Source organism: Lathyrus oleraceus, chromosome 3, assembly GCF_024323335.1.
Source record: "Lathyrus oleraceus cultivar Zhongwan6 chromosome 3, CAAS_Psat_ZW6_1.0, whole genome shotgun sequence".
NCBI classification, from domain to species: Eukaryota; Viridiplantae; Streptophyta; class Magnoliopsida; order Fabales; family Fabaceae; genus Lathyrus; species Lathyrus oleraceus.
The window spans coordinates 269532791-269604879 of record NC_066581.1 but is presented as its reverse complement, the minus strand read 5'-3'; the positions used below and the strand labels follow the sequence as shown (position 1 = coordinate 269604879).

General features: G+C 34.3%; 5 protein-coding genes and 1 long non-coding RNA gene across 9 annotated transcripts; all 6 read right to left on the bottom strand.

The window, feature by feature from the left end:
- Positions 1-3158: 3158 nt before the first annotated feature.
- Positions 3159-7122, bottom strand: LOC127130779 (myosin-8). The gene is made up of 11 exons (XM_051059743.1): positions 6928-7122; positions 4974-5026; positions 4737-4794; positions 4561-4662; positions 4445-4482; positions 4150-4276; positions 3889-4059; positions 3663-3794; positions 3461-3570; positions 3230-3290; positions 3159-3179 (listed from the first exon to the last, which is right to left on the bottom strand). The coding sequence occupies exons 1-11, from the start codon at positions 7120-7122 to the stop codon at positions 3159-3161; spliced, it is 1068 nt and encodes a 355-aa protein (XP_050915700.1).
- A 9232-nt stretch (positions 7123-16354) lies between these two features.
- LOC127126897 (trihelix transcription factor ENAP1) lies at positions 16355-18219 on the bottom strand. Its single transcript, XM_051055908.1, has one exon. The coding sequence runs from the start codon at positions 17789-17791 to the stop codon at positions 16730-16732; it is 1062 nt and encodes a 353-aa protein (XP_050911865.1). The 5' UTR covers positions 17792-18219; the 3' UTR covers positions 16355-16729.
- Positions 18220-31688: 13469 nt separating this feature from the next.
- Positions 31689-33792, bottom strand: LOC127126896 (uncharacterized). Of its 2 annotated transcripts, XR_007805145.1 has the most exons (4): positions 33226-33792; positions 32540-32687; positions 32313-32460; positions 31689-32027 (listed from the first exon to the last, which is right to left on the bottom strand). It is a non-coding gene; the product is annotated as an uncharacterized LOC127126896 (long non-coding RNA). The 2 variants fall into 2 exon arrangements; XR_007805144.1 differs by having other exon boundaries at positions 32313-32687.
- A 3719-nt stretch (positions 33793-37511) lies between these two features.
- LOC127126895 (uncharacterized) lies at positions 37512-40046 on the bottom strand. Its single transcript, XM_051055907.1, has 5 exons — positions 39445-40046; positions 38975-39079; positions 38608-38652; positions 38208-38345; positions 37512-38114 (listed from the first exon to the last, which is right to left on the bottom strand). The coding sequence occupies exons 1-5, from the start codon at positions 39844-39846 to the stop codon at positions 37791-37793; spliced, it is 1014 nt and encodes a 337-aa protein (XP_050911864.1). The 5' UTR covers positions 39847-40046; the 3' UTR covers positions 37512-37790.
- Positions 40047-42321: 2275 nt separating this feature from the next.
- LOC127126894 (uncharacterized) lies at positions 42322-48141 on the bottom strand. Of its 2 annotated transcripts, none has more exons than XM_051055904.1 (13): positions 47982-48141; positions 47643-47876; positions 46405-47015; positions 46232-46321; positions 45869-46108; positions 44805-45026; positions 44342-44726; positions 43934-44259; positions 43732-43841; positions 43215-43321; positions 43049-43122; positions 42858-42957; positions 42322-42685 (listed from the first exon to the last, which is right to left on the bottom strand). In XM_051055904.1, the coding sequence occupies exons 2-12, from the start codon at positions 47854-47856 to the stop codon at positions 42859-42861; spliced, it is 2478 nt and encodes an 825-aa protein (XP_050911861.1). In that variant the 5' UTR covers positions 47857-47876; positions 47982-48141; the 3' UTR covers positions 42322-42685; position 42858. The 2 variants fall into 2 exon arrangements, with proteins under 2 accessions (XP_050911861.1, XP_050911862.1); XM_051055905.1 differs by having other exon boundaries at positions 46405-47012.
- Positions 48142-52118: 3977 nt separating this feature from the next.
- On the bottom strand, positions 52119-58951 carry LOC127126893 (2-dehydro-3-deoxyphosphooctonate aldolase). Of its 2 annotated transcripts, none has more exons than NM_001427584.1 (15): positions 58790-58943; positions 58591-58643; positions 58377-58474; positions 57568-57664; positions 56900-56965; positions 54310-54369; positions 54125-54199; positions 53916-54000; positions 53613-53671; positions 53491-53535; positions 53311-53409; positions 53070-53117; positions 52924-52971; positions 52730-52794; positions 52119-52482 (listed from the first exon to the last, which is right to left on the bottom strand). In NM_001427584.1, exons 2-14 carry the CDS (start codon positions 58624-58626, stop codon positions 52738-52740), a joined length of 873 nt encoding a protein of 290 aa, NP_001414513.1. In that variant the 5' UTR covers positions 58627-58643; positions 58790-58943; the 3' UTR covers positions 52119-52482; positions 52730-52737. The 2 variants fall into 2 exon arrangements, with proteins under 2 accessions (NP_001414513.1, XP_050911860.1); XM_051055903.1 differs by having other exon boundaries at positions 52246-52482; positions 58591-58671; positions 58790-58951.
- Positions 58952-72089: the final 13138 nt, after the last annotated feature.

The window sequence follows — 72089 nt, the reverse complement described above, 5'->3', positions numbered from 1 at the left end:
ATCAGTGGTGACATCTGATTTGTGCTTTACAGTATAAATCCATATGCATCCAACTAGCTTCTTTCATCTTAGAAGTTTCCCAAATACTATTTTTTTCAAGAGTTTTCATTTCCTCACTCATAGCTTGCACCCAAGTTTTATACTTCAATGCTTCTTCAATATATTGTGGTTCTCACATAACCAATAGCTGCAATAAAACTTTGATATTGCATGGAAAGATGTTTATAGGAGACATATTGAGAAATAGAATATTTATACTTTGAGGGACAGTGTCTTTTATCTTTTTTTCAAAAAAATGAGTAAATTTTTCAGATCAATATTATAAGTATTGGAAATTTTAGAATCGCCGGTAGCAGGATCATTTTCAATACTTACCTCTAGTTCAAGCGACAAAAGTTGTTTATGGAGCATATTGAGAAATAGAATATCTATACTTTGAGGGACAGTGTCTTTTATCTTTTCTCAAAAAAATGAGTAAATTATTCAGATCAATATTATAAGTATTGGAAATTTTAGAATCGCCGGTAGAAGAATCATTTTCAATACTTACCTTTAGTTCAAGCGACAAAAGTTGTTTATGGAGCATATCCGATTTTCTTTTTCTCTAATACACTATAATTGGTACTGAAAGTACTAGTTCCTACAAAGCATAAGACAATGGAGGAACGGAAATATGACTAGATATAGATCCAAGACTACGATTAGGAGTAGGTTCAATCACAATATACAAAAACTCGGGCTCGTAGACTCGGGTGTTTTAGAAAAGTTATGGTTAAGGATCGAAAACTCAAACTTAGAGTTGGAGTCATTCATGCTCTCCCCCTAAGGCTAAGAATGAGAAGTAAGAAATATTTTCGTGAAAGGCAATATCTTTATAAACAAATGCTCGAGACTTAAGACCCTGCAACTTAGAAGCAGAAGGAAAAGATGAGAGTATAAACTGAACATTACTAACATTAGCTATACTATGTCTAAATAGGAAATCTTCACCCAGTGTACCTCGTTGAAGACAGATGTCGTACCCAAAACATCTCGTTCCACCCAGATACTGGTCCATGTTAGCATGAAGCTCAAGATCTTGATGTCCCTTTTGCATTGTCTCCTCCTCACTGTCAATAAGAAAAAATTATGGCCATGAGTTCTGGAACGAGATTGAGAGTCAATCCACCACCTACCTTCATTATTATTTGGTCTGTAGTTGCACTGACACTTAAAGTCCTTAATATAAACACAAGCCCTCGATTCATTCTAGTACTTCCATACTGTCTCTAGGTTTGATATGGGATTTTAGAGAAACAAATTAAGATCACTCGTTATTCACTAAACACACTCCTTCATCATTCACAATCCTCTTAATTTATGTGTATGATGAGATCATCACTAGTGACAACATGTTTGAATTCAAGTCAATTATATAAGCATTGCATCACTCTTTATGGATTAAATATTTAGGCCACTTCAAAAAAATTCTTAGAATTGAAGTTGCACATTTAAAGAGTGAAATTTCTCTGTGTAAAAAAAATAATGCTTAGATTTATTCAATAATTCAGGATTTGTCCTACTCTAAACCATTCTCATTTCCATCAAATTTGTTATCAAAATTGCATCAAGATATTCCCTCTTTATCTTGATATTCCATCTATAGAAGATTAATTGCTTGGTTATTATTCTTAAATGCAACAAGATCATATATCATATCCTGCACTCAACAATTGGATCAATTTTTACCAGCACCCATCATGGCTCACTTTATTATTGTAACTAGAGCTTTAAGATAATTGAAGACATGTCATGATTGTAGCATTATGTTTCACAGAATCCTACAATCCTATTGCATAAATTCTCTGATGCATACGTAGTCATTGCTTACTCTAATTTAACCTTTAGAGAACTATTTATTTTAGTGTATGATAAATATCGACATATTTTGCCTTTGTCTTGTGATTTTGAAGCACCTGTGTTAGGTATGTCCACTACGCCAAATAAGGGAAAAGAGGGCGCTTTTTTGGCCTATAACAGCGCTTTAAAGCGCCCTCTAATCTGGCGCTGGCATAGGTAAAGACAGCGCTTTTTTTCCTGGTGAAAGCGCTCTCTAAAGTGGCTCTTTAAGCCCTTTAAGGGCCACTTTAGAGGGCGCTTTTTAAAGAAAGCGCCCTCTAAAGTGGAAACTTTTAAGGGTTTAGAGGGCGCTTTTACTGGAAAGCGCCCTCTAAAGTGGAAACTTTTAAGGGTTTAGAGGGCGCTTTTACTGGAAAGCGCCCTCTAAAGTGGAAATTTAAAGGGTTTAGAGGGCGTTTATTTTGGAAAGCGCCATCTAAAGTGGGTGGTTATTTAAATTATTTTTTTTAAAAAGCGCTATATTTTTTTATTTATTTTAGACAACCTGTATATTGAAGCAGTACACCTAAAACTGTATAATTTGAAGCCCTTTTTCACACATTGCATTCAACAAGCCTTATATACAACAATCCATACATATACAACAATCCACTGATATATAATCGTTTAACTTCTAAAGATTCTAAATATGCAATCAATTCATAACTTAAAAAGAAATAAAACTAAGTAGCAAAAGCATCTCTGAGATGTATGTTTTTTTTGCTAGCCGCAGTCTTCTTAGGGTCCGCTTCCTGAATCGAAGTTTATTTCTAGCAGTCATTCCTCGCATGCCGGTTTGAATACAAACAGCTTTGGAATAGGTAGTTTTATAAGCACTTCTCGAAAGATACATGCGGATTTGTTTCTGGATTATCAAAGATGCGGCATCCCTTCTCATGCATTCATACCGACGTCTTGCAAGTTGTCCTATGTTAAATTCATAGGATACGTAAAACTAAATGACTTAGAAAATGGATAACAAGATTATTCATACATAGTATCAAAAAGGATTCAAATAATTGATACCTTTAATAGCCCTTTGTAGTTCTATGGCAGAAAATCGCAATAACTTGTACTGTTTCTCACAAATATATGTGCGAGCTTTTTTCTGAATAACGATTGCGGATCTTCCTAGGACCTCGGCACGACATGCATCTAGTTCTGCCATTTGACCTGCTCTCAGGAAAACTTTTGTCTTTCCTATCTGCAAAGAAACCCAAACAACATTTTATTCCAATCCATATTATCATACATAGCGTGTTCGAAATTTTTTAGCATCATCATCTATGATTCAATGTAACCTGCGAGCAAATAAAAATGCTATAACTGAGATTAAGATAAGAACTACTACCTGATAATCTTTAAGGTTTGCTTTATCTAGAAGTCTCTTGCAAGCCGTCATCTCATCAGGACTGCAGATATATATTTATTATTAGTTATTTCAGATATAGTTGTGTTATTTGAACATCTAAAACCGGAAAAATTTCGTGACAACAATCTAGGTGGTTAATTGTGTTCAGTACAATCACATTCATCTGTATGATCAGAAAAAGAAAACACGGAAAAAAGGAGAAGTAAATACCATGATTTTAGAACCCTAGGTTCCATTATACTAAATCGCTGAACAAATTCATCAAAGTTCTTTCGAGTTGGATATCCAGCGCAACTTATCCTAATTGCCTCCATTACACCCTGTAAAAGGCATCCACAGAGTTTGAAGTAACTTGAAACAAAAATATTCATGTCATAATAAAGGACAAGGCTAATATGGGGGTTGAACTCACCCCACATCGAAGATGCTGTAACACATCGTTGTTCTCAAATATCCCCGGTTTAAGAAGATTATTTGGCTTTACACAACGAATGTAGTGTGGCTCAGTCGCACTCAATGTTTCAAGCAAAGATTGCAGTTGTTGCTTCATTCCATAAGCAATAAGAATAACAATGATCAATAGTTATATACAAAAGACTTATAATTTTCAAGCATATGCATGTTTAAAGAAAACCGACCTTAAACTGAGTGGCTATAGAAGAAAACTTTGTTGATTTAGTACTTTCCTCGTGTAAAGGTGGGAAAAGTCCTGAAACAAAGGAGCACTTGGAAGCACAGAGCAGCGCAGCGTGTTCCGGAACAACGTAGTCTTTGTTTTTATCAAGGAAAATATCAGTTTGATACGTGACCTGAAATCAAAGTTCGACATATATACTAAGCTTTTAACTTTTTATTTCATGGTTGATATAACTGCGTAGACCAAAATGTATTTTACTCACATCACCAGCATAGTGATTGATGGTGAAGTCAGTTCGTGACAACTTCGGTTTGCTGAATCGCTTATTGTCCTTAAGTGTTTGATATAGCTTTTCAGCAAATGTTTCGTGCGTTGATCTTGGAAACATACTACAAAGAATAAGCAGGACAATATATAAAAGAATGACTATAAAACATAGTTATTGCTCAAAGTATATATATTTGCATGCGCTAACGCCACTTTACATTATGTAAAATGACATAAACAAACCATTAACTATAATACAAATATTTGAACTATTGTCATTTAATACATACCGGGCCTCGTCCAGAAGAGCAATAATGCCGCCAGGTTTCTGAAGTTATAAACAAGAATGAGATGACAAACTGATAGAACTTTTCTAAAATGACAAAAATGCAAGGGTGAGTTACACCTTCTCAATAAGATCGAGAACATCTTGATTATCAATGAACTCTATATAACTCCAATCAATTTCTTCCTTTGTATATTCCTCTTGCTCCATTTTGAAGACATGCTGCATAATGAAATAATGAAGTGTTATTTGAGTCTATAGAAATTGTTTACCATGAGATAGTAGAAAAATCAAACCTGGTTGAAATGCTGCTGTAAGTTCTCATTTGTCAAATTGATACAAAATTGCTCGAAGCTGAACAGGGCCGATGTAAAGTTAGTTACTGTTAGAACAATAATTGTGGTTCAAAAGTAAATAGATACGAAAAATGTAAATAGAGAACACAAAAAATTCGATCACAGAGATTGGCCAAATGTGCATACGTCTATAAACTTCATATAAAATTAGGCAAGAGGGTGGTTAAGATTAAGAACCTGTTTGTCTTGAAACTCTCAAATCCGTATATATCTAGAACTCCAATTAAGTTCTTCGAAGTCAGAAGAGAAACCAAAAATGAACAATAGCGAACGTCAGAAGAGAAACCAAGTAATATGAAGATTAGAAAAATACCTATGGTGTCAAAATCGAACAGCTAACAACGAATTAATAGAAGGAGGAAACGTCGTAGATCTAACAGAGGTGGAAGGAGAACGCCTTAGAAGTAGCGAAAATCGTAGCAGTGAGAACCCTAACGTGAAAAAGAACAAAAATAACAAAGAGTGAAATAACAAAACGCGCAGTATGTTATAATTTTAATGTTTACTAAAGGGGACCTTAGAGGGCGCTTGTGGAAAAAAAGCGCCCTCTAAAGGGGGCCTAAGAGGGCGCTTATGAAAGCGCTCTCTAAGGCATTCCAAAAGCGCTTTATAAACTGGAAATGCACATGGACTTATAGAGCGTTTTCTAAAAAACGCCCTGTATTGTTGTCCCTCTATCTCCTCCTTATTTTTTCGCTTCACCTTAGAGGGCGCTTTATTACAAAAGCGCCCTCTAAAGTGCGTTGTCTATTCCAGTTGTTCGCTCCTTATTTTTTCGCTTCACTTTAGAGTGCGCTTTTGTCATAAAGCGCCCTCTAAGGTGCGCTGTCTATTCCAGTTTTTGGCGTAGTGGCCTTTTGGAGGATTAACTGCAAAGTTATTGATGATGTATGGATTATCTAATGTTTTGTTGTATGTAGTGACTCCTTCTAAATGTACCTGGAATTTGCACGCAGTGGAAAAGGTTAGTTGTATTATAACAAAACCTTTTTAACGTTATAACGTGTTATTCATTACTTGCAGTTCAACACTTAATTTTAGAATTTCAGAAAGGGTTCAAATGAAGATGTATTAACAGTATAATTTTTGTTTACATGGTCATTCAATAGAAATATATTATTTTGCAATGTCATATAATTAATTTAAAATTTTCAGTATGATTTGACAGAATACATGATCGTCACTAGTTGAGAGTGTAAAATCAATTTATATTGTTGGTGCATCACTTCTTTCTCTTTCAAAAATTGAATACAAATTTAAACTGAAACCACGACACTTTAAAAAAAATATAATTTTAAGTAGTTTTAAGTTAATATAACTAATAATTATTAATGTTATTTAAGAACAATTTAATTATATTAATTAGTATATTTATTTTTTGTAATTTAAGCAAACAATAAATTAATCCAACTCGAACATTGTATAAAACATGTCTCCATAATTAACTCTTAATTTGAATTTATAAATCAAATGAATTGATATTTAAATTTGTTAATTTAATTTCTATATAATAAAATGTGTTTATTAAATAAGTTGTGTTGGAATCATTCTTGATGGAACAAGATTCAATCACTTTCTCGATTGGTTCAGATTCTCGTTCCTCACTCTTCACTCGAGTGATTCAACCACACCTTGATTGCAAGACAATTCCTCCACACAAAGATTTGAAGATATGAGATAATTTTAGAGAGAGAGAGAGAGAGAGAGAGAGAGAGAGAGAGAGAGAGAGTGTGTTAGGTTTATGTAGAAGGGATGAAGAATGTATTGAATTGAATGAAAAATTGTGTTGTTACACATGTAGGGTAACTCCCTATTTATAATGAGATTGCTTACACATCAAGAAATCTCAAACTGACTAACTAATTTTAACAAGTTATTAACCAACTCTATCAAATACTGGATACTTCAACTTTGACTAGTTGTATTCGACTCTCTATCGAATACGTACACCTCCTTTTTCTATAAGTTGTATTTGTCCTTCTGTTGTATACATGCATATTCAACTATTACTCTATAGAACATATTTTACTTCGACTCAGTCGAATCCTATACTTTACAAACATGCTTAATTCAAAGAATTACATATTTAACACATCACTTAATTCATTATGTTTAAGTTATCGACATTCACCATAGTTCTCAATCTATTGAATAACTCCACTTGCACAACCTTTATCATGATATTTGTAATCTGATTATCAGTTATGTAGTGTTCCAAGTTTAGTTTTCCATTTGATACTTGTTCTCTAAAATAACGGAATCTCATCTCAATGTGTTTGATTGTTTCATGCCTTATCGAATTCCTGGCCAAATTGATAGCAGACATGTTATCGATTTTCATGTTTTCAATTTTCGGCCTAACAGGCTTTCTTTTTTTCTTCTTTTTGAGAGAGTTTTTTTTGTGTGAAACAAATCGTGTGACATTTGTTCATTTGGTTTGAAAGGGTTGTGACTGTCTCACTTGTTTTGTTGGTGAGGGACAACCATTGAGTTTGTGATTTCGACATCTCGTGAGGGAAAATATGTGATTGATCTTTAGACAAGACACTCCTAATTTTGTCTTTTAAAAATTGAACCTATGGTCATATTAGTTGAAGGTTACCCTGCTCCAGGTTTAAGATGTGAGAGTCTTTCTGTATAGAAGAAACTCCTACTTATAGGCTCAAAGGGGTTGACTAGGGATTACCTTCCTTATACTTCAAGTTTTTGGGGATTTGAAGCAATTCTTTACATCATCAGCGAGGTTTTATTCAAAAGCATACGTGCAGTGAGCTAGTGTACCTTATTTTCATCATTCTCCCTTTAAGTAATATTTTTAACAAAAGTTTGATATGGATGAATAAAATAAGAGTGAACACGACTGGATTAACTTAAAACATGCATATTTATTTCATTGTTTCTATCAATTGAAAACAAAACAGTTTCATAAGTGAAAGTTACAATGACAAATAAGAAAATGAAAACAATTGAATGACAACGTGATTGCTAGCGTGACTAGCCTTATTGCTCCTCCACAAACTAGAGTTATCATGCTTGCAGAATTTGTTGTAATGATTCTCAAGAGAGATTCCTATTCAGACTCTTCCAACGGAAACAAACTCTTCAGACCTATCCTTTTGCATTGGTTGTGGCATTACAAAAGTACCTTCATGCAGTGGCATGGGGTTGTTCGGTATACTCAGGTCATTCGGTGTGAACACAATAGCCTTTGAATTAATCAGGTCCTGAACTTTGTATTTAAAACTATTACAATTCTCGATCGAGTGCCTGGATGCTTCAAAGTGGAACTCACACTTAGCATTTATATTATAGTCCGGAAGAAGAGGTGTTGGAGAAGGATTAACCTCTTTTAGCTGCACCTACAAACTATTGAGCAAAAGAGGGAGAAGTCGACTATATGACATAAGAACTGGGTCAAAATGTTTAACTGGCCTCTTTGATCTTCTCCGGCCTTGGGGGTCAAAGGAACCTCGCCACTGATTTGGGTGTCGATTCAGATTTTGCACTTGGTTCCTCTGTCTTGGCAGAGTTAAGTGCTTCAGATCAATCAATTGTTATACTCTGGATTTGAAGGAGTTGAAGTCCTCGATCGAAAGCCCTTCCGACCCATCATGTTATACACATTGCACGTTGGGTTGATACCCTAGTGGGAAAGGCTATGGTGGAGCCTTGAGAGGCTTGGGAACCACCATTGGATTTTGAATCAGATATGGAAAGAGATGATTGTATGTTACCAAAATCAGATCTATAGGAGCATTCCTTTGTTCCAGATTATTTTGGGGTCTTTGTTGATTCTGATACCCTTGGCCTCAGGTTTGCTGATTTAGTTGAAGTTGTGTCTAATGAGGTTGTATATTAGGAAGCCTTGGAAGTTCAGTTTGTGGATGACACCCCTGAGGCAGCTCATTACGTGAGGTGGAGCCGGACAGATGCACAGGAGAGAATATTTCCATCATGGCAGCTGATGTGGGATTGCCTTCCCTTTTGAACAGCGCTTGTAAGATTTCCATAATCAGGCTCATCTGAGTCTTCAGTTGGCTAACGTCATCCTTTAATGCAACTTGGCCTCGCTGAAGTTCTTCCATAGTGACTTGAGACATGCTTCTAGTTTTGATCGTATGTCGGGAAATCAACTAGCTGGGTAGAAACAAAAAATGGTATGACGTTTTGTTTGTGAGATGCAAATGACACATGAATGTTATATTTATTTATGATGCATGAATCTATGATTACATGCGGATTGATACTCAAGCATGGTTTCATAAGTCTGAGGTACATATGGAACATAACACTAATTGTCTTTCAAACAGGGATCTCACCAGATATGATCTAGGGTTTAAACAGGGATCGGGAGTCATGGATTCACCTGCTTGTTTGCCGCTTTCGTAAAAAGCTTGTCGGTCGACAACTCCATCAAATGAATTTATTCTAGGTTAGCTCTTCGTACAGATCCTCGCGAGAAAAGCTTCTCGGGGACCCGCACTACATGACCACTGACATTGGGTTCTAGACGAGGTTCTTAGAGTCATGGATTTCTTTGACTGTTTTCCATTTATGTCAATTTACTTGCAGGCGTCAGCTCCTTCAAGGAAATCTATTATGAGTGAGGTCTTCGTACCGACCCTCCTGGGAAAAGCTTCTCGGGGACCCGTATTATGCGACTGTCGTTTCTAGTTGGCCAAATGTTAAAAGTTCTATAAAGGTCCTTAGAGTCAAGGATTCCCATGAAAAATACTGACGCTTACGCTAAAAGCTTAACGGTCGTCAACACCCTTAAAAGAATCTACTCTAAGCGAGGTTCTCGTATCGACCCTTACGAGAAAAGCTTCTCGGTGTCCCATACTACTCAACCTTTCTTAACTTTACTCTCTAGACTCGTTTAGAAAGTCTTTCCCACAGGGTTTCTCTTGTAATCAATAGTATCCACTTTATACCTCATGCTCAAAAAGCCATGTAGTAGATTAGATAATGTTAGCAGAAATAAAGAAAGCAGTTAGATAGCAAGGTAAAGAAAAAATATAAATACCCACACATGCGAAAAGATAACCTAGACTAGACTTGACTTGCTCAGGGAAACCAGGGTCCCCAGAAGAGTCACCAGTTGTCGTTACGCGAAAAATGACTACAACACAGAGTCACCATCAAATTTTATTTATTCCAAAAGAGGAAAGGGAAATAATGATAAAACCCCCTGATGACAGGAAAATTGGTCTCGTAACCAAATTAGGGTTCGAAAGTCGGTTATGCAAGGGGAAGGTATTAGTACCCCTCACACCATCGTACTCGATAGGAACCATCTAAGTTGTCTACGTGAAATGGGTGTCTATCTATCTTAATGCTTACTTACTATCGAGAAAAATAGGAAAGTGATTGGTTTTTTTATTATTGTGCTCGTTAGGGATTTGGGCCCTTGTGCCTATGTATCATCATCATTAGATGAAGAATCAGAGCTCCGTAGTTCAGAGTAGAAAATGATTGTTTATTGGTTGATTTTACCTTGAAAAAGGGGTTTTGGAGTGATGTCCTAATGTGCAAAAATGAATTTGATGAGTTGATGTTAATTTTAAGTTTTTGAAAAGAGATTGTTTTTATTAGAATTGCACTAAAGACTATGGGTAGAGGTGAATATTTTAGACGATCAAGCCGATCGTCTTGTGTCCAAAATACTCAGATTAAGTGTAGGAAAGCTTCATTCTTACTCATTATTCACCACTTAAGGCTCACAGCGTGCAATTCTATCTGTATTTTTTTATTGTACTTTGAATTTGATTGAGAAAAATATTGCTTGACGTTGGATCAAGGATTTATCGTTTATTGTTTTGAAACGGTGAGGTCGATCTAACTCCTAAGAGTTCAAAAGGAAAATAAAGGAAAAGAAAATTACAACCAAAAGGGGAGGGATACATGGAAAATTACAAGGGGAATAATGTGAGAAATAAAGGGGCTCATCGTAAGGTAGCCTAAGAGAAAGTCGTGTGTTTGCAAAGTGGCATAAGCTAACAAATCCAAAGAAACTCCAAGTCGTAATGTCATTCTTGCAATAAAATATTACAAGTCCAAAGAAACTCCAAGTCAAACAATATGTCAAATACAATAATCCAAGGTCCAAATGCAAGGGTCCTAACAAATCCTCTAAGTCCAACATTAGATTACAAATGATACATCTTTTTGGTCTTTTCATTTTATCATGTTTTTGTTCTTTTTTAGTTATGTAAAGCAATAAAGAAATGACAAGAAATAAAATGGCATAAAATAAAGGATGTATGAGGTAAGTGGATGGTGATAAACATAAGTGTAAAGTGCTTTGAAATAAAAATGAACAATAAAAGTAAATTGCAGAAAATAAATTGCGAGAATTTAAATGGCGAGGAAATAAAGTGCAATGATATAAAAGTTAGAAGTTAGTAGTTAGTGACAAAGTTATAAAAGGTGACCACCTAGGGATTCTCTATCTGCAAGTCAAATGACTCAAAATATGACGCATTAAGGGATAACCTATGATTGATTCAAAGTATCTGAAATGATCCAATGATCATTTATCAGCATGTTTGAATCAAAGAAGATTGAATCGATCGAAACGTCCATCTATGAATGATTTGAAATATGGAAGACTTTATCACCCAAGTAATCACAAATTAAAATCAAATAAGATAAAAGTTAAACATCAAATTCCAAATTTTAATGGTTAATGATCAAAGGGAAGATTTAATTGAGTCGGGACACTTTAGCGCTATGTTAAGCAATCGTAAGTGAACTTATGTAAATGCCACACCTATCTGACATCGTTCAATAATAATGTATGTGCTAAGCATGTTAGAGGTCTAACACAAAGTTAGCCTCTTGGAACAATGCAACACAGTAAAACTAGAAATCAAGCTCAAATTAACACAAAGGTCCCATCCATCATCAAGAGATTCAAAAAAATATGATCAACCAAGAGCAACATATCAACACCTCAAAGTGTCAAGAATGATCCACATGTCATTTATCAACCTGTTTGAAATATTGAAGGTTCAATCAACCTTGGGATCATTAGTCAAAGATATTAAAGATCGCATCAACCAAATGATCATGACAAAGGGTAAATAATCAAAAATAAATAAGAAATAATAATAATAATAATAATAATAATAATAATAATAATAATAATAATAATAAAGCAAATACACCAAATAAAATTTAATTAAGGTGTGAAAAGAAAAGAAAAGAAAAAAGTGTGATTAAAAATGATAAATAAAAAATAATAAGAACAAAAATCCCAAAAAAAAAAGGTGCAAACCAACAAACCCACTTGTCTTAAACTTGATTCAAATTCCTCTAAAAAAACAACCCATGAATAAACACTCATTTTCAACACAAAAAACAGAACTAAAATGTTAATAAACTTGAGTTGCAATCGTTATCAAGTTTGTGATATAGAAACTAAATGGTTGTGGTGTTGAGTTTGAAAATGAAGCAAAAGGTTTGGAAGATGGTGGTTATGGTTGAAACTTAATGGAAGGGATTGAGTTGTGAGTGTAGATGAAAGGATTAGAAGAAAATAAAATGTGAAGAAAGTTTCGGGTGGTCGTTTGAGAAAGGACGATTTTGTGAGTTTGGGTTAGGGTTTTTAGAGATAGAGCTTGAGTGTGTTTGGACAGAATTTCTAAGGACTTCTATCTTGTGAAAATGAGGGGGGATAGTGTTCTATTTATAGGGCAATCGTGTGGGTCGGTGGTGTGTGTGAAAATGAGATTCACTTTGTGTAAAAAAAATGAAATCCCTCCCTTAACATGAGTTTAGATTATATAAATTGAATCCAGATGAAATTGTTCATAATGGTTTTAGATTCTATAAACTGAAATTGTCTTTTAGATCATCATGGGGTCAATGCTCTTTATAATAACATTTTTAAATTACACAACATAAACAATAATATAAAATGACATAAAAAACCATAAATATATGAGATGATAAATATTGTATCATGTTAAGTATAATACGTGATCATTTCATACACAAAATATAACTTAATGCATAACAAAACAATCCTTAAAAATTACATCTTACTAAATCGCACCTGAACTATTGGTCCTCCATTTCACCTACTAAGCAGTTTTAACCTTTCATCAACGATACCCGTAGCTATTAGGTGTCTATTAAATTATTTTTTTGAGGAAGATGAATTGTGTATGATTCTTTAGTTTTTCTGTTGATGTAAGACCTAGAAGCCAATAGTTTTATTAATACTTGATACTTGTATCAAAGCATCTATTAATAGTAATAAGGCATTTCCTTATTATATTTTTTTCAAAGTAATAAAGTCCCTAGAATAGATAGTTTATTTGATGAATCATCGTGTTACTTAATTGTGAGATCCCATTAAATATAAGAGCAATGTCATAAAGTATTTGTAGTCAAACTTTATTGCAAAGTGAAATAACATTAAAGCATTGAGACTATTATATAGATATACTAATGATCACATCACACATATCATTGATAAAGAGTTATTAAGTCTTCACATAGGTATACATATTAGGAATAATATTTATATTGGATTGATCCACCTTGAGATTACTACATAAAAAGTTATGTAAGTGTCATAAGTTATTCTCAAAGTAATAGTGGTGTATACCACCCTTCGATAGGAAACCCCTATGGATCATAAATGTGGAATCAAGTACTTTATTACCGTTCAAATGTTGTCCTTAACATGATACTATAAAGATAGTTCATGGGTACCTCACAAAGCATGTTGAGGGACAAAAATGACATATATATAATTTTCTCATCTTGTGTAACGGGATAAATGTCTTAGGGTCCATTATTGAATAGAACAAGGATGACACGGTTTATTCCTTATGTTCAATATAGACATGAGGGAGAAAGGATAATTGTACACATAAAGATTATCATAGAATGTTTTCGTCAAATCACGTGGCATTTTCATGACTTGGGTAGTAGTAATGTGTTGCTAGATATTGCTCATTGTTTACTATACTAAATGTGTGACACCCCAAATAATATGTGTCTAGAATCATACCATCTGAAATGTTAAACTGGTATTGAGTACAAACAACGGCGTCTAAATGATGTTCAATACATGTAATAAACAAGTACAAAGCAGTACATATAAATGATAAAGACATCTAATATAAGAAAAATACTACAGATAGATAACAACACAACAAAAACATAATCATCCTACGGTCTTCTAAAACTTCATAGTATCTTGCCTTTTTCCTCCTTTTGAGCTGAGCTACCTGAAATAATTAACATGGGGTAAGATACAACTTATCTCAGTGGAGTTTCATATCTTACGAATCCACTCGGCTTTCAAGGTCATGCAATTGATGTCTCAACTAACACTACTCACTTGTGTCATATAAGATAAAGTAGAGAAGCAAAAGCTTATGGGCTTCACACACATAACACACAAAAATGATATAGGAACTCCTAGCTATATTGATTCATGTGAAACACTCGAAGACGGGTAGTAATCACAAACATTTCCTTACTTACTAGTTCCTTAATTCGAGACTAATCTTCTGGGATCGGGATGTGATCTACTAAACCTTTCCATACAGTTTGGTTTTACGAAGTGACCTACCTTTGTACTGGATTACCCTTCTTGTTATCGATCCACACTACGACACACTAGAAATCCTAACATCCACTTGCTCTAGTGAACTAATCCTTAAGGGATTCAATAATCCTTGGGTACCAAGGAACAAACCCTATAACATGAGAGAATTCTATAATGATTACCGCCCTTACGACCAATGTATACCATATGTAGCAACTGAGGCTTATTACAGACAAAACGTGTAATTGGTCATTCTTTACGTCCATTATACCTGGATTAATTCAGCATCGAACCTTTTACCAATTCTATGATTTTTTTCGCATTATTCCATTTATTCACAAAACACACACTCAATTAATTGGCGTATTAATCAAGTTACTCCTTTCTCATTCTATACGATCCTTTCAATAGAAACGTAATCACATTACTAATTACGACACTGCTTGCTTGGATTTAGCAAACGGCGTACCACTATTAATTATGAATATTTCGATTGAAAGTTAGCGTGTTATGAATCCATTCGATTGGATCTAGTACCTAAATCTTTAGTGTGTATAATATTTTTTTAAATTTCAAAAATTGATTACTTGAAAAAATACGAAAATTAGGTAACATAATAAATATAGAATACATTTTATATAATAATCACTAAGCTAAAATTTTAACTTGAAATTATTATTAATCAGAAATTGGACTTTGGATTGAACTGGTCCATTCAGCACCACACCACTCAAATGTTACCTGTAAAGTTTCTTTCATACTAGATTGTTTTCTTCTCTAAGTTATAAAAATAAATATCAATATTTATTCTATTTAATTATGTTGTTTAAAAAAAATTCTTCTTAAAATTGGTTTTAGTTAATTATTAAAATTACTTTTACATCTTTTTGTAAAAGAAAAGATTAAAAAAACTATATATTATTATGTTTCGGAAGTAAAATAAGTATTTAATTTTAATTTTAAGAAAAACTATAAATATGGATATCTCAATGAGCTTGTGCAGTCTAATTTGATGGCATTAAACAATGTTGATATTATATTGAATGAATATTTCAGGCTTTTCTTCATAGAGAAGAAGAATTTGTTCTTCCTTTATACTCAAACGAAGAAAATACTCACAAATGGAAGACTTTTATGCCTTATGTACGTGACAGTTTTGTTTAATATTCCTCCAACATATCATGGGTGATCTAGAGTAGTTGATGCAAGTTTTGATGGTTTGTCTGAAGTTTTAGAAGGATGAAACTGATTGAAACACAGTGGTGATGTACTATACATACTTTCTCTCTTTTCTTTGTTTTGACAGTTTTTTATGGCCACTTTTGAAGTTTGAAATGAGAATAGATGGTTTGTTGATTTGCGTTATTATGTGTTTTCTTAGGAGTTTCTTTCTTACTAAAAAATTATCGAACTTGTACTCAATTTAGGATATATGTTGAAATGAAATGGAGTAGAATGGTAAATAATGACAATCTATTGTTTGAATTTGGAAATAATGAATGAAGCATAATAGAAACATGGTAAAATCCATTCAATCCTTCAATTTCCATTCAATCCTTCAATTTCCATTCCATCTGATTTTGAGTATATGCAATAGAATGATCTAATTTGTTTTGTTCCATCAAACTATAAATTAAAAAAAACTTTCATCAATCCAAACATAAGTGAAAACATTAACATAACTCAAATTCATTCTTCAACCAAAGTGAGATAACCAAGTACTAAATTGACCGAACATAATGTGTCATGTGAATCCAAAAACACATGCCATCATTCTTGAATCCTATCCTATAAAGAACAAAAAGAACTTGGGCACCTAAAAAGAACAACATCAGGAAGCATCAACAGATCAACAGAGACTTCATTTTCAATGTCCTTTCTTAATTCAAAAAGTGGACTATGGTTTCTACAATGAAATGTTCATTAGATTCCCTTGAAATACACATGACAATGGTCAGCATCAAAACACAACAACAGAACATAGACATACTAAATTAAGCACATAAAATCCATAACTTAGTCAAGAGATACCATACAAGTTCAATATGAAACTATGTTTCCCCGAGTCAAAACATCATCCTATAACAATTTAAATACAAGGCAACAACACTAGAAAAAGAAACTCGCCCAACAATATATTAATCTAAAGCTATAATCAAGTTCCAAAATTTACCATAAACAAAATAAAAAAGAGTGGTCGACATATGAATATAGCAAGTAACATCATTATATCAACCTGCCTAAAACAAAATCTAAACTACTGAACATAAAAACAAGCATGATTTCATCTCATGGGGCTGCAAGTGCAAACACAGAATCGAAAAAAGCTCCAACCTTTATTTTCATCATTATCATTTATAGATATCTACGATTCCGAAGGCGAAGCTATGTTGTTGATGTTACTATTACCCTTATGTAGTTTCCTCTTCTTGTTCTTCTCCGATACCGCTTTGGCGAATGCTTCAACAATCCTCTGCTGAGACTCAAGAATCATTTCAGTTCGTTTCATCTCCATCTCCATTCGCATCGTTTCGATCTCTCTAGCCATCTCCATCTTCATATGCTCCATCCTCACAAAGCCATCTCTCAAAACCTTAATAGCATTCACCATTTCACCAGTAGGGTCTCTTTCTTTCTCTACCTCTCTTTCCCTCTCTCTCTTCCCCAACCCAATCTTCTCCTTCACAAGCCTAGTTCCACCGTTAATATAACCGCGAGAACCAGATTCCGTCTGGTTACTATTCATGTTCATTTTCTGATGGTGGCCACCGTAGAATTTAGATCCAGGTTGTGCAACACTCACACCGGTTGGGATCCGGATCCGGAATCCACCGCCGGAAGATCCGTTCCGGTAGAATTTATCAAGATTTCTGTTGTTTCCAGAACCTCCGCCAGCAGCGCTTCGGAGTTCCTCGTATAGATCGTCATCGTCGAGATCATCGTTATCAACTAGGGTTTCACGGTGGTTGAGATGGTTATGATTTTCAAGTTTTGGTGGTGGAGAAGGTGGAGAAGGCGGAGAAGGACCTTTTTCCATGGAATCCATGGATTTGAAATGAACCCATGAGGAAGAAGAACGAGATCGCGGAATCGGGAGAGATCTGAGCCGTTGAATCTCAGATCGGTAACGTTTCCTGAGTTTCTCCATTTTGTGACGGCACTGAACGGCGGTTTTATTGGTGGGCGAAGCATTAGGGCAACGAGCGGTGACAGCGTCGGCAACTTCCTGCCAATGGATGGCTTTGAGATTGGTACGGCCGAGGGAGTACCATTTGTCACGGTAAGCATCGATTAGGGCAGATGTTTCCTCAGGTGTCCAGCAGGGTGGAGGAAGACGACGGGAGGTGGTTGGTGGTGGTGGGGCAGGTAAGGAAAGTGGGAGGGGAACGGCGGAAGGAGGGTTTGAATCGGTAGGAGAAGAGGCCATGGTTGTGGCGTAAGATAGCAAAGGGGGAGAAAATAGACTTTTAGGGTTGTGGTGATGGTGGAGGAGGAGGGAGAGAGGGGAATATATCGGGAGAAAAAAAGGGTGACATGGTGGGTGGGTGGGTTGGGTTAAAGAGGGTGGTGCGGCAGGAAAAGTGACGTGGGTGGATGAGGAGGCCACCACCGCTTAGGTGAGAGGGAAGTAAGGGCTAACGTGCGCGGAGGGGTGGAGAGGTCCACACCTCTGACTTTGGTTGTTGTTATTATCATCATGATGGTGATCAACAAAATTAGATACATGTTTTGTGGGTGTGGGACTTTGGCTATAGTCTAGACTAATGTCTTCAAATTTAAATTTTTAAAAAGTGGGTCACATGTCATTTCTTGCTTTGGTTTTGGTTATGGTATGGTGGGTGAATTTTGGTTTCTCATTTTTTAGTAACTAGTACTTTTTTTTAATTGGGAGGGTGGTATGGTAGCAATAGAGGTTTGGTTTCTTTCACCAATAAATAAAAGGTGATGCGGTGTTTTCCTTTTTCATAATTGATATAAATAAAATGTGTTACTACACTTAGTGAAAATAAGAGATACTAAGTGGACAAAATATGAGAAATGATATTTTGACATTTTAATACTATTGTATATTATTATTTCAGACTTGGTTTATTTCTTTTTTTAATTTTTTTTCTTTCTATTTCTCTCTTAATCTCGCTCTCTTTTTATTATAAAATTACTTTAATTTTAAAGAGAATGAGATTAAAACAAAGTAGAGAGGAAGATGAAGAATTAAGAGAAAAAGGGTAGGTAATGATCCAAAATATACTATTTCCAAGTACAACGATTTAGTATTTTATTTTATTTTTATTAAACTTTATCGATTATTTTTCTCTTTTATTTGAACCATTATGTTTGGAAAGGATTCTCTCCGATTTATTTTTTATCAAATAGAAAAAAGTGTATATCTTCACCCTTGAAATGTTTTCTTTCTTTGATTTTGAAAATTTTGAGAGACTAAAATTCCACTGAATTTTTAGATAATTTTTTTCCATTTTCTTTCTCCTGAACTCCGAATTCTCCTTACCTGTCAAAACAAAATCATTCACTCTTCTCATATAAAATAAATTTAAGTATTATTATTAATAAATTATTAGTTTAAATGTATTTTTTGTTTTTCTATTTTAATTTTTTAGTCTCTTATTAAAAATTAATATCTCTTCGTTCAATATTTCTTGGATTTTTTTCCATCACATTTGATTAATTGACATTGACAAGGCATGGCAGACACCAGCTCAGACTATTTTTCCATGTCACATATAAAAATAAAAATTTAATTTTTAAATATTATTTAATATAATAATATATATTATTGTAATTAAAAATATAAAGATATAAAAAAAATCAATGAAATTTATAAGTATTTTTATTTTTGTTGATTGAATAAATATTTTATTCAAAAAGGGTCAAACTCAAGACCCACACCCTTTGATTATTACCTACACATTGAACCAACTGTACCAAGATACACACTGTAAAAACCATTGCTGCAAAGATTTATAAACCTATTAAACTGCTGCAAAGATTTATAAACCTATTAAACTGCTGCAAATTTTAACAAATCCAATAAACTATTGTACTCACTTTCTGGGAAATCTTAATTGTAGATGCATCAGTTGTACTACAACCCGTGGCCCTCTTAATGAAACAACTGAATATTGATCTCCACTGTATAAAGAGAAACAACTTAGATGATGTTAATAAATCCAATAAGCTATTGTACTCACTTCTCTATTTTGTTAGTTACTAGTGATATAAACAAAAAACAAGAATGAAAGTTGTGTGATATCATTACAAAGTAATGCACACATGTTAAGAAAATTTTGTGTAAACTTTAACTTGTTCATCTGTTAAACAATCACATTTGAAGCAATAAAGTATAAAACTTAATCGAAGAAATTTGCTCTTGAGTGGAGGTTAGAATTTAAGTTCCTGAGAGGATTCCCAATAGGCAATACACATGTTTATATAACCAAGATTTTAAGAAATAGCCAATGACTGATCTTAATTGTAGTTGTAACCATAAATTGTGACATTAATAAGGGTGGATGAAGAGCATATAGAGAGAAAGAAACATTGTTTTAACTTTATAACCTTTGCAGCAACTTTATTCCATATATTAGTGCAGTTGGTGCATATTAATTAACTTTTCTGATGTCATTATTATAAATAAATTTGACTTCTTTTTTTTGTCAAACCAAAAAAATCGATTTTCCTTTATAATAGTTATCGAAGTGTATAGTAGTATTAATTAAACTTTTACATAATAAACTAATTTTGTATTACATGTAACTTACTTTAATTTTTTTATTTTTGAACTTCCTTTAATCAATATTTGAACTCTTTTAACCAATCATTTATATACTATTAACTTTCATATTTTGATTTTTAAGAATTTATTAAATTCATAAACAGTTCATAAATAATAAAAAAATCACAAATCACAAACTCGCAATACTTTTTCTTAAATTGCAAAGTTTTTTAAAATTTAATTTTTTTCTTTTTTTCTTCATTATTTAATCTTATTTATTTTTTTTATGTTGGACACTCGATAAACAAACTATAAACTCTATTAATCAATTTATTACCCAGGTAATCAACTTTATTTTTTTCAATTCAAATCATTTTTTATCGTGAAAACACATACTAACCAAAATACAAATAGTATTCACCAAGTTTTTATATATCATTAACCAAAGTTGTTTTGCGATAATGAATATAAAAATATTGAAAAACTCAAAATTATAAATATCACTCTTTAAACAATAATATACGAGGACAAATATAATATTTTAGTGTCAAAATAACATTTTTGATAAAATAAAAATATTTCGTATATGTACATGTGAAGGTGAAGGTGAAGATGCATATTTATATTTAAATATTTATTAAATTTATTAACTATTTAAATTTATTTAATAGTATTAAAATTACAGTATTATCTTTTATTTATTAAAATTAACAAAACGAAAAACATATTTGGAGAAATAGATTATTTTAAAAAAAACTAGATTACACTAATATTAGGTAACTAACTTTGAAGTAATAAGTGACACACGTTGCTATGACGGTTTTTTTACGAAAATAACTCACTTTTTTAAGGAATTTCTCAAAATACCTTTGGTTTCAAAAAAAAATCTCAAACTACACCGCTTTTAGGAGGAGTCGCCAATTGAATTTGAGACTCTTCTTAAAAATTGAATGCGACAATTGGATTGACTAGGGCAGGTGTCCTAGCCAATCCAATTGGCACCCCTGTGTAGGGTTTAAGAGGAGGCGTCAATTCAATTGGAAACTCCTCCTAAAATGCTTTTTTTTTGTAAATGGTATACGTGATAGATAAATTTGATATAGGACCACTTGATATTAATAAAATTTGTCGTTTACACAAAGAAACCTAATGGTGATGACCGGGATCACCTAACCGACCTCCGGTCCCACATCCTCTAGCTACCCTAACCCGTGACCCTAACCCACGTTGACGATTCTGTATCGGTGTTTGAGCATCTGAGGGGCCATGAGCGTCACTACCAACTACAGGAGAAGATCTGTTGAGGTAGTCAGACAAGTCGGTATAGTCTTCAGTATGCATCGATGGTGTACCGCCGTAGCTGAGCTCATGACCCATGCCATAGAAGTTGGGATGTGGTTGACTCATTGATGGGAGACCGGGACGGTTGAAGGGAGACACGGGTGAGAACGATGCGTCAAGGAAAGGTTGGAAAGGTTGTTGGGGTGTTTGGTAGAGATAGGGTTGTTGGATGTTTTGGTTTTGTGAGGTTTGGGCTTCTTAGCTACAGTAGGAGGAGGGACGGTTGGTGTTGAATGATCGTTGGGTGTTCTGGCTTAGGCAACTTTGGTAGGGTGATGGGGTGGGTGCGAAGCGATGTTGAGTCTCAGGTTGATGATCAATTTGTTGGTGGTGGTATGGGGTATGCTCTTGGTATTGGGGTTGGGTGTATGGAATGTTTTGGTTATATGTTTGTGTGTTGGTTGAACGGAACGTTTGACGGACAGGGGGTTGTGTGTATCCGGTCTGAAACTGTTGTTGGGGGTTTGATGTTGAGGTGCCATGTGTGTAAGTCATCTGGCGTAGGTCGTACAAGTACATATCCTCGGCGATGAATTGAAAACCAACCGATCTGTACCAAGCCACATAAGTACGACTTGGTTTTTCTTCAGTTGGCATGACTGCGTCAGTTAACACATGGTCATGACGGTGCTTCCATTTGCGACACTCCGATATTGCGAAGGTTTGTCATGGAGTTCCATTGGTCGTTAACTTTACGCAGATGTCATTCTCCTAAGCTAGCTGGGGGATCTGGGATATTTTGGGGCATACCGAACTGCAGCTTCACACGATCACTGTTGTGCATCTCCATAGTTGTGAACCGTATTATCGGTGTGCATGCAGTCCATACGGCCGCGTCTTCGGCGTTGACCTCATGGTCATGATCCAAATTAAGGTATGGACGCCAAATGAACTGAAATGTGAAAGAAGATTGGATTATAGTCAAGGTAGAAGAAGTTAACAAAATATAACGAAATAATTAAGTTATTTTCCTTAGGTCTGTTGATCGAAGGTGATCCAACAGGTTGCGATACTGAGTAATACAGTGTCTTGGACATCTGTTGTAACTCATACCACGTGCAGACCATCTACACCAAAAAGTCAAAAAATATTAGTTAGAGGTAATAAATTTTATATAAGTAAAGATATAACAATTTAAACAACTTACTTTTGTGCATACGGAAATGTGAAAGGGTTGTTATTGACGGGTGCTAGAGACGGTAGTCTTGACCAACCCCATGCTTGTAGCAAAACAGCACATCCAGAAAATGTAGATGTGTCTTTGTGTGAGTTTTTGCACAAGGAGCTATAGAGATAGTCTAGACAAGCAGATCCCCAACTGTAACTTCCTATTCTATCTACATGTCTAAGTAGAGGTAAATACATGATATGCATGCTAGAACCACTACCTTCGGGAAATAAAAACGAGCCAATTAACAGTATAATGTAACACCTAGTTTTTATTATTCGAGCATCTTCGGTAGAATGCTCATCTAAGTATAAACTATTATAGTACGACTTAAGGCGTGAGAGTAGTATACCTTGACCTCTTGCGTTATCATCTAACAAATCAATCTCCAAGAGATCCATGCAAATTGAATTTGCATAGTTGGTTTTATCATTAACAACCTTACCTTCAATGGGTAGTCCCAAAAGCATGTAGACGTCTTCTAACGTCACGGTACACTCACCGGTTGGGAACCAAAATGTGTGTGTCTCTGATCTCCATCTTTTGCATAAAGCTAGAATGAATTTGTTATCTATGGACCAAGACAAAATCTTGCTTATATGACCAAAACCGGCGAGTTCAACATAAGGTTGAATCATCGGGTCCATATGGACACATTCGTGGACCCGAGTTCGGAACCTTGATACATCCTATAAAAGAAAGAACAAAAACTTGACTAAGTTGGTATGTTAAAATAAAAGGGGGTTGGTGAAGATGAAAGATAAAAATTTAACAAAATAAAAAACTTACATATGTTGTGATGTTTGCAACCGTTCCTCTATGTGATTCGCCCGTTGTGAGGATAGACATTTTGTCGAGGGGTTGGTGTAGATGGAACTACAAGAAGTTGTTGCAGATGAAATTGTAGATGAAGTATTGTAGAAGAAGTAGTGAGAGTTATGGTGTGGAAGAAGTGTTGATGGAGTGGATGTATTTATAGGCAAATGGATAGGAGCATGAAAAGTTGTGCTTGCATGGTGTCTCCACTTGAATTGGCGACCATGTACAACCTTTAAGAGGGGTCGCCATTCAAATTGGCGCCTCCATAGGGACATGCATGCAAGACCTAGGTCTGATTGCTTGGTTTCGAGGCCCGAATGCATGCTTTGACAAAGTGTTTCCACTTGAATTGGCGCCCATGTGCAAGGAATGAGTGGGGGCGCCAATTCATTTGGAGTGTGTGTCTGCATGTCTGACACGTGGTTGTCCTCTCTCTTGCATGTTGAACATGTCACTTCTTAGTAGCTTGCATGGTTGACACATCATTTTGGAGTAGCTTGCATGTGCAACACATCACTTCGGAGTGAGTTTCATGTGCGACACGTCACTTCGAACTAGCTAGCATGTGAGACACTTCACTCCTCTATTTAAGTGTCTTACTATCAATATCCAAGACACTTCACTCACATTCATCTGCAGTAAGAAAATAGTTTCATCTGCACAATGTCATCTTCATCATTATACAGTGTCAATGTTCACTACAACGGTGAAACATACGAGTCTGAGCTATATGGTTTTTATTTTCGAAAGACTGATACCATTAGACTCATGATCAAGAGAAATGCAACCTTCTTGCATTTGAAAAAAAGAATACAATCCTGTATAGGATCGGGTATTGTGTCAAAGATCAGATATCAAAATCCAATATTTTTTTAGAATAGTCAAAGCAAGTATTTCCCCCTTAAGGTACGAGACAATGAAGATGTTGAATACATGTTTGTTAGTCATGAACATTCAGGCTGCAACTGTATTGAGTTGTACATTACTCTTCAACCATGTATACCATCTCAACAGTCTCAACTAACCAGTCAGGATGAATCTGGTGAATTTGATCCACAAGCATCAGATGACGTCAACCCAGAAGCAGAAGCAGAAGTGGACGTCGTTGATGAAGAAGAAGAGGAGACTGAGATACAGGTTGATCACATGCTGAACAACGACGATGAAGATGATGATCAACTACCACCAATACCTCATAGTCACGTCTACAATCCGCCTCAACATATGACAAATATGGATCTGCATGACGATGAAACATCCAACAGTGTTTTCTATAATCCGTATCCGAGATCAGAAGGCGAATTAAAGGTGGGAGACATGTTTCGTACCAAAGAAGAATGTGTTTTGGCTATCAACAAATTCCACATGAACAACTCTGTTGACTTTACAGTGAAACGCACTTATTCTAGAAGGTATGTTATTGAATGTCGTAACATGCTTTGTAAGTTTCATTTGGTTGCGTCTTACAAGAAGAAAAACGACTCTTGGGAGATCGCTTCAATAGACCCACCTCACAGTTGCATTGCAACTAACATTGAACAAGATCACCGTAAACTAAGCGCAACGTTGATATGTCAAGACATTCTGCCGTTGGTTAATAAAAACCCATCAGTGAAGGTGAGTAAAATTATATCCCATATCAGAACAACATATAATTATACTCCATCTTACAAGAAAGCCTGGATTGCGAGGATAAAGACTGTTGAACAAGTTTTCGGCAACTGGGAGAATTCATACAAGGAATTGCCACGGTTTTAATGGGCACTAAAAACATATGTCCCAAGAACTGTGGCAATTATGGAGACATTGCCAGCGATGATGCCAGACCGAACCTATGCTACAGGTAATAAAATCTTTCACCGTCTCTTTTGGGCATTTGACCCGTGCATCAAAGGTTTCGCATTCTGCAAACCTATTATTCAAATTGATGGCACTTGGTTATACGGAGAATACAAGGGTACTTTTCTCATGGAGGTTGCACAAGACGGCAACAACAATGTCTTTCCCATTGCCTTTGCTCTTGTTAAAGGTGAAATGGCTGATGGATGGGGTCTCTTTCTTCGACATCTCAGAACTCATGTGGCTCCACAAGCCAATCTCTGTTTGATTTATGATAGACATGCTGCCATTGAGAGTGCCTACAACAACCATGACAACGAATGACATGATCCTCCTTCTACCCATGTCTACTGTATCAGACACATTGCACAAAACTTCATGCGTGCTATAAAAGATAAGAATCTTCGCAAGAAGGTGGTGAATGTTGGGTATGCTCTAACTCAACCGCCATTTCAATATTATCGTGATGAAATTAGACTGTCTAATGAAGACGCATGGAGATGGCTAAATAACATACCAGTAGAGCAGTGGACAAGGGCATTTGACAGAGGTTGTCGATGGGGCCACATGACAACAAACATTGCGGAATGCATGAACAGGGTATTCAAAGGAATTCAAAACTGCCGATAACCGCCTTGGTAAGATCAACCTATTATAGATTGGCTTCTACGTTCGCAACCAGAGGTGAAAGATGGAGTGCGGTGTTAATGTCCGAGCAAGTATTCAGTGAGTGTTGCATGAAGGTCATGAAAGAGGAGAGCATCAAATCTAGCACACACGCTGTAATAGTCTTTGACCGTCATAGGCAAAATTTCAGCGTCCAGGAAACAATGGACCACAACGAGGGGAGACCAAATTTAGCCTACACTGTTAGACTAAACAGAAGTTGGTGCGATTGTGGAAAATTCCAGACCTTCCGCATACCTTGCTCCCATGTCATTGCAGCATGCGCTTATACTCGTCAAGATGCTTACAGCCATTTATCTGATGTGTACAAGGCCAATACCATCATGAATCTATATAATCAAAGCTTCTCAGTACTATCAATGGAGGATTACTGGCCTCCATACGAAGGTGATATTGTTTGGCACAATGACGAGATGCATAGAAAGAAAAAAGGAATGCCAAACAGCACACGTATCAGAACAGAGATGGATTCCACAGATAAAATGATAAGATTATGTAGTATTTGTCGTCAACCAGGACACAACAAGAACAACTGTCCCAATCGAGGAGCATCATCTAGGTATTAAGCTTTTTGTAACATTGTATTTCTGTAACCTTAAATCATTATATATCATTAAGTTTTTGTTACAACGAGGTTCACAACAAACATCAGTACAAAATAAGTTATATGAAAACAGAAATATTTCTAACTGATTACAACAATCAAATTGATGTCGTCTCGACCGAACATCATTTCCCAAGCATCCTTATCAGTCTTCATTCGCACCCAACCAAAGATATTGTCAAGTCTCTCAATACTTCTAATTTTTCCCCTTCTGGTATTTTCCCATCTAACCAACGAACCAGCTCCCTCTTCAGTTGATCGAACGTAGTGATGTTCCAGAACAGCATCATCATCTGAGGTTTGTCTCTCGCATAAATCACCTTTCCGTATCGGCGACGAACACCAAACATGATTGCCAAATGATTATATGAGATGTGGAATAATTACTCACACAGCGCATCTATTTATAACACAAAAAATTGCATTTTAGGAGGAGTCTCCAATTGAATTGGCGCCTCCTCTTAAACCCTACACAGGGGCGCCAATTGGATTGGCTAGGGAACCTGCCCTAGCCAATCCAATTGGCGCCTCCATTCAATTTTTAATAGGAGTCTCCAATTCAATTGGCGACTCCTTCTAAAAGTGGGGTAGTTTGGGATTTTTTTGAAATCAGAGGTATTTTGGGAATTTCCTTTAAAAAGTGGATTATTTTTGTAAAAAATCCTGCTATGAGAATCTTTTTATTAATCAATTTATAAATGACTTTTTTTTTAAATTTTGATTAACTAGACAACTACTGGTAGAGATGAATTTGTGATAGATCATCTTATTAAGTTAGTCTTAATAAAATATAAAATAAAGAATATATTTAGTTCAAAATAAATATACACTATCTTTTCTTTAGATAAATTATATTTAAACTTTCTCGTTTTGTTAAAATGTATTATTAAAATTGTCTCTTTTTAATTTGAATAAAATTGTCTCTTTTTAATTTGAAGAGGTTTATTAGTATTTAGTCTAATTCATTCTTATAAAATTGGCTTATAAGGTGAAGGATGTTATTGTATATAAATTCTTTCAATGCTTTATCTCTAACTAATATGGAATTTGAGATTTTTCCAATACACCATTTCACGACCAACATTCTTAAGTTGGTGCATGAATATAAACGGTGGATAACTCATGGTTCGATCAATATTAAAAAGTTATCATCTTAGAATATGTGGATTTGGCATAACTCACCCTACAAAATCAGCTAATAGGATGGGGATTGTCTCCACTTAAAAACACAATGTGAGAGTTTTAACACCCACTCATATGCTCAGGATTTGCGTCTCGAGCGTGTAACTAAATGATGAGTGGTCCAATGGATCTTAAATGAGACTCTAATACTATATTAGAGTTTATTCTAATTTATCCTTACAAAATCGACTTGTAAGGTGACAAATATCACCCTATATAAGCTCTCTAAGACTCTACTAATGTGCGATAGATTTTTATAATAATATTGTAATTTTTAATATTAATAAAGAAAAAGTATTTCCTTTACACTTTTTCTATGCATGAATGATAAGTATTTGTCATTCCTTTTTGATTTGTTTGAGATAGATACTAATCCGGTATTTTTATTATATATAAATAAAAAATATTTCTCCTATTTTTTTAAATGATTGATGAGAAATATGGTTGAAATTTCAAATTAATTCATAATTATTTTGGATAAAATAAGAAAGTTGAGAACTAAATTTAAAAAATTTAGCATATTGTGTAAGATGCTTAAAAAATAAGTTAGGTGTAATGTTTTAAAGTAATATAAAAAAATTGAGTTGTAGATTCATTGACAACTAATTTACTCATATTAATATATTATTATAATTATTATTCTTAATTTTATTTAAAATATATTTAAAATATATTAAATTTAATGGAGAAGTGGAAGAAATTAAAGTAGAAGCTCGTTCTTGTTGCTTTTTATGTTTGGCGAGTATTTGCATTTTTTGGTTTTGCTAGTGTTCCTTCGGGTTGTTCTTTCGATCTCTGGATAAAAAGCAGTTAATCTTTCGGTGTTTTACCTCGCATAAACATAATTCACAATCTAGCCAAGACAAGTGAGCAACATGATGGATAAAAATATATATGTACTATACTAACAAATGCAAAATTGTTTAAACATAATCGAAATTGGCGCAATGTTTGTAATATTTAAATGTCAGTTTCCATCAATGGCGCCACTTTGATGTTCAATAATCAAAAGTAAGTATTTTGTTTATCGTATCTACAAGGACTAATGCGATATTAATGTCGTTCAACGGTCAATGTATTTTTAGGTAGAGAATCGTCAAGTTGTTTGATTGTGACAAATAATAGAATGTAAAAAGGGTATTGAATAAAGTTTCAGAGATATGACAACTTATTGGGATTGGGTTTATCCACTGATTGCGTATGTAGTTTATTAATTAGTTATACATAACCTATTTATTCATCATTATTATCATGCATCGCTCACAAACAATTTTTATGTCTAAACCCCTGATGAGAGTTTGATCGTCTTGTTTAATCGATGATTTCTCAGTCTATTAAACAACAATGTAGCATTTAATGTCAATGTTTAATCCTAAATCTATGTCTAGCATTTAGGGTTTAAAACAGGTGATTATATTAGATCAAGATTCGAACCGTATTTTTCAATATCAATTTCAATCTATAGAGTTAACAGTAAAACAATATATAACATCGTTAATCACGAATAACTAGATTATATAAAGTTGTGATCAATAAACATACATATGATACAATGAACTACATCCAATCCCAACAAGAAATAAGATTTAGCTATTCATTCTCATGCTAGCTTGATTACAAAAGAGAATAAATAGGATGAACGAGCATCAATGGTGATTTTCTCGACGGTTAATGCATATCCAGCTTAATCTTAAAGTTCCACTCTTTCTTGGTTCTATCTCTCTCTGTTTCTATCTAAGATTCTCTTTCCCCCTTAAAAAATCTCAACTGATGTATATTTATAGTGTTTTCTATGCTACTGCTCTCGCTTAGTGAGCCTTCCTTTCTTCATCCTGAAGTCTTCTCAAACTGCCTTGGCCAGACTGCCTTGTTTCGCTTAGTGAGAGTATGCTCGCTAAGTGAGCTTTCTCGCTTATTCCTCAGTGGCCTCACTGGGGAGAAATTGTTACCTTTTGAATTTGTAAACTTTCTGGCAAGCTCCATTGGATGCTCACTAGAGCTCGCATAAACGAGGCTGAGGATTTTGGGATCTTCAAATTTTAAACCAAGCCTCGTTAGAGCTCGTTGGAGTGAGAGAGTTGAGTTCTCGTTTGTGAAAACATTATTTTTCTCCTCGCTAGATGCTCATTGTATCTCGCTTAACGAGGTTGTAATTGTTGTTCTTCCTTGCTTTCTGGTTCAGTTAGGCCTATGCTCAAAAACTTGCACAAATGCATGTTGATCAAGAGCAACAAACATAATTCTCCTGCTATCATATCTAGACTCTAATCTATTCACAAATTGAGGATTTGATATTAGAAACTTGCAAAACAAGTCAATAAATGCCAAATTTAAATGTAATAAAATACCATATTTTTGGCACTTATCATTGACAGACAACAATGATGACTGAGTCAAATGCATTGCCTTAGATTTTGGCTTATGTGGCCGAAAATAGAACAGAGGGGGCCTTAGAGGCCTATTTCCAACAAAGAGTGGTTATTGAAGTCAATCAAATTGAAAGTAATGAAAAAATATAGATTGGTGAAAACCCAATTGCAGACAGTCAGTAGGGGCTTGATTTTATTTATGATGAAGAGCCTTTAAAGTTTGAAAAGGGTCCATTAGCTTCAAGCAAAATAATACACGGTCAAGATCTACTAGAAGGGGATGATTTAGAATATGAAACAATCAGAAAACCAACTTACATAAGCGCAAAGATTTATACAAGTCTAAAGACTCAGATGATCAAATTGCTCAAAGAATTCAGGGATTGGTTTCGCTTGGGATTATGATGAAATGCCAATAAAATAGAGTCTACCTCTAACCCACATTGCTACATAGCATATGTGGCTTCATGCCTCATGGAAAAATCAATCACACATTTCATATATCATTTCAGTCAATCCCCAGTAGATAGACCTATAAAAGTTTACATGTCATTCCATATTCCTATTACACTTACCTTTCTCACATTACAACCATTCTCCATGGGATTTTTTTTTTGGATATTTTGTATTTAATCCTCCTTTAACTTGAATACCTGAAAAGCTATCACAATTCGTGCATTCAATTTTAAGATGATTAAATATGGGCAATTGTCATACCATAAAATTTGCCCTCCCTTTTTTGCTTTTCATATAACCCATGGCTTAAGATTCATCTGCACTCATTCATACCAATTACATGTGCATCATTCATGCATAATTAACACTCTCAAATAATCATCATAGATTCAAAGTCAGGGTTATTTATACCTAACCAAAGTTAGGGTTTGCTTGAGGATCGAGCCCTAAAGGATGTGGTGTTGCAATCAAGGGGGTGAAACCCTACTTCTTATTTCTTTGGACCTTGGTTCATGAAGATTGCATTCACGGTATTCACCTATGCACAAAACCCTAATTATGGATGTTTTGCATCATGGACCATATGGTTTGTATTTTGATCTTGTGATTGGCTAAAACCCTGGTTCATTGGAGGTTGGTTCTTGACCATTATGGCATACATCATCAATCATCAAGTGTGTTAATGTTCTTAGAAATCATTTATCGAGATTGATCATTGGGTTTACATGCCTATGCTTGATGATTCATCTGATCCAAGGCCTTGTTCAAGCTTTCATTTGTGTCATGTGCATTCTGTTTTTCCATTCAAGTTCATTGATCCTAGATCTATGGTGCATTCAAAGTCCTTTACCCATGATTCATAAATGCATTGGTTCATGATCTTTTAGTCCATTGATTTCATTATTTCATAATGCATTCTTGGTCCATTGTTCTCATGGTTCACTATGCATTCTTGGCCCATAAATCTTTGATTCAAGGTTCATTTTCCTAGTCCATTAGTACATGTGTCCTCATACATTCATAGTCCTTTAATGTTTTTAATCCATTAGTCCATTCATGATTCATTTCAAGCTTGGTTCAAACATGGATTTTTGAAGGCAAGGTCATAAATAGGAAAATAAGGCATGGTTCTTTAAATCATTTCATCCAATAATGTCTATTCACTCATTCAATTATCATTTACATTATCCATGCAATAAAAATACAAAAAAAATATAGAGTTGACCTACATTTGACTTTTGGTCAACTGTTGACTTTTTGGTCAAGCAGTTGGCCAAATTCAACTGACATATTCTAATGACCTAACCCTAATGCCTACTTGAAATACATATCACTTCCCATGTTTCCATGTGATTCTATTACCAAATTCCTTCATGAGCAAGAAAACCATCTTTGTGCTAAGCCTTGTTTTTGACATTCAAATTGCCATGTCTTGCGATACCTTGAAGTCATGTTCACATGCCAACCCTGCACTTAACATTTAACAATTCAATCAAAAAACATACATTATACACACATGATTTAAGGCATATACATAATACATCATTCACATTTGTCCTAACAAACATACACCATGTAAATGCATTTCATCCAAACAAGCATGATGCAATAGACAAGCAATGCAAATTTCAATTAGGTAGGCATACATTCACTTCAGCAAGAGGGTACCAACCAATATCAACATGGTAACATGAGGCATTACACAAAACCATATATAAATCAATTCATGTGTAGAAGATAATAGGTTTTTACCTTTCAAGCAGGTCTTTATGATGGATTCTTAGTTGTCAATCCCATAACGTATAACCTGCAAATTAAGCAATTTGCACTGATCAAAACAACTCAAACATACACTTGCAATTTGCCAATCAACCCCAAATCTGCAACAATACATCAAAACCTGCATCAATAGGTCATCATCTGCATCATACAAGCCTGTAATTTGCCAATCAGTCAAACGGAACTTATTGGCATTTTACCTGCAACCTACATCAACAGGTCATCACCATGTTTGCCAAGCAACTGATCAAACCAACACGACCTGCATTTGAACCAAAACTCGTTTGGCATGCCATCACCTTTTTGCAACCCATATCCTTTCCATATAACTCCAGTTCAATAAGTTTCCTGCATCAACCAGTCATAACTAACAACTTCACTAACTATCATTAATTGAACTCAAATTTAACTAACATTTGAAAACTTAACTAACAGCTTCAAAATCGAGTTTAACAGAAAATAACCCCTAACTGAATCACAGTCCTCAAGGACTAACAAATTAAATTAACCTCTAATAACTTTTTCATTTTGATCAATTAATAGAGTTTGATATGTTAACTCTCTCTCTCTCTCTCTCTCTCTCTCTCTCTCTCTCTCTCTCTCTCTCTCTCTCTCTCTCTCTCTCTCTCTCCTATAAATTGAGATCCATTCTTCCAGTTTCACCTAACCTTTCATTTTTCTCAGAAATTGAAATTCTCATTCTCTCAATCTCAACTCTCTCTCAGTCACACGTAAAACACTTCATTCAATCTGACATTACACAATCTCTCTCACTCTCACAGAGCACGCGTAGAAGAAGAAGGAGATTCATAATATATCTGAGGGAAGAAGAATAAAGAAAGGGTGCAAGAGAAGAAGAAAAAGTTTAAGCAAAGAATATTTGTACCTAAAAGCTTGCTTAACATCTTTATTTACTCCGATCTCAGGCTTTCATCTCCCGCAGGTAGGTGCCATTTCTTCACCTTTAAACTTAGTTCTAGTTACCACCATGTAGTGTATGGATCCAAGGAATCAAAGCCTTAACCTTAGGGACTTTGATTCCTCTGATTAAGCATTTAATTTAAATTCTTGTGGTTATGGTTCATCATTTATTTTGCACAATTTGGGAAATTTATGAGGATTCAGATGAAACTAGTGATGGATTTGGTTAGAGCTCGGAACTTGGAGTGATATGGCATTTTCGATTGTGACGTTTGATTATATATTGACGTTGGTGGTGAGCTTCAGCACGGTGGAAAGGGAGAGGTCAGTGATGGACATTTGACTCAACTTGGATACATGTGGAAGGCGTTTAACACGTGAATCGCGTGCTCAAGTTTAAGTTATGTCTCTTTTGCCCTCTTAATTCCATCCCAAGTTTTTTTGTTGTTTGCACCTTGTACTCATCATACACCTCCCTGTTCACAAAGTTGATTAGCAAATGAGCTCAATACATGGGCTATGCACCCAATTCTTTCCTGCATCCTATATTTTTCAATATACCCCATGTTTTTAATATCTTTTATTTTGTTATTTTCATTTATTTTTTTATTATTAGAGAATAACATTTTTTTCATATATTTTTTTAATTGATGATATAATAGTTCTTAGTTTTTAGAATAATTGACATAATTGTTTTCTTAATTTTTGGAACTAATTGAGAATAATCATGTTTAACATGTTCATTAGAATTTTAATCCTTTCTAGGTTTAATCCTTGTAGATAATTAATAACCAATGCATCATTAACATGTTCCCTTAGTTTTAGGGTAATTTATATAATTAAGATTAGCATATTTTGATTAATCCATTATGGTTTTAGATCACCAATCCATTGTACATAGTTCATAATTGATTTTCATCCCTACTAACTGAGTTGATCAAAGTTCACTTTGGTAAATCAAATCCTTTGATTTGTATTCATTCCCTCAGTCTATTCAAGTGATCAAAAGTACCTTGATAACTTGATAAGGCTAAGTCTCATGTATTGAAGCTGCATTGGAGTTCAAGACATCAGTTCAAGATCAAGACTTCACATCCCAAGTCAATACAAGTCAAGCATTGCAGATAGACTGGACTACTATCCAAGCACAACAAAGGTGTATCAACACGTGTTAATCACATTTTGAATTGTGCGCCATGAGCCTTAAGCAGTAGAGAATGGGTGAGAGGGAACATTCTTATCTTCATTCTGAATATCTTTGGGTATGAGACGAATAAACCAGTTGCTCAAAGTATTCACCTATACTCATAGACTTTAGTACAATTTGAATCAAATGATTTTCAAGTCTCCTCCTATAACAAGCAACATTGCATCATCAAGATCAACAAATAGAATCTCCTTCAACACTTGTTAATCGTGATGAGGGTTATACGCTACAAGCCTTAAGCAACGAAGAATGATGAAAGGGGTCATTATTATCCTTGTCTAGAGTATCTTTAAGTACGGGACGTAGGCCCTAGCTACTCAAATTATTCCCTTTCGTTTATAGACTTTAGTGCAATTCGAATTGAACAATTAACAAGTCTGGTTTAACAATGCAATACCATTGTTTCTTCAACTACAGTCTCCTCTTTGGATCCAGTATCACACTGTCCTCATTGGTATCCACACATCCTTTGGGTTAATCACTTCAGGGTCAAATACCCACCCCTGAATCAATTGCTTCATGCCTTGCCTATACAGTTACAGACTTTGGAATCTCTGTTCCTTTGCCTATACAGTTACATACGTTGGCATTATTTTCCTTGCCCTATTGAGTTACAAACTCTGACAAGCTCTCCTTTTCCCTATAGAGTTACAGATGCTGACAACCCTGTTTTTTGCCTTAAAAAGTTACAGACTTCGGCAACTCCCCATTTCTTTCTGCCTATAAAGTTACAAACTTTGACATTCATTCATTATGCCTATAGAGTTACAGACTCTGACTACTTCTTCTTTTTTCTTATAGAGTTACAAAATCTAGCGCATATTTATTTCAATGCCTTGTAGAGTTACAGACTTTTCCATCATTTCTCTTTGCCCTTATAGAGTTCCAGACTCTAGCAATCTTTTCTTTCTGCCTTATATAGTTACAGACTATGGCACATATCATTGCAATTTTCCCTACAAAGTTACAGGCTTTGGCAAACATGCATTTCATGGTAGAGTTACAGACTTTGACCTTTTTTCATCCTGCCTATACAATTATAGACTTTGGCCATCGTTGATTCTGCTCTATACAGTTACAGACTCCGACATTCATGTTCTCCTGCCCTATATAGTTACAAACTATGGCACACTCATGCATCTAACTCTTTAGAGTTACAAACTTTTGCAATTTGTTTCTTGCCCTTGTAGAGTTACAGACTCTGGCAAGCATCATTGCACTCAACCTCATAGAATTACAGACTCTGGATACCTTTCCTTTGTCCTATAGAGTTACAAACTCTGACAGTCATATGTTTTCACCCTGTAGAGTTACAGACTCTTGCTATCTCTCATTCTTCCTTGAAGCATTACAGACTCTAACAAACATATTTTTCTACCTTGTAGAGTCACAAACTCTGATAGCATCCTTGGTTCAGTCCATGCTTTCACTATTCAAAAAACACTTGCTCTTTTATCACTTTGGCTAATTACCATACATTGGTTAATGTCACACTCTTATTATTCAAGCAATTTTCTTCGCCTTTTGGCAACCCAATCGTTTCTTTTTTTCTTTTGTTCCACCTTAGTTCCCCGATCTATGATGCTCTGACTTTCTCATTGCATAATGAGAATACATAGACACGAGGATTCAAATCCTCCGTGAGCATATTTATTCTTTATCCTTCCATTCACCCTCCATCATTCACCATTCAATATCTTCTACATCATTCCATATCTTCAATCATCAAATCATTCATCAATGATACATTTCCTCTTTGAACCAAATACACTATTTCTTTGAGTTTCATATATACTTTGGGCCAATAACCAATGTCTGCCTCTGAACCAAAAGTCTTTTTGTTTGTCTTGTATATACAAATCTTTCCTTTGTTTAGCTTACACTGAAGTCCTTATATTGGATAAAACCCTTTATTTTCGGCCATACCATATATTGGTTCGTGCTTCGGCCATACCATGTATTGGTTCATGCCACCTTTTCTCATTTGTTCATATATACCTGCCATATGGGTTCAAACAACATTATCATTTTGTTCAAACCATACATTTATCACAATTTCTTTCATCTCCCACCATTAGTTCTATGAACCACGAAGCTATCGATTTCTTATTGCACTATAAGGATACGTAGGCATGAGGGTCTCAATCCTCACCGAGCATTTTAATTATTTCACTCGTTTTCCCTTATCTTTTGCAAGTACTATTTAGATAATAACATTCATTCGAGTATAGAATAATCAAAACGATTTTCGTTGAATACAACGAATATAAAGAGTGTTAATACATTCCTCTTGCATAACTGACTTCCTTACCCTTTTTCTTTTTCCCCGGATTTTATCGACATCTTCCCTTTCTTTCGAGAATAAATAAAATTCGATAACAACTCTGTTGTATCCTCAAACCTACGATACACTCGGATATTTTTCGCATAACTTCAACTACTAAAAAAAAAGTGTGCTATGAAGCTTCCTATCAACCTATAATTTATCCACAAAATGGTGAAGCTCGATGGACAAAAGTCAATTTTTTAAACCACTTGGGGAATCTACATTAGATTGATTAGCATTTGATGATTTTGATCACCAATAAATTTAAACACTTTGACCCATTTAAATTTATTAGCATTTAATCACGAAGTAGCTTTAGATTTGCAACCCATGATCTTTTAATCCTAAGGGCAGTGATACATAAGCCATAAAATATTATAATAAAAAAAAAATTAAAAAAACTGCTACTTAGTATTTTTTTTATAAGAAATTCAAAAAATATTATAGTAAAAAAAAAAACAGCTACTTATTATTTTTTTATAAGAATTTTGTACCTGAATTCTAATATGAGACATTTAAGAAGAACATTCTTTCAAGACCCAAATCTTCACTATCTTCACTATTAAACCAAACGCACACAACTGCTACTTATTATAAACATATATACATAAATTTTACTAACTAAAATTAAACCATTTTAAAAATGAATCTCACATAAATAGAATAGTGAGACCTACATGAATTTCACTAGATAAAACAGTGAGTGCAAGAAAGAAAGTGTAAGAGTAAAGTCAATTTTTTATACTTCATCTCCAACTTAATCTACATTTAACAAATAAATCAAGAAACAGCCACTAATTTTGTAGCTCATATGCTTCTGGTATCTTTGAAGTTTGAACCTATTTCCATTTCCAATATGCATTTTTTTTCTTTTATATCTATATCAGTTTCTTCAAAGGAAAAGAAAGAAAAACAAATCAAGAAAAATCCTCAAACTCACATACCTATCAAACTAGTTGAAACAATGAATCATCTAACAGATTTTGCACCTCATGGCTCATGTTATTTTTCGAAACCGTATAAAAACCGGGTTTTCCAAGATAGAGACAGGAATGTCACTCCAAACATCTGATTTAGTTGGAAGTCGAGAAATTTTCTCTACAATTTGCAAGTCTTCGGATAGAACGTAGCCAAAGACGGTATACGGATTTCTCCATTCGTTGTGATTAGCAAGGCTGATGAAGAACTCTGGACCAGAACCAACCCATGCCACGGACCCTCTTTTTATGGCAGGACAGTGTTCTTTTGGAATATCCGTGAACATATACTCGTGGGATTCCAATGTTCCTTGAATTAGTGCAAAAGGAGGGCCAAATGTAGCCTGCATCATCATTCGAATTCAAAAATATTATAAACTAGAGCCTTAGTGATACTTAACTGCATAAACTCTAATTTCAAAACTGATGAAACTTACCTTTTTTATGTGGTTTCCTTTTGCATCCCAAAAACGTCCCCGGCTTTCGGCGCGATAAAACTGGCAACCAATACAATGTGACAATGCCAACAGTTCAAGAATGTAGGAAACAGATTGTGGAGCACAGTCTGGCAAAAGCTGTTGCAATGAAAGTTCATAAAATGTTTAGGAAATGAAATTCATGTTTAACTCTAGTAATAAAATGGATAAAAACTAACTAGGGTGGGAACACAACTTTTCAGTTTCAACACCTATCTATTAAACAACTAGAGTAACATTATATGTAGTAAGACAAAATACAAGACATATTCAGCATTTTGAATATAAAGTAACAAGGTAAAGTGAGCCACGATGAGCATCATAGACAAAGAATATATCAGATATGTAGAGAAATACTTACCTTTATACGAAGAATTCCATAGTCGGTTTCCAAGCCAACAATGCCCTAAAAGTACAAACATATATTGAAAAGATAAATACACAGTTCAAAGAATTAGAGAAACAAAAATACACATGTAACAATCAAATAGCTAAAAGAAGTACGCAGAGACAGAACAAAAGTATATGAGAATATACTTTGACTCTTTGAGTGCATTATCATGAACATAAAGCATTAAAAATTCATGAATATATATCATGTTCTCAGAATGAAGTGATTCAAGCATAAAGTTGGATTCTTAAAACATTGTTGAGACAGATACATATCTCAGATAGGTATTTTCAGTACATGTCTGAGAGAAATAGTTACAATAACAATATATTCTTACCTCTCCCTTATCAAACACAAATCCAGAAGTCCACATAACGTTATCTCTTGAGCCCGAGTTTACTCGATCAGGCTTTAAAGCATCTTTTTGTTGTTTTAGCCAACACTGAAATGAAAGTAGGTAGTGATATAAAACCAGGTAAAGTACTAAAGTGCATATACATTACAGGCGTAAGAGACAGCAATTTTCAATCCTTACCTATAAAGCACGGACACGACACTTACCCTGACACGTCGACACCAAAAAAATTGAAAAAATTGAACGAAATCACAAGTGTCAATGTCGTGTCAATGTCTATGTCGTGTCGCTTATCTCAGAGCTACATATATTCTTCGGCAATTGTTGTAAATTTAAAAGCAATAAGAAACAGAAATTGTCATTATCATTATCATAAACCACAATCCAGAATCAGAAATTATCAAGAAAAGTTGTAAACCTAAAACAAACAAATGATAGAATTGCAACAATACCTCACCAAATCTAGGTCCACAAGCATCTCTATCCCCACAAAAAACCCAAGAATTACACAAACAACGTTGACCATCACCCTGACACAGATTCTTACAAGCCTTACAACAATCCTCAGAAGAATTAACCCTAAAATCATTCCCCCATCTCACCGCTTCACCCCATAGCTCCAAATGCTCAACCCCTCTACAACATTTTCCTTCTTCCTCACTCAACAAATTCTCAAAATCACGCTTTTCAACCAACGCGTCATCCTGCATTGTTACCACCGATGCAGCGTTCACCCTAAATACCACCATAAGGAAAAGGTATACCGCGAAACAGGAGATTGCGCCTATGAGAAAGAAAAGGAGAAGCGTGAATTTGCCGAAATCTGAGTCGCTATAGCGACGACCCATTTTCATTTTCAGATTATGAGTAATGGTGTCCCTGAAGGACCATGTGATGAGAAGAACAAGAACAAGAACAAGGTTGGTGGCTTTTTCATGTTTTGTTTTCTTGTTTAAGATGAAGTTGGCATCAAAACGCTAAAAGTAATGCTTCATCGTCACCATGAATGTCAATTTTCGACACGTTTCATACTTTCTTTTTTGTTTTTTCCTATGGCTTACTTCGCTTTATTTGTGATTTTTTTGCATTAATTTCTATTTTTTTATTCAAAGAAATTTTCATAAATCTACATCTTTTCTTTTTGCCAAATTTCTAGTTTAAAATCACCTCTAAATATTCAAACACAGAAAGAAAAAAAATGTTACAGTATCTTTTTCAGTCTCTCACATGAGAGATATATGATGTTTGCGCACAAAAAAAGAAATAACCGTACAGTTTTTTTTTATAAAAAGTTTTGTTGTTATTTTTTTGGCATGGACAATTATGTTATTGACTTTGAAAATTACCAAATTAATGCATTTACACGTACATGCCCACCAAATTAGTGTAAGGCATCCAAGAATGGCTGATTGAAAAATAGAGATGGTATCAAAGAATGGAAGTGAAATAAAAAGGATAATAAGATTTTAAAATATATGAATAATTTGTTAGTTTGTTAGACACTTTTAGTGAGAAGAGAATGAGAGAAAATAAGAAAAATCGAAGAAGTATTGTTGGATATTTATTTTAAGTATTTGGTGCCCCAATCTCATAGTATTCGAGAAAGCAACATGTGGTATTGTTATCGTGTGAAGTTGAATATATAGCAGGATCATATATTGTGTGTCAAGCAATTTAGATAAGATATGTGTTAGAAGATCGATGTCAAAGTGAAGAAATCTCTGGTATTATAAATTGACAACAAGTCTGTCATAAATCTTAAAAAGAATCCAATTTCGCATGAAAGAAGTAAGTACATAGAAATTAGATTTCACTTATTAAGGGAGAAGGTGAGTCGAGAAAAACTTAAAGTAAGGACTGAAGAGCGACAAGTTCCTAACATTGAGAAAGAAATTAAGAATAGTTTAGATCGACAATGATTAGTGTGTTTGGATATCTTGAATTATAGGAGACTATGTTGAAATATTATATATAATCCAAGTTGATGATTTGTGTGGCTTAAAAGTCCAAAACTAATTCATATTTATAATTTGTTATTTAATTTATTATTTTACTTAGTAATCAAATCAACACTTTATAATTCAGATTATTATTCATTCAATTCAATAATACAATTTTTATTTCTTTATTCTAGGACACCATTTTTTAATTAAATTTATAACTAACTCATTTGAATAAAATTATGAAATATAATATTTTCATATGCACTATCAAAGCAAAAACTGAACCACCACAATACAAAATATATGAACTCAAAAGTCTCAACAACAACAATGCAAATTGAAGGCAAATTGATTAATAATCAAACAAAAACAAAACTTGCACACAACAAAAATAAATATAGTATAGAGAGAGAGAAAAAGAGAAAGATATACATAGAAACAGACAAATATATTATACGTGATTATTGCATTCCAGAAATCAATATGATAATTTAGTCCTTCCTTCTAATAAAAAATACTTTGAATTAAAAAATATAATCCACTTCTCCCGTGTAGTCTCCCCACTTCTCCTATGGACATCATCTTCTGTCTCATTATCATAAAATAATGTTTAAGAGAGAAGTTGATTATTAATTTCATGAAAGTAGGAAGGAAACTCTTACATAATGAAAACGGCATAGTTATTGTTCAGTTTATATAGATATGGCTTTTTCCTCTCCTTTTTCTACCGTATGGACTTTTATTGCTAATGTGATTATTTAAGAAATATACATTTAGTTAAAAGGATAATTTTGAAAGAAAAATAGGCAAACCCAAATATCTATAAATGAATTTAATTTTTATATATTGTCGATTACTAAGAATTATCGAATAACTTAAAACACTTTGAATTGTATCCTAATTAATTTTAAAATCATACATATAAATAATTGCAACAGGCTTACAATATTTCTTTTGTGGCAATTTATAAAAATTAAACTAAAAAAATAGTATTTTGAATTTTTAATACAATGCTAATTATTTTTATTCTAATTCTACCCTTAAAATAATATTACTTGTATCATTTCTAAGGTATTATATTTTTGACATAATAAATTATTATATTCAAATATACAATTATGTTAATGGTAAGTAATCAATAATAAAAAAATAATTTTATAAAATCTCAACATTCTTTCATTTAATTATAAATTTTTTGTGTAAAAAGAACCACGCATATGTTTCCTTTAACTCAACCTGAAGGCCGTTGTTCTTAATATAAAATATTGATGATTATATGTATATTTTAATTTCAATTTTTAAACCAAAAAAATATCTTTCATGTATTTTATCAGCTTTACTATTGAATACAAGACAAATCATACGGATATTTATCTAAAGAAAGAGTGAAAATAAAGAGTGCTGGCTAGGTAGCACTTTCCATTGATACCATTGTAGGTAGCTCAAAAAAGAAACTAATCCAAAATAACAAAAAAACTACTAATTTTCATTTAATAAACCAACTTTTTTTGACAGCAGAAAATAATCTAAAATCCCTGGAACTATCATTCACAGTACTCCCCCATATGAGAGTCTAACAAAACTAGGTTTAATTACACATCACATGCTTGGCACTACTCTCCCTCTTGCAGTTCAAATTTAAGAACTTCAGCTGTCCGTCCAGAGAAGAAAAATTCATGAAAAAATCCCAATCAGCCTATGTAACTTTAGCAAAATTCCTTTCCTCTAAAATGTTTGGGCACAGCAGACTCTGTTACATTTAAGATACGTTCAGACAAATTCACTGGTGACCGCGTGAGTAATCTTTGCCTCCACCCCATAAGGGAGAAACAGAGACAGGAAAGAAAGAGATTTGCTTATTTTGCATGCTACCGCGTGTATGGAATAAATTTCGACAAGGAGTTACTAGGTAGAAGACTTACATCAATAATAAGACCTAGATCCGCCGCCACTACCCATATAACTGCTACTACCGTTCATACCCCTGCTAGAATACATGGACGAATACGAGCTGCCACCAGCCTAAAGCACCAGCAGAAAAAAATATAAGAATGTCACAAATATATAGCCATATATAACAATACTTCCAACTGAGAAAGGACAGTAACATTACATCACTTCCACGAGATATGTAATCCCCACCATAACTTGATGAGTAGATACCCCCATCACTAGCGCCAATAGAACCTGAGATGCAAAATACAAGAAAGATGTAAAGACTAAAACAATAAAATTTGATCTTCAAAACAACATCTCAGATTATTTGCAATAATATTCACCTCTACCATAACTCATGTCCTGTCGACTGCTATACGCCCCATGTGAGTTTTGAATAGAACTAGAACTTCTACTGCCACTATTATATCCCAAACTAGATCTTCCATGCCTACCAATCAAAATGCGAGGAATAAGTTAGCAAAAGGATAATAAGAGTGGGTTCAGGGGAATGATGCATGAACGTTGTTTGGAGGAAACTGTTGGACCTCTCACTAAGGTATTAAGGAAAACTGACTGTTCAGTTTTGCAACAGTTATTATATTATTAGGAACATTTTAGGGCAGTTATTATATTATTAGGAGTAGTTATGTTTTATTAATTATGTGGGTTGTGTTTAGAATAAATAGAGAAAGAGTTCACTATCAGGGAATTATTGAGTGGTTAGTGTGGGAGGCCCAACTCTCGAACATTTGGAAAGAGGAGAGGCCAAGGCTCTCGAAACTTTGGAGCATAATTATCAAATACCAGAAATTGTCCCAATTATATTTTGTAAAGAATTAGTTTCTATAGGAAACAAACCTATCACCATAAGACTCTCTATATTGTGAAACACTGCCTCCGTAGTCATAGTCTAATCGAGATCTTGATTGGCGAGCATCAGGATCAGCATACTGTGGAGAAATATCATCCTGTTGAGAAATATAAAGAATTTTATTTGCTAAAATCAGAACTAAAATAAATAAATGATACTGTTAAAATGAATGTTAAAAATAGTACTTACCATGGCAGCATAAGGACGTTTTGAGCCAGATAGTGTGTCATAATCATGTGGGCGCCCTTCACGATAACTTAGATGGGGAGGAGGAGGAGACCTTTCAAGTCTTTGATCAAAGATTTCATCTAGATGATCCCTCCTTGGTGCAGTACGAGACGCATTCCTATGCAGATCAGAGTAGCCAGAGTCACGGGCTGGATAATCTCTATAAGATGAATGTCTTTGAGAGGCCGCCTGAGAGCCATAATCTGCAGAAACTCTACTTCTTGGAGGTGGCAGATCCACAGGTCGACCATAATCTCTCTTCATGCTGCTACTTTTTGGATATGCAGCTGATAACAAGACAGTGTCATAATATATTATCATAAACAAAGACTAATAACAGAAACTGTTAAGGTGAAATATAACTCATACCTGTCAATCTCTCATGGGATCTAGCTGGAGGAGTGGCTGGCCTAGCTCTTACTGGCACTGATGAGACAGGACGTCTATTTCTCGCACTAGAAGGCCTAACTGGTGGGATACTGTTTCCAAGTCTCCTCATCACACGAGCAGATCGACTTGGTGGTCCAAGTCGACTCTGAAGTGCAGGTCGACTTGGTGGTCCAAGTCGACTCTGTATTGTAGGACGACTTGGTGGCCCAAGGCGACTCCGTAGTGCAGGTCGACTCCGCAGTGAAGGTCGACTCCGTGAAGGCCTTGCCGACCTTCGAAACTTGCGGCCAGAAAGGTCACTATGAGTAACATGTTTTACACGAACTTTCTGAAAAGGTCTCGACAACCTAGCCCTAACTTTTGCCTGAAAGAAGCTAGAAGTGTTATAGAAAGCTACATTTAGCTGTTGCACATGTAAATCAAATTTAAAAGCCAAACAGACCTTTTTGTTGCCGTCGCCTAACCCTGAACCTGTAATACTCTCAGCACATTCAACAGCAGCAGCATGTGTAGCAAACGTAACAAATCCATAATTCTTCCTGCGAGCAGCTGGCCTGTTCTTAGCAAGCTCAACTTTTTCAACCTCCCCATATTTCTTAAGAAGACCTCGAACATAATCTTCACCCCATGAAGGAGGCAGTAAATCAATAAATACAGTTTTAACCTGCAATTTAGATGCATTTGATCAGCTACACCGAAAACAAATGGCTCAACTTGACCAACCTACGAAGCACCAACATTCTTAGGTTTAGGCATGTCCATGTGTAACAGACAGCCACACTCATACAACAACACGTATCATACACCTCACATAAGTGTCCCTCAATTTTTTTCCTCTTTGAGATACCTCTGACACAGCTACAGTGAGCATATTTTTTTGAAGAAAATTAGAAACAAAAAAAGGTTTTAAAAGTACGATTATAGTATTTTCATTAGAGATTAGAAAGTTTCCACATATGCACGTCATCCCATATACACATGTCTTCCTTCATCTTCCCTGTTTTTCATCCTATTTGGGACAGTATCCTATATTTTGCAGATTAGGAGAGTGTATATGTCTGTATTTGTGTTGTGCTCGTGAATCATAGCGATCAATAAACTTATGTTATACTTAACTACTTAATAATAAAATTAAAAAACAATGTTCATTGCAAGGATGGAATTCAATCTTGACCAAACATTAAAACTGCTTAGGTTTCATCTTGAGATGCTTGTCCAAACTCCAGAGTAAACTAGGTTAAATTTGTAGAAATTTATTAAATCAATCAATCTTAAAGTGAACTCAGTGTTGAATTTTATAAGTAATCAGTAGAAAAATAAACTCGTAATATCACACCAAAAATGAAGACTGCCATAAAAATGAACCACGACTGAAGTTTGAAGCCTACACAGATGTGTACCAATGGTCCAATTTCCAAATGCTTGAATGAGATCAAAGAACCATGTTTAGCAGGTTCTATACATCCATCCTTGACCAAAGCAAGGAAATGAGATCCAGAAATATACCTGTGCGGTAATATCATCTTCCAGGTCATCAAAGGAGTCAGCAAAGGAAACCTCAGCAGGCTTATCAACTCCAAAAACAACATCTGTCTTCTGCAATCGCTTATAGGCTTCCTTAGCATCTGAATGTGATGAAAATTCCAAAAGCGCAAACCCACAGTTTGTTCCCTCATTGCTACCATCTTCTACTAAAGTCAAATCCTTGAAACTTTCAACTTTATAATGTTTCAATTTCTCCTTTAACTGGCATCAGAAGTTTCATCAACAGTTAGAGACAATGGCCTTGAAGGTGGCAAGAAGTAATACTTGTAAGCATTACTTGGGCCTTGAAGATGGCAAGAAATAGACCCCAAAAAAAAGACTTACAGCTTCCTTTTTCCATGTCTTGCAAATGTTATCTAAATAGAGAGTATCATTGTCCTGACATGGAGTGATACCGCATTGTTTTCCATTAATCTGAAATTGTAGTCATGAAAACATATGATTTAATACACTACAAATTGTAAATCTGCTCTAACCATGAGAAGATCAAAGATTACCACTGGATTTTTTAGCTCTGCCAATGCTCTTTTCACTTGTTCAACAGTTTCGAAACGCAATAATGCAAATCCCTTGTTCCTTTTATTCTGAGGATTCATCATTAGCCTGGCCTCAGTAATCTTCCCAACTTTACCGAAAATCTTCCTCAGATGATGCTCCGTTGCATTCTTGTCTAGGCCCCCAACAAATACTTCAAACTCCTTCTGCTTATGCTGTTCCTTTCTAACTTCACCTTGCCCCTCTTCAGCCACATCAGCCAGATGCTCATGCTCGTTCTCCGTACCAGCATGATCATCATCATCACCAACAGCAGAATCATCATCATCACCAACAGCAGAATCATCATCATCATCACCCTCAACTTCTTCATAAACATATTCAACTTCTTCATCGCCAGTATCACCATCTTCTTCATCCACTATCTCTTCAAGTTCTTCCTCTACTTCATCTCCGACCTCCTGACCATCGTCTTGTTCATTCTCCCTCTCATCATAGTCATCACCGACATACTCTTCAGGATCAGACTCATGATAATTATCCTCCAAATCTAAGTGTTCATCTTTTTCACATTCATCTATGGAGTCCTTAACCTCCTCCTCCCCATTGTCTGCTACAAGATAAATATTCAAATCCATCCCAATCAAAACACTCTCAACTTTTCCAACGTTTTAGTATTTACTAAATTAGGGTAATCCATTTTCCATAATCAATCTAGTATCACATGATATAAAACACAAACACAAAATAGAGAAAGAAATAGAGCAAACTTAAAATAAATAAAAGTAAACTTCATAGTATAGCCATCCTATATATGATGGCTGTTATCTCAGGTTGCAAAAATGATAAAAGTACAAAAGAAACCATAAAACGCAGTACCAGTTAATCGCAGTACCACTTAATCGCAGTACCACTTAATCGCGATCGATAGAAGAAATGCTTTCTAGTTTCAAAAAATTCCATAACTTCCAAACTGGACCAGGGGGTGGTGGGATAAGTCATGTACAGATTTCCATCACAACACCATTCACTATCACCAGTAGTCTCCCAAAACAATCAATATTCATAAGGCAGCTAAAAAACGCATACCAATAGACAAGTTTTCATAACCTAAGTTCACTTGATAATCATCATTAAAATCTAACAAAAGCTACAAAAATCCGTCAAACATAATCAAAAACAACGCAGTGAAAAAAATACACACAAAAAAATCATTAAAAAAAGAGGAAAAGGGACTTACTACTTTCCATCGCAGCCAAACCATTAGGCACTATTTCTGGAGCCAGATTGTTTGTTTCAACGGGATTATCTTCCGCCACAACATCAGCAACAGGAACTTCATGATTCTTCACAGGTTCAGGTTCAGGTTCTTGCTTCTGATTCTGAATTGCAGTTTTTGAAGAAAGAGTCGCTTTCTTCGCAGCAGCGCCTCTTTTTACCACCTTCGGAGGCATTTTCAAAGAATTTTTTCGCCCTAATCGAAGAAACAAGAGTACAGAACAAAAAATAGTATTATTCAGATTAGAAAACCCTACAAAAAAATCTGAAATTGCAGATGATGAAAGAACGCGAATCTTACACTATGGCCTTAATTGGAAGCAAACCTAATTCTGAATATTAAAAAGAGAAGAAAAAAAATAGAAATCAACAGAGAAAAGGGAGAAATTATATATAAGACCCCTGTGTTTGTGAGAGAGGGGGAGAGAGAGGCTGAATCAAATATGAACCAAGGAAGGAAGGCCCAAAACTTTAGGGGAAAAAATCTTTTTTTCACAAAAAAAAATATATAATAAAATAAGATTAGTATTTTTACTAAATGATTTATTGAATGGAAATAGCATATAACGAATAAACTAATCAATAGAGAATTAATTTATAAAAGATTGAGTTTATAATATTTGATAGATAAAAAATGAATTTATTACAGATTGAATATTATTTGAAAAAAAATTAATAGTTGAATTAATTGATGAATATAAAATAATACATATAAAAATTTAAAAAAATAAAGAATATGCAATGCAAAATATTTTTACACTGTCTCCCAATGGGATACGTTTAATTAAAATACTGATATGATAAGATAGAATCTTATATTGGATGATGGTGCGCATTATCTTTAATCTTAAAAATTAATTAGCATTTAATTTTTTAATTAAGCAAGAATAAAATTAACATTAAAAATTATGATTATAAATTCAAACATTATTTATTGTAGTTTACTAAAATAATTCTGTTATTATTTTTTAGACAAAATATCATAATAAATTGTTAAAATAATTATAAATTCGTGAAAAAATTGTTATCAAACATATCTATTATATCTTATAAGTGGAAATAATTCAGATTAGTATTTTTTTAAATAGATTAAAAAAACACTTTTTAAAAAATATATTTGACTAAAGAAGTCAATCCATTCATTTGAAAAGTCTTAAGAAATACATTAATTTTTATATTGTCTTAAATTATTAATTTGTTGATATTTTTAATGTAGTTTACTTTAAATATATTAATTTTGGTTACAATATTAAAGAAAATAAAACAAAAAAATTAAAATTTTAAAAAAGAGGTTCTTATAGCATCTGCCGTAGGATTGTGGCTCAACCTAAGGGAAGGAACGGGTAACGTGTAACATAATATTTAGGTTGGAAGAGGTTTTGTTTGGTCATGAAATATGCTCCTTGATTGATTTTCCAAAGAATATGAGTAGTTCTGAAATGTTTGTTATCAAGTAAAGTTTCTTTGATGTCTTGGATGTTTGTTATCAAGTAAAGTATCTTTGATGTCTTGGATCACCATTGCATATTTATGGTACTTATGATTGGTTGACTCAATGAGGTTAATAATGTGTCACGAATCAACGTGTCAAACTAAGTCATTAAATCTTGTGTTTTTGGCACTTAAGAAGCTGTAGTGGATGGTGTAGAGCTCCTTTTGAAGGATATTTAAAGAAACTTGAATGCAAACAAAGAAATTGTGTTGTTAGGTCTCGAAAGTTATGAATGATACTTCTAAAGTCAATGCATATAAGTGTTTCGTAACAACTTCCATTGACATTGATAATAGTGTAAATGTAAGTGTAAGAGTAATTAAGGGGGTTCCATTTGATGAGGAAATCTTCAATATCACTAGAGTGCGAACTATTAAAGAGAGTGAGGAAGGAGTATGTCATGGATCGAGCATCTAGGGATGGTCAGTACATGGGAACGTGTTCATGATAAATGCAGGTTGGGATTTTGTTTTCTCTAGACCACTAGAGCCATGTATTAAAAAAGGATATGTGATTGACAAAACTTTCATTTTTAATTTAGGCATTACCATCTTAAAATGAGAAAAAATTATATTAACGAAACTAAGGTTAGGCCAAAGATTTCTGGAATCATTGAAGTCTAACACAATGGAGGAATGACTTATCTTATATACCACAATAAGAGCACGAAATCGAGATGACCATTTTATGGTGGAGGTGAAGAGATAAAGTGAGGGAATAATGTTGTGACAAGCGAGTCAAATCGATAACTTGGTGTTTTTTGGTAGGCAAAGTTCCCAAATCTAAGAAGCATGTGTTATCATTAACTTTTCCACCTTTGTTTTGGAGGAGCCAAAAGTGTCCATTCTTGGTCAAATATGTGTCGTTTGTATGGTCAGACCAATTAAGACATCTTATGTGGGATTGAAGCTAGGATTCTAGTTTGTGAACTCCATAATATTTTTTTATATGTTGATTATTATGGTTATATGAAAATTTTCAAACAATGTTATTTACTTACCCCTTAATAGTTTTTCTTCATGATTTGTAAGGATTTCCTCGCTTGTGTGTTTCTATTAAATATCTAATTTTTATGGTGAGCTTGAATTCATGGCTTGTTCGTATTTCTTGATTGCAAATATGGCCTTGTATTGATTTCATAGTGGTCCTAGGTTAGTTGGGAATCGATACTATTAAAAAATAGTATATACTATGACGCTCATTTTACCACTGTTCTATGAAGGACCGTGATGACATCTCTAAAATCAGACGCCATCATTTTTATTTATTTTTGAATTAAAAATAGTTTACCTATTACCACCGTTGGTTAGATAAATTATGGTGAAAGTTTCTAAAATTCATGGGTTTGAATCTCAACGCCAACAAATTTGTGATTTCTTTAATATTATCGTGGCACCTTCCTTTTTTATTTATTTTTAAATTAAATATAAATTGGATTTCACTACGGTTGATCAATCCTACCATGGTGATATGATTTACCTCTTTTTTTTATAGTGGCGTCTATCTTGTGCTTATGTAACCATAACAACAACTAAAAAATTCATTTGTATGTAATTACTACTAACAACTTACATTATCCTAATACCAAAAAAAAATCCGTAGACAAACTTAATTCAAATTATTGATGGTGTTTTTTATAAAAAGATATATTATCAGATTTTATTTTATAATAATATATTTAAAAAATTAGCAATATTAGTATTATTTATAACTAATTCTTTTGAATAATTGATCAGTTTTTTATTAGGGTTTCATTTTTATTATTTGTCATTGGTCTCTAAAAAGTTAGGATCGACCCTATTCATGATTATATAATTATGGTTAGAGTAATTCTTGTTGTTACACTTGTTGTGTGCCTCATCGATGCTATTGTAGTTTCTGCCACTGTATAAATTTTATTCTTCTTGACTTTGATCAGTTTTGGAAAGAAGGTGAAGAATCAAACTAAAAAATCTAGTGACAAATTTTTCATCGCAAAATCAGTCACAAATTGATCTAGGTTGCATGGCATCCACGTCAATGCCACATGGTCTTATAAATGACTTTGACTAATAGAGTTGACGGAAAGAACTAACGTGACACGTTTTGAAAAATTGAAGGATCAAAATTGTCTTTTTTAAAAGTTAAGAGATCAAAGTGGATCCAAATACAAGATAAAGGATGAAAATGGTGTTTAGCCTTAAAAAATTATTATAATTGTATAGCTTTAGTACATAATCTATTATATCACTGTATTTCATAAAAAAAAGTCATAATTTACTACCAAGAAAAAATGCGGAAGTGCATCTCTCTAACTCTATACAAAAAAGCATTTTTGGACCAATTTAAGACAAAATGAGTGTCACAGTTAGGAATACATGAGTGTGTATATGATTAACACGAAAGTATATTTTCGAAACAATTTAAACCAAAACGAGTGTTTCTCAATTAGGAATGCATGGGATGCGCATAGGATTAATACAAAAGTGTATCTCCTGATCAATTTAAGACAAAAAATGAGGATGTGACTCATTTACGCATGTATTTGGTATGCGATGAGTGTGTTTGAAAATAAATTTCTAAATTTTTAAGGGCATTTTCAATTTCCTTAAGGTGTTTCTCCACCAGTCAGGATGGAAGAAGCAATCCCTTGGTTTTCGAAGAATTTTAGATTTTAAGTTTTTAGAGAGTCGTTGGTTCGAGGGTGCTGCCTCCACAATCTTAAAATTGGCCTCAATCCATTATGAATGATTTCAGATCGTTTGACCAAAATGGTCTTAATTGTGTGTTGTAGTTTGTCAATGAATTGTTTGTTAATAAATTTGTTACTGTATTGGCAGTCAAGTTCATTCGGCCTATTCAAAATCTAAGTTCAATGATTGTCGATTCATGTATCACATTTATTTTTTACAATTTGGTTCTATGTGATGTGCAAATGTTTATCTCTGAATTTTAATTTGCTTTCATTTTTTTTATTGGGTCAGGCTCAATGTCCCTTCAATGTTTTGTATTGTTCTACGTTATTTTAATCTATTTAGGGTAGTGTAGATCTTTATGCACCCATTTGCTAAAAATAAATAATATACCTAGCAAATAAACAACAATCTACCTAAATATGTTGTACGGACATAATTAAGGCTACACATAATCAGTCGCAAACGTAAGTTGGTAGAGTCACTACATGGAGAAACAAGCATGAATCATCAAACTTTTTTTTTAGGATAAACCCTCTTATGAGACACTTGAACTTGTGCATGAAATGGAGACAGTTTTGCATTCAATCTTGAACAATGCACACAGGGAATTATATTCAGAACAACTCAACCATCACCTGAGAGAGAAAGAGAGAGAGAGATAGCGCATTAAAACTCGGGTGCAAGCATTTATAGACTCTTCATCAGTAAATCCATATCAATCATATGTTTTTTGAAGATATTTCATGCTGATGCAAAAAATTTGCTTTTAAATCCTTAAAGATGGTTTTAAGAACATCTTTTCAATTATGAATAAAGAAAAAGGATTCTTAACTAGCTGGATAAACAAAAACACATGAAGAGAAAAAACAATGCATTTCTTACCATTCTTCTTATTCACGAAATGGTGTGAGATCAATGTTAAATGGCTTCTTCCCTTTGCTTACCCTCTACAATTAATCAAGCAGGAGTTAAATCAAATATACATAACTCAAAACTCAATGCAAAAATTTTATCTTTCATCTGAAAAGCAAATGTATTTCTACTTATAAAATCATAAGTTTCGAGCAACAACTTACAGAAATAGCTATGAGTTCTTCAAGTAGCTCCTCCAAGTGGCGCAAAGGCTGTTGAATAAGGGGATTTTGTATATATGTCATTAAACATGTGTTGCGGAAATTGTGCTTAAAAATTTGAAGAACTATGATAATAAGCAACAACTCACCCACTGTGTTGGACCATCTACAGGTGCATTCAATGGATCATCATGCACCTGAAAACACAAGAAAATTTTAGAAGCTCATCGGTTGAAAAACTAAACAGATAAAGAAACTTCTTAAATTGTAGTAGCTTTTGGAGTGACAAGCATGGTGAATATATTTAGGAATTTTACAGTGAGGGTGAATGAACTACTTTGGGTAATAACAAAACTAGCAAATGATAACAGGCCTAACTATTCTTTGTACCTCCATGAAAATCCCGTCCACTCCAACGGCAACTGATGTCCTTGCAATGCAAGGTATTAGTTCTCGAAGACCTCCACTTGCAACACCTCCTCCGTCCAACTATAGATGAAACTATCATGTTAGTCCAAATAAGAGTTATCAATATTCGATAAACATGGGAATCAACAATATAAAACAAACCTTCTTTCCGGCAGGTTGTTGTAGCGAGTGTGTTATATCAGCTACCTGAGAGAAAATACGACAATTTTGAGTTTTCCAGAAAATAGGTAGAGAGAGATATTATAAAAGAAATATTTACTTACAACAGGACAATTGGCTTCTCTCATCCACTCCAGATTACGTGGATCAACAATCAAATCATCTATATAAAAAGAGAAGATAATTTAATCAATCAGAAAAACAAAGGGAAGTCAATTTCATGATTGTCATTTTAAGGCAAAGTTCAAGCTCAGATACATAAAAAGGTTTGTTCTGAGTTGGGACAGAGAAATAATTAGCATCACTTAAGGTCTTTTCTTAGTTAAAACACGTCATGCAATACTGCAAAGAGGTTCAGAAATTGAAAACATACAGAAGACCTCAAAAAAGATGTTATCAAAACTCACTGTAGCCAAACATTGTTCCTCTCTCACAAACCATCACATTAGGATTTCCAGCTAACCGAACCTTTTCCGCTGAATTTGCCATGACCTATATGTATGAAAATTAAGAATCATATAAATAATAATGCTAAAAACAGGGAACGTTCATTCTGAAGCTTAAGTTATTGTTAATAATTCATAAATTTGTAAGGAATGAAATTGGAGATACTAACAGAAGGAGCGCAGAATTGGCCCTTCTTGATATTGATAATCTTCCCGGTTTTGGCTGCTGCAACTAGAAGATCTGTCTGTCATTAGAAGCAAAATAAACGAAACAGATGATGTTGGCACATTTATTAAATTTGATAGTGATGATACAACTATGATAATATTGAAACTGAATGTGAAAAATATTTACTTGGCGGCATAAGAATGCTGGAATTTGAATGATATCTGCAACTCTGCCAACTGGTTCACACTGGCCAAAAAAAAGATAAATGTGTTAAAGGAAGAACATGAGTTAGAATCTGAAATATTATTGCCACACTCCACTGTGGTATCTAAATTCAAATAGGTATAAGCCAATTGTTAAGGAAAATATTCATTTTTTGTATTGGGTCAAACTCATTCTAAAACTGGCTGGAAGGTGAGGAGTATCTCTCTTTATAAACTTTATTCATGTCTTATCTCTAATCAATGTGAGATTTGGATTTTTTCTAATAAAGAATATAAGCGACGATAAGATAACCATGCCAACACTTGAAATCATTGTAAACCAATGGTATATTCGAGCAAAGTCTGAAATGATCCACAAACCAGTCTGGGAGGGGAGTCAAAATATTATTGATGAGGTTCACTAAGATTTAAAACTAATTCGCATCATTCAAGCTATGAAAGAAGGTCCGGAAACACACAAAGGATTCAGCTACAAAGAGGGGTCACTATGGTTCAAAGGGAGGCTGGTGGTGTCTGAACAATCCTCAGTTATCCCATGAATATTGAAGGAGTTTCACGCTACTCCTCAAGGAGGACACTCAAGTTATTACTGACTTATCAGTGTGTAGTGGCTAACATATTTTGGTTCAGATGACCAATTATTTCCAGCAGTTCGTAAAAGCTTGTGACGTCTGTCAACGCCAAAACAAAAGTACTTGGCTGCTGCTCCGGAGGGTTTACTACAGCCTCTGGGTATTCCTGAGCATGTTTGGGGAGAAACTTGGATGGATCTTATCACCAGATTACCAAAATTCAAAGGCTATGAGGCTATTATGGTGGAAATGAGCAGATTGAATTTATTCCTCTCAAAACATCCTTATTAAAGCAAGGAAGGGTTTCCTACCAGGAGAGGTCAGAGTAGAGGCTGTTTTAAGAGAGCTGAAGGATAGGGACGAGACTTTAAAGCAACTGAAGTGGCACTTGCAAATTGCAACAGGCTCAATCCAGCATGAAGATGCAAGTTGACCGCCATATGACTGACAGTGTGTTCGAAGTAGGTGACTGGATTTTTCTCAAGCTGTGACCCCACGGTCAGCTCACTCTACGGGCCAGAATAAATTCCAAGTTGTCCCTTCATTACACGCTACAGCCCTTTTCAGGTATTGGGGAGTATAGGAGCTGTGGCGAACAAGCTCCACCTGCCTGAAACGCCGCATATCCATCCTGTATTTCATGTATCCTTGCTTAAGAAGGCTGTTGGAAGACAAACTTCCACCAGAACTGGAAGGAGGCAACAGCAGCAGGTTGGAACTGGTGGCAGTGTTGTCTCGCGGATAGTGATGCAAGGAGGCTATTCTGTTCAGAAAATCTTGGTTCAGTGGAAAAAACAGGGGTGTAGAAGATGTGATATGGGAGGATAAACTCAACATTCAAAGACAATTTCTTCAGTTTCGACTCGAGGACAAGTCCGTTTCTCTATGGGGAGGCATTGAAAGTGAAATGGGTCTAGATGGGGTAACAACAACAGCCAAGTCTTATCCCACTGAGTGGGGTCGGCTACATGAATCAACTTTTGAGTGGGATCGGCTACATGAATCAACTTTCGCCATAATGTTCTATCCATAACCATGCTTCTATCCAAATCGTTAATCTCGAGATCTTTCTTAGTGACTTCTCTTATAGTCTTTCTAGATCTTCCTCTTCCTCTAGTTGTTTGACTTCTCTCCATCTGATCTACTCTCCTTACCAAATAATTTATAGGTTTTCTCTCTACATGCCCAAACCATCTAAGTCTATTTTCCTCCATCTCTTCTACTATAGGTGCTACTACCCCAACACTATCTGATGTTAAATCCAGGGTGTGAAAGGTGAATGTGAAGAAGGGCACGGAAGGCAAAGAGAATAATGAGCTGGCAGCTGTTGTAACTGAATGAGCGTGAGTTGTGGAAGCGTGCCTTATGTAAGGGTGGAGAGCGAGGAGAGATGGTATCCAGAAGTTAGTTGCTGATTGTTTGGGTAGAGAGCTCTAGATTCTCTGTAGGAGCATTGCTCTTGGAAGCTTAGGAACTTCCATTCCTAGCTGAGTTCATTCATCATTGAGTTGAATAATACAACATTCCTATCATTTGTGTGAGTCCTTTCTTTCGTGATTATCACTTTTTCCATTAAAATCCCTTTCTAGTTATTGTTCCTATATACACAGATTCCTTTGGTTATGAGTCATCTACTCAGTACTTACATGGATGCGAGGAAAAAACATAGAAGTATTTAATCAAATCTAGGTATCAATTATTTAATTTAACTTTATCTATGTAGCAATTCCATTTGTCTAAGCATGACTTAAAGAAAACCTTGTCCAACTTTCTTCCTTTAAAATCGACAAATACGCATTGCTATCCCTTCAAACAACATATATAATTAAGATAAAACTAGTCTGACTGATAAGCCAAAAATACTACTGTATGGGAGTCTTGACAAGCGAAACAATGCTATGGAATATGAATTCTACAAAACAGACACACAAAATGTGAAACCAACAATCATATATTTTGGAAAAGTAAAATGACTTTTACCTGGCTGGCCTCGTGCACGTCTGTCACTATAGGGATGTCGTAAGCTATTTTAACCTTCTCAAGTATCTGATGGGAAAAAAAAAGTAAAATTAAAGAAGAAAATTCGTTTAACCAAGACAGGAGAGTTTTATCCAGTGCAAAATTTTGTGATTTAGACATAGTTAAACATTTAAATGAAGAAAACTACATGTCAAACAAGCATACTAGTGCTAACCACTATTAAAGGTCATAATTCCTCGTATAATACCAGATGGTTTGAAACTTTGCTAGTGTTAGTATAATATTTTTGTTTCCCGCTTTAGCTAGAGAAATAGCTAGGACTGCAAGAGATGATGCTTGACCTATTGACGCACTGCTATTTTATAATCATGCAAATCTTTATGGTTCCTCCAATAGCATTTGACTCAAAAACCTCTAGGGATTAATGTTTCCATAAACAATATCAAGTACAATGTTAAGATCCCATTTCAAGATCCCATATTGGCTGATATATGGCAAGGCACCCGTTCTAAACTAGGTTTTGTGGTTGAATCAATATCTTGCAATTTTATATTGCACACAGTACTCACATGTTATCAGGTAGTTATAATTTATAACAGCTATGATCCTCAAGATGCAAACAATAAAGTTATCTTATGTTATGGCAATTTAGTATTAGAAATATGAACCTTCAATCCCTCAACTATCCCGGGGCCACGAAATGATTTTGAAGAAGTCCGGTTAGCTTTGTCAAAGCTTGATTTGAAAATCAACGGAATTCCAAATCTGAAAGATACATATATATTCAAGATCATGTTAGCTGTCATTTAAGATAAAATGAACTATCATATCTACTGACAATTTTACTTTTCAAGTTAATTCACATTACCATGCAACCTTGTACTTTTCATATTAAGGATTATGACATCTCAACTCAAGTACTAGTTATTATATAACTTTATGAATAGCGATAATACAGAAAACCTCTACACTAATAATGGATCAAATCAAGAGTCACTTACTTCAAATATAGGAAGGAAGAAAGACTTAATTTCACACAAAAGACTACAAATTATGTGTCTTCAAACCTAAGGGTTTTACACAAGTATCCGTATTTCTTTTGCATAAGTACCTCTACCTAAGATGAGTTGTGAAACATTTACTCAATGTTGATTAAATTTAAACATATTTCTAAAATTTCATAGTGAAATCAATAAACAACAAATAGATGTTTGACAACTCTACATGCCTACATTACTATGACCTAAAGAATTTCCATATGATCACCATCAATCCTGGAGCATGTAGCACTTACACTTCAAATTGAAGGCGTGTTTAGTGTCAGACACATTTGATTGCATAGAATCACTTTTATATTTTTCAAATTATAACTATGTCTAAGTGCCAGTGGTATGCGACGTGTTCCGTAGATGTATCGGTGGTTTATATTTTCCCCAATTATGAAAGAAAACATAAGAACTGAAAAGAAATAACACACTTAGATGAAATAGTCTTGATATGTTTAGCCATCCGCATAATGTGCTCCTCTGATTCAATCACATTGGGACCTGCTAACAGGAAGAACGGGTCTGCAGCCTAGTGGATTCAAACAAACACAGCCCATAAGATGTAAAAACAAAAAAATCGCATTTTTACTATGACCCACAAAATTTCACATTCCAGAAACTCATAATCAGAAAGAAATCACAAACCTTGAGCTGGTTATACAGCAAAACCGAAGGATCCATTTTTCGTGAAAACGAAACTGCAAGAGAAGGAAAAGCACATAAACACTAAAAATGATTTAGAGTACATTGTGCAAGATTGAGTTCAGAAATTTTAGATTTTTTTTTCTGTTTTTGGATTCAAAGACGGATCTGGAAATAAAGGGAATGAGTGGATGTGGAGTACCTGGGAGTTTGGTTGATTGATGGTGATGATAACGATGCAATCAGAAGTCGAAAAGGAATATATTTGTTGCTAAATGATTGTCGGTGACTGGTTCATTCAGCTACTCATGCAGTAAAAATATTGGCCACTTTGTGAATTGTGAAGAGGAAGATGCTATCAACTTTTTTTTTCCTTTTTGAGTGACACTTTCCATTTTTTAAATAATAATAATAATAATATTATTATTATTATTAATAAAATTCAATAAAACACTCTTCTTCTCCCTTTTATATATATATATATATATATATATATACATATATATATATATATATATATATATATATATATATATATATATATAAGATTAATTACTATACACTGTTAGTGTAAAAAGTTTTACACAATCGATTCATCACCATCACCCGTTTGTATTACTTTATAGATTTTTAAAATAAAAGTTAAATTTGTTTCAACATCTAACGGTGTAAAATCTTTTTACACTGTCAGTGTATTTCAATATATATATATATATATTATATATATATATATATATATATATATATATATATATATATATATATATATATATATATATATATATATATATATATATATAACCTTCTCAAATGCATAAAAGTTTGGTAATGCTAACTTATGCCCCAAGGACTCATGTTAAAAAACTTATAAATAGAAAATTCGTATTGAAAAAAATAATAAAAACATTAATTATAAAGTTGTATTAAATTTAAGGCACGATTTTCAATAAATTTTAACTATATTTATCTCTTAACTTGTGTCTTTGGAGCACAAGTTAGCATTACCTGTAAAAGTTTCATTGTATAAATGCTCATAAGGATTTTTCCCAAGTCCTTTATCTCAAATAATTTCTTTAAACAATTTATACTTTTTAAAAATTCTTCTAGAATTTCAATAATATTTATGTCATCCACATAGATAAGTATTATAGAAAATTATTTTTTAAATCTTTTCATAAATATATAAGTACATATGAATATATTTGTATATCTCTCACTTAACAAATATTCATAGAGAGACATATGTCAATATTGTTTTAACCCATAGTAAATATTAGTGTGTTTTTTTGCGTTAAAAAAATTAATGATAGGTCAAATTTTAATTTTTAAATTAAATCTAACTTATTTAAATAAATTTTAATTTGACACGACTTATTTTCATCCTATATTATCAAGTTGCATGAGAAGATGGTGTTCACCTTTGTATAAGATTTTTTTTTATTGTTTTTTTCTTTTGTGTGACCATTTCTTTGTTTTTATGTTTTTCATCATACTTTTTTTGTAAGAGAAAAAATTCAATTGGTTTGAACTAATTGAACTAAGAGTCAAAATATTGGAATTCAAAACTCGATTCTTATCTCCGTGTGAATATAATATGAGCATACTTAAATAGTCGATTTATCCCATAAATTGGTGTGTTTTGTTTTTTATTCATGTACCTTATTTTTTTTGGTGAAAAAATCCTTAAATATTGAATTTCATTTGGGTTTAATCTTTGAGGTCAAGCCTCTATTACAAAAAAAGGCAATGTGGCTAACGTTTCTGACTAGGCTTTATTTTTTTAAGTTTCAATTGTTGACGAGACTTTATCTTTTTATAAGTTCCAATTGCTGATATTGTTTTGCTTTATTGTTCCCTAAAAAAATAATCTTTCACATATAGTCTATGGAAGTAAGGTTGCAAAAATCTAAAATTCAAAGGGAGGCAACTGTTGTAGATGAATGAAGCTTGTTATGGAGATAAAAGAAGGCATCATTCGGCTGAGGTAGATGGTAGGAACACATGTATCATCCATTATCCATGTTCGACCTTTCTTCGTTAGTGGTAGACAAATGGAGATTTTAATTGGGGTAAAGTTGATTCCTTTCATCCTTTTTGGTGTTTGTTCTTAAAAATCAAAGGTGAAAGTTCAGGGATGAGTTTTAGTTTGAATTTTCATTATGGGCTAGATTTGTTAGGGAGTATGTATTCTATTACAGGGGGGGCATAAACATGTAGTAGAGAATATTGAACATCATAAGTGGAGTTTCTTTGAAGCTACTAGAATATTGAAAGAGATTAGTAGTCTCGAACATTCAAAATATAAGCTATGGTGGTATAAAAATACCTGAACATAATAACGCTCAAAATAGACAGAGTCACCACCGGAGTTTTATTTTTTAAGGCAAATGTCGTTAAAACCCTAAAGATAAAGATAAGGATGAGATGGTTATCGCTACCAACTATGGGTTCGGAGTCGGTTATATGAGAGGAAATTATTAACACCCTTCATATTCATTGTACTCAACAGGAATCTCCTATAATTCTAAGGGTTAAGGGTGTTTTACAAGAATGTTTGCAATTTATTTATTTTATTTATTAAAATATATACAAAAATGAATAGAGAAGAGAAGATATTTATAAAGGGAAAACAGTTTTTTAATATTGTGCTCGACGAGATTTCAAAATCTTGCTCTTATGTATTCTCATGTGCAATGAGAGATTCAGAGCCTCGTAGTTCGATATAGAAAATATTTGTGTGTGTGTTGATTGATTTTAATTTGTGAAAAAAGTTTTCATCACGCGACGACAAAATAAAAATGACTTTAATGAGTTTGATTGATTTTAATGGTGGACGACGAACATTCGGCTGACCTAACGATACAACTTGTATTTGAACGCTTAAAAACCTACAAGGAGATACATCCCAGAAGACCCAGTTTTATAAAAAAAGAGAGAGATTTGTTATTTTTTCTTATGCAAATGAAAGAGTAATGTTTTTTTATATTTTTGACCTAAGTGTAAAAAGTTTTTTTTATTATTTTTGAATTAAAATAATCTAATGAAATAGAGGGGCATGTTTTTTTTGTTTTTTTTGAATTTTTATAAAAAATAATATTTTTGATCTAGATAAAATAAAAATAAAAATGTCCTAACTAAACTAAAATCAATTTAATAAAGAGACAAGACTTAATGCAAAATAAATATTTTTTTAGTTTTTTAATATTTTGAATGATAAAAAACAAAAAATAAAATAAATGAAAGAAAGAAAAAAAACTAAAAAAAGAATATAAAGGCTAGGATACACATAATAGAATTGGAGGAGTGGACTACGGAGAAGGCCCAGAGTCCACTAGAAAAACCCTAATGCACTAACTAATAATAATAAACAAATAAAAACAAATTAAGAAAAAAAGGATAAATAATAGTAATTAAAAAATAATAAAATTACTTACTAATAATGAGGGGATGCGCCCTTTGTTTCAAGTAAGAGAGCAAGAGAGGTTTCTCAAAGTTTTGTATGCACCACTAAGCGACTGCACGTGGAAAGTGAGAAAATATATAAAAAACGAACCATACATATACTCCCTCACACATATTCCCTATTTCATCTTATATTTCCTTTCCTTTCTTCCTCAAAGCAACCAAATATCTCTCATCTCTCACCTTAAATTGATCCCATATCCTGCCTTCTCAAATATTCAACAAAATAAAACAAAGTAGAACTTAACGGCAACAATCATGATTCAAATCACAATAAACTTGAATCGTATAAAGAGAGAAAACTAACAAAAGCATGACAAACCGAAATTGAGCAGTGGCTGCTTCGTAATGAGGGTGGACGACCGGTTTGCAACGACGTCAGTTGGTTTTTTGCGGTGGTTCGGTCGTGTCTAGTGGTCGGACTCGTGGCCAGAGCTGTTGCGTCGTGGCGGATGTATGAGTGGTGTCCTCACAGTATGGGTTGCAGCGGAGATTCATAGAGTTTTCAGAGATTTTTTCCAGCGATTGTGTTATGTGGATTCAACATGCATGCTCATCTTATTGAAATTACCAGTCAAAAGTACGAATTTAAAAACAAACAATACTTAGAAGGAAAGAAATTACAGTTGGAAAAAAGCCTAATGATCCTAGGGATAAGATTCCTTGTTGACCCACTGGCTTTAGGAGATGTTATTTGACGTTCTTGCACTCGTCAAAGTAAGGGGTGACCGTTCACCAATGAGATTCCTCCTTTGAAAGCTAACTACTTATCTTCGATCAGGTCTTGGACCTTGGTCTCTCTTGAGTTACTCTATAGCTTTTCGAGACATGTTTCGAGTTTCTTCGTGAGTATGGGGAAATCAACTAGCACGAATCAGGTTGGAGAGTGGGGAAGAAATATGAGTTTTTGTTTTATGATATACAAATGTCTATGAATGTATGCAGATGCATGAAATGCATGGGTATGCAAAAGGATTTTATGTTTCATTTTCTAAGTATGCTAAAAACAAGTTATGCATATACAATGTATGTGTCACATACGAGTTTAGGATAGTGACAGGCATAAGAAAACACACGTGAGTTTAGGGATAGTGAAGGATGTAAGAACAGTGGCGGGGCCAGATAAAAAAATTTGGGATGACCGCTAACGTAAAATAAAGATTATAAATAAAATGTAAATAGTATTTTAAATAAAACATTAAAGTTAAAATAAATACAAAGTTAATTACTAAAAATTTAAATTACATGACTTAAAACTACCTTAAAGTAATGCTTTACGCGTTCCGAGTGACTTGGAATCGTCAATAATTGACTCCGAACTAATGCTTGCACTAATCTCCCTTTCAATATATATTGTCATGCTATCTCCAAGAAACCCATCATCCATCTTGTTTCTCAACTTAGTCTTAATAATTTTCATTGCTGAAAAAGACCTCTCAGTTGTGGCCGTAGAAACGGGAAGAGTCATGATAAGACGAAGTAGTCTATCAATCAAGAAGTAAGTTCCAGCCTATCCAGATGCAACCAAACATGAACATAGTTCTTGAATAGTTGATAAATTATTCAAGTTTGATGTTTGACGAGCAACAAATAGAAAATGTTGGAGTTGAAGTTGCAAATTATTCTTCTCTTGATCACTAAAATCCATAGGATAATATTTTTCAACTAAAGAACAAATAGTATCAATGCTAAAAGCTTTATATCCATCCTTAGGAGATAAAGAACAAGAAAGAGTTAACAAATCCATTGTCTGCTCACTGAATCTGCTATTCAACTCTTGTAACTGTTTGTCAATGGTAGTGAAAAAGATTTTAACTTTAAAGTAATGTTGAATTGTGACTTGATTCTCTTCAAGATGGGAGCGTCCAAATCTTGTTGTTGAATGAACATCATTAAGATCAGAAATCTCGATACCATGCTTTTCACAAAAAGATACCACTTTAGTAAACAATATATCCCAACCATTTTCTCTCAAACCTTGAATAAGATGTTTTGTTGAACGAACCAAGTTCATAGCATTAACTACATCTTGATTTTTTTTGTAAGGCTTGACAAAGCATATCTATTATTCCCATGATTTCTTTCATCAAGTTCAAAATAAATATAAAATCAAATGCCTTCAAGTAATTGTAACAACTATCTGCATCCCCACGTGTAGCATAACTCCCTCTATCTTTTTCAATTTTTTAAAAAACTAAATAAGTTGCTTCATACATGTTTATCAAGCTAGAAATTGAATCGTAATGTGATCCCCAACGAGTATCTCCAGCTCGTTTCAATGTACCAACTTGATTTGCACCTTTACCAGTTACAATCTCATCAATCTCTAACAAATAAGCAATTTCTTCTAATTGGGCAGCTTGTAACTCATCATGACGCTTTGTAGAAGAACAAACAACATTCACAACAAAGATCAGCTTCTCAAAAAATTTATGAACAGGTTTGACTTCTCTTGATGATGTAACTAATGCAAGTTGCAATCGATGAGCAAAACAATGAACATAGTATGCATAAGGACAATCCTTCATAAAGAGGGCTTGTAAACCATTCCATTCTCCTCTCATATTGCTAGCACCATCATACCCTTGGCCACGAATGTTAGAAACATCAAGGTTATGTCGAGAAAGTATATCATATATTACTTCCTTAAGAGTTAAAGATGTGGTGTCTTTAACATGTGCCACATCAAAAAATCTCTCTTGTACTAAACCAACTTTATCAACAAATCTTAATACAAGAGCCATTTGTTCCTTTTTTGACTCATCACGAGCTTCATCAACAACGATACAGAATTTGGAATCACCAATTTCCTCACGAATACTCTTTTTCACCCTACTAGAAAGAATTTGCAAGAGCTCTTTTTGAATTTGATGTGAAGTATACTTGCAATTTTGTGGAGCATTTTCCAACACAACTTTTGCAACTTCATCATTGTAGGATGCTAAAAGTTTCAATAACTCAAGAAAGTTACCTTGATTTCTTGATTTGCTACTTTCGTCGTGACCCCTAAAAGCACAAGCTTGTAGTGTTAACCAACGAACAGTGTCAATTGAAGTCTTGAGTCGTAACCGATTATTCATTCTTTGACTTGAACTTTGCACTTGAATAACATTTCTAATATGACCATCTTGATTCAACAAGTCTTGACAAGCTTTCATTGCATTGTTGTGTGGTGAGCAAGGATCCTTCCCTATGTGTTTAAGAAAGGAACAACGTTTTCCATTCCTAACTTTCTTCCAATTTCTAAAACCCATAGAAATAAAGACAAGTGATCCGGGACATCCACTTAGTTTTTTGCTAAAAAGGTAATATGGTAAGCAATATGCAGCATCTTCAAATGGTGAATATTCTAACCATGATGGAAATATGATAAACCAAGTATGTTGAAACCTTCTCGGATGATCCTCGTTACCGGACAAAGGATAGTTTTCTAAATGAATTTGATATGGACCCCATTTTAGATAAGCTCTTCGTATTGCATCCACTTGATTTGGTGGACATTGCCAAATCGGAGGACGCTTTCCAGGATCGCGTTCCAAAGAATTTTCAAAACCATGATGCTCTTCAATTGTTGAATTCTCAAGAACTGTTTCAGATTCGGATGTCGGGATTATAATTTCTTCATCTCTCTCTTCTCTTTCAATCTCACATGCTTTCCTTTTGAAAAAAGAATCAATTTTCCTATTATTCATCTTTACTCTTCCTATAATATCATATCATACCCAAAAATCAATTTAGAGAACATAAAAATTAAAAGAGAAAAAAATTAATAAACTTAATTAATCAACTTTAATCCGTTTTCAAATACCGGTAACTTCACTGTTAGAAATTAGCAGCAACAACGATTAAATAAACCTTATTACAGTGTATAACTATATTTGTAAATTACAGTGTTATGAATTGGCTTAATAAACCTCATATAGATTATTTTAACACATCAAGAAAGAAGAACCTTAAAAATCTCAAAAACACAAATCAAACAATCACTTTAATTTGTTACTTTTTATAAAAGAATAATGAATAAAGTTTTTTACTTGTTAGATGTCGATCACTTTAATTTGTTCCGATTCCGGTGCTGGTAGCAAACCCATATGAGAAAGAAAGGAAAGGTATGAGTTTTTTACCTTATCTGTATTTTAACCTAACTTTGAATAAAAAATAAAAAATAAAAAATAATTTTAATTTAAAATAAGGATGTTTTAGTAATTTAATATATATGAATTAAAAAAAAAAGTTGAGGGGTGGTCGTGGCCTTCCCACGTCCCCCCTCAGTTCCGCCACTGTGTAAGAACATCCTATTTAGGGAGGCTTCATTTGATAGGTTGGTTCTAAATCTTCAACACCCAATCCCCTTACATGTAGGCTATATGGATTTTGATATACGGTATTTGGATGAGTTCCCCGAAGTCATGGATCTAGATCGAAAGTATTGTCATTGTTACAAATACTTGTAGGACGGTGATGCCCTAGAGTGAATCTATTCTAGGTGAGGCCTTTGTGTCATCCTAGTGAGATATACGTCCTAAAGGTCAACACTACGAGGCCATCGGTATCAACAACATGGGTTAAAGATCCCTAGGAAAAGTCCCTAAAATTAAGGATCTTCTTGATCGATATTGCCATCACTATAAATATGTGTAGGACAACAACATTTTCAAATGGATCTATTCTGGGCAGGATTTTCATGCATTATAAAAGAGATATACGTCCTGATGGTCAACATTATGCAACCACCTACTAGCTTATGTTTTTCTCAGACTCGGGTATAGAGTCTCACTCGAACATAATTAAAACCCACAATGCCAAAATAATATATAAAAATTACAAAAAAACTAAAGTAGAAAATAACAAAAATAAAATATTTTTAAAAAAATAAACAAACAAAAACACAAAACCCTAAAGCTAAAGGATATGCTTGACTCTCTTTTAGCGGTATTCCCTAACAGAGTCGTCAGTTGTCGCGGCACAAAAAATACTCGAGCGTACTAACGCTCGAAACAGACAGAGTCGCCACCGAAGTTTTATTTTTAAAGGGAAACGCCGATAAACCCCTAAAGGTAAAGATAAGGATGAGATGTTCATTGCAACCAACTATGGGTTCAAGACTCGCTTATGTGAGAGGAAGATATTAGAACCCCTCACACCCGTTGTACTAAACGGGAACCTCCTGTAGTTATAAAGGTTAAGAGTGTGTTGCAGGAATGTTTGCAATTTATTATTTTATTTATTAAAATATATACATAAATGAAAACATAAAAGAAGATATTTATAAAGGGGAAAAGGTTTTTTATTATTGTGTTCGACGGGATTTCAAAATCCTGCTCCTACGTACCCTCGGGTGCAATAAGAGATTCAGAGCCTTGTAATTTGATATAGAAAATATTTGTGTATTTGATTGGTTTTAATTTGCGAAAAAAGTTTTCATCGCGCGATGGCGGAATAAAGTTGACTTTGATGAATTAAATTAATTTTAATGGTGGACGACAAACATTCGATTGACCAAGCCATATATATGGCTTGTATTCGAACGGTCAGAGACCTACAAGGAGATACAACCTAAAGGTCTTTTCATCCAATTTTTTAAACAGAGAGATTTGTTATTTTTTTAAAATTAAAATGAAAGAGTATTGTGAATTTTTTACAAAAATAACCTAGTTTTTCAAGAAAATTCCCAAAATAACTCTGTTTTCAAAAAAAATCCCAGAGTACCCCACTTTTATGGGGAGGCGTCAATCCAATTGGCGACTCCTCTTAAAAATAGAGTGGAGATGCCAATTGGATTGGCATGGCACATGGTGCAGCCAATTCAATTGACGCCCATGTGTATAAGTTGAAAGGAGGCGCCAATTGGATTGGCACCTCAGTGTATTTTGCATTTTTTTTGTTAAACGGTCTACGTGATACATAATTTCGGAATAGGACCAATTGATACTAATACAAATTCCCGTTTACACAAAAAAGCATAATGATGATGACCGGGATCACCTAACCGACCTCCGGTCCCACATCCCCTAGCTACCCTAACCCGTGGCCCTAACCCGCGTTGATGATTCACCACTGGTGTTTGAGCATCTGAGGGGCCAGGAGCATCACTACCAACTACAGGAGATGTCCTGTTGAGATAGTCAGACAAATCGTCATAGTCTTCAGTATAGACTTGGATTATAAACTTGGTAGAAGAAGTTAACAATTTATAACGAAATAATGAGGTTATTATCCTTGCGTCTGTCGGTCAAAGGTGATCCAACAAATTACGATACTGGGTATACAATGTCTAGGACATCTGTTATAACTCATACCACGTGCCGACCATCTACACCAAAAAGGTAAAAATATTAGTTAGAGATAATAATCGTTAAAGAAGTAAGTAAATATATAGCAATTTAAACAACTTACTTTTGTGCATACGGGAAGGTGAACTGGTTGTTGTTGACGGGTGCTAGGGACAGTAGTCTTGACTAACCCCATGCTTGGAGCAAAACAGCACATCCAGAAAAGGTAGATATGTCTTTGTGTGAGTTTTTACACAAAGAGCTATAAAGATAGGTCATACAAGCGGACCCCCAACTGTAACTTCCTATTCTATATACATGTCTTAGTAAAGGTAAATACATAATATGCATACTAGAACCACTACCTTCGGGAAATAAAAAAGAACAAATTAAAAGCATAATGTAACACCTAGTTTTTATTATTCGAGCATCTTCGGTAGAATGCTCATCTAAATGTCAACTGATATAATATGACCTAAGGCGTGAAATGAGTATACCTTGACCTCTTGAGTTATCATCTAACAAATCAGTATCCAAGAGGTCCATGCAAATTGAATTCGCATAGTTGGTTTTACCATTTACAATTTTACCTTCAATAGGCAGTCCCAAAGCATGTAGACGTCTTCTAACGTCACGGTACACTCACCGGTTGGAAACTAGAATGTGTGTGTCTCGCGATGCCATCTTTCGCATATATCAAAAATGAATTTATTATCCACCGACCAAGACATAATTTTGCTTATATGTCCAAAACCGGCGAGTTCAGCATAAGGTTGAATCATCGGGTCCATGTGGACATATTCGTGGACCCGAGTACGGAACCTTGAAACATCCTATAAAAGAAACAATAAAATACTACTAAGTTGATATGTTTTTAAAGTATACTCTATTAAAAGGCACTATAGACAAATAACAAAACAATAAAACACTTACATAAGTTGTTATGTTTGCAACTGTTCCTCTGTTTGATTCGCCCATTATGAGGATAGACATCTTGTCGGAGATGAAAGAAGTTGGTGCAAATGAAAGAGGTTGTTGCAGATGAAAGATTTGATGTCGTAGAAGAAGTAGTGAGTGATGGTGTGGAAGAAGTGTTGATGGTGTGGATGAATTTATAGGAAAAAGTGTGGAGCATAGAAAAATGTATTTGCATGGTGTAACCAAATGAATTGGCGCTCATGTGCATTTTGTACATGGTGTCGCCATTCAAATTGGCGCCTCCATAGGTACATGCATGACACACCTAGGTCTGAATGCTTGGTTACGAGGTTTGCATGCATGCAAGACATGGTGTAGCCAAATGGATTGGCTCCCATGTGCAAGGATTGTAAGGAGGTGCCAATTCATTTAGAGCTAGTGCTTGCATGTGTGACACATGGCTTTCCTCTCTCTTGCATGCTGGACATGTCACTTCAAAGTAGCTTGCATGTTTGACACATCATTTTGGACTAGCTTGCATGTGTGACACATCACTTCGGACTAGCTTGCATGTGAGACAACTCACTTACCTATTTAAGTATCTTACTATCAACATCCAACACTCAACACACATTCATCTGCAGAAAGAAATTAATTTTCATCTGCACCTAAAATATTACAATGTCATCTTCACCGAAATATAGTGTCAATGTTCACTGCAATGGTGAAACATACGAGTCTGAGTTATACGGATTTTGTTTTTGAAACACCGATACCATTCAACTTACGATCAAGAGAAATGTAACTTTCTTGCATTTGAAAAAAAGAATACAATCCTGCATATGATTGGGTATTGTGTCAAAGATCACGTATCAAAATCCAATATTTTTTAAGAACAGTCAATGCAAGTTTTTCCCGCTTAAGGTACGGGATGATGAAGATGTTGAATACATGTTTGTTAGTCATTAACATTCAGGCTGCAATTGTATTGAGTTGTATATTACTCTTCAACCATGTATACCATCTCAGTAGTCTCAAATAACCAATCAGGATGAATCTGGTGAATTTGATTCACAATGCTCAGATGACGTCGACCCAGAAGTAGAAGCAGATGTCAACGTCGTTGATGAAGAAGAAGAGGAGACCGAGATACATATCGATCATATTTTGAACAACGACATTGAAGATGATGATCAACCAGCGCCAATACCTCATAGTCATGTCTACAATCTGCCTCAACATATGACAAACATGGATCTGCATGACGATGAAACATCCAACAGTGTTTTCTATAACCTGTATCCACGATCAGAAGACGAGTTAAAGGTGGGAGACATGTTCCGCACTAAATAAGAATGTGTGCGAGCTATCAAAAAATTCCACATGAACAACACTATTGATTTTACAGTGAAACGCACTCATTCGAGAAGGTATGTCATTGAATATTGTAACATCCTTTGTAAGTTTCAGTTGGTTGCGTCTTACAAAAAGAAAAATGACTCTTGGGAGATAGCTTTAATAGACCCACCTCACAGCTGCATTGCAACTAACGTTGAACAAGATCACCGTAAATTAAGTGTTGCATTGATATGTCAAGATATTCTGCCGCTGGTTAACAAAGACCCATCAGTGGAGGTGAGTATAATTATATCCCATATCAGAACAAGATATAACTATACTTCATCTTACAAGAAAGCCTGGATTGCGAGGACAAAGGCTGTTGAACAGGTATTCGGCAACTAGGAGGATTCATACAAAGAATTGTCACGGTTTTTATGGGCACTAAAAACATATGTCCCATGAACTGTGGCAATTATGGAGACATTGCCAGCAATGATGCTAGACGGAACCTGTGTTACAAGTAATAGAATCTTTCACCGTCTTTTTTAGGCGTTTGACCCATGCATCAAAGGTTTTGCATTCTGCAAACCTATTATTCAAATCGATGGCACTTGGTTATACGACAAATACAAGGGTACTTTGCTTATGGCAGTTGCACAAGATGGCAACAACAATGTCTTTCCCATTGCCTCTGCTCTGGTTGAAGGTGAAACGACTGGTGGATGGGGTTTCTTTCTTCGACATCTCAAAATGCATGTGGCTCCACAAGCCAATATCTCTTTGATTTCTGATAGACATGCTGCCATTGAGAGTGCCTACAACAACCATGACAACAGATGGCATGATCCTCCTTCTACTCATGTCTATTGCATTCGACATATTGCGCAAAACTTCATGCGTGCAATAAAAGATAAGAATCTTCGCAAGAAGGTCGTGAATGTTGGGTATGCTCTAACTCATCCGTTATTTCAATATTATCGTGATGAAATTAGTCTGTCTAATGAAGACGCAAGAAGATGGCTGAATAACATACCAGTAGAGCAGTGGACAAGAGCATTTGACGGAGGTTCTCGATGGGGCCACATGACAACAAACCTTGTGGAATGCATGAACGGGGTATTCAAAGGAATTAGAAATCTGCCAATAACCGTCTTGGTCAGATCGACCTATTATAGGTTGGCTTCTACGTTCGCAACCAGAGGTGAAAGATGGAGTGTGGTGTTAATGTTTGGGCAAGTATTCAGTGAGTGTTGCATGAAAGTCATGAAAGAGGAAAGCATCAAAGCTAACACACACGTTGTAACAGTCTTTGACCGTAATAGGAAAAATTTCAACGTCCAGGAAACAATGGACCACAACGAAGGGAGACCAAATTTAGCCTATTTTGTTAAACTAAACAGAAGTTGGTGCGATTGTGGAAAATTCCAGGCCTTCCGCATTCCTTGCTCTTATGTCATTGCAGCATGCGCATATACTCGTCAAGACACTTACAGCCATTTATCTGATGTG

Bases quoted from the DNA above. Each gene is read 5' to 3' on its own strand.
- LOC127126894 (XM_051055904.1), bottom strand. From the start codon at position 47,856: ATGCCTCCGAAGGTGGTAAAAAGAGGCGCTGCTGCGAAGAAAGCGACT. The intron at 46,109-46,231 runs GTAAGTCTTTTT...TTCTGATGCCAG, and splicing joins AGACATGGAAAAAGGAAGCT to TTAAAGGAGAAATTGAAACA. The intron at 44,260-44,341 runs GTATGAGTTATA...TCTTGTTATCAG, and splicing joins ATCCCATGAGAGATTGACAG to CTGCATATCCAAAAAGTAGC.
- LOC127126897 (XM_051055908.1), bottom strand. From the start codon at position 17,791: ATGGCCTCTTCTCCTACCGATTCAAACCCTCCTTCCGCCGTTCCCCTC.
- LOC127126895 (XM_051055907.1), bottom strand. From the start codon at position 39,846: ATGAAAATGGGTCGTCGCTATAGCGACTCAGATTTCGGCAAATTCACG. The intron at 38,653-38,974 runs GTAAGAATATAT...TTGTACTTTTAG, and splicing joins TTGTGTTTGATAAGGGAGAG to GGCATTGTTGGCTTGGAAAC. The intron at 38,115-38,207 runs GTAAGTTTCATC...ATGATGATGCAG, and splicing joins AAGGAAACCACATAAAAAAG to GCTACATTTGGCCCTCCTTT.
- LOC127126893 (XM_051055903.1), bottom strand. From the start codon at position 58,626: ATGGATCCTTCGGTTTTGCTGTATAACCAGCTCAAG. The intron at 58,475-58,590 runs GTTTGTGATTTC...TGAATCCACTAG, and splicing joins TGCTGTATAACCAGCTCAAG to GCTGCAGACCCGTTCTTCCT. The intron at 54,370-56,899 runs GTAAAAGTCATT...TTTTTTGGCCAG, and splicing joins ACGTGCACGAGGCCAGCCAG to TGTGAACCAGTTGGCAGAGT.
- LOC127130779 (XM_051059743.1), bottom strand. From the start codon at position 7,122: ATGTCTGCTATCAATTTGGCCAGGAATTCGATAAGGCATGAAACAATC. The intron at 4,483-4,560 runs GTGTAACTCACC...TTATAACTTCAG, and splicing joins TTCTCGATCTTATTGAGAAG to AAACCTGGCGGCATTATTGC. The intron at 3,291-3,460 runs GTATTTACTTCT...ATATATCTGCAG, and splicing joins CCTAGGGTTCTAAAATCATG to TCCTGATGAGATGACGGCTT.